The sequence below is a fragment of the Diabrotica virgifera genome, chromosome 5, assembly GCF_917563875.1.
Source record: "Diabrotica virgifera virgifera chromosome 5, PGI_DIABVI_V3a".
Taxonomy (NCBI): Eukaryota; Metazoa; Arthropoda; class Insecta; order Coleoptera; family Chrysomelidae; genus Diabrotica; species Diabrotica virgifera.
This window is the reverse complement of record NC_065447.1, coordinates 222,121,807-222,193,895: the sequence shown is the minus strand read 5'-3', so window position 1 is coordinate 222,193,895 and position 72,089 is coordinate 222,121,807.

Here is a 72,089-nt window from a genome sequence, read left to right as displayed (position 1 = left end):
CAAATTCACGTAGTCCGAAAATGCTTCCTAAAGGAGCTAGAGCTTTTTGAAGATGGTGTATTGTAATTAATTTTTGTTAAATACCTCCTATAAATAGCTTCTAGTAAGAAAAACGAAAATTGGTACACATATTTATCTTTCAGAGATAAATCGATTCCATCTAATGCGAATTTCTATTACCAGTCATATGCGTCCGTTTTGGGTGGGGCAACGGTTATTTTATCGCATTACTTTTTAGTCTTTAACTTTTAAGCATTCCTGATACCGGATTATTAAATTGTGAGGTATTTTAGTACTAAAAGGTACTCTTGCTGTAAGTCGGTAGGACACACCGTTTTCTAGAAAAATCAATTTGAAAATTGTTCGTTTCCTGAATTTGAAAAAAAAAAAATTAAGAACATTTAAAAAATGGTGTATTTTACGATCTTAAAGCAAGAGTAAGTTTTAGTTCTAGAATACCTCATAATAATTAATTATTAATTAATCTAGTGTCAAAAATTCTTAAAAATTAAAGACAAAAAAGTTTAATATAACCGCGATAAAATAACCGTTGACCTACCCAAAACGGACTCATATGACCGGTACTGAAATTCGCAATTAATGAAATCAATTCATCTCTGGAATATAAATAAACGTACCAGTTTTCGTTTTTCTAAATACTTTTTTTTATTTTTTTTTTTGATATTCAAAAAACAAAAAATTTTCAAATCAATTTTTATAGAAAACGGTGTATCCTAGCGACTTAAAGTAAGAGTATCTTTAAGTACTTCAATCCCTTACGTTTTAATAATCCAGACTCAAAAATGCTCAAAAATTAAAAAGAAACAAGTTATGCAATAATATAACTGTTTCCCCACCCAAAAAGGACGCCTATGATCGAAACTAGAAATTTGCAATGAATGGAATCGATTTATCTAGAAGGTAAATATGTGTACCAATTTTCGTTTTTCTAAATAGAACCATTCTGGAGATATTTAAGAAAAACTAATTACCAGACGCCATCTTCAAATAGCTCTAGCTCCTTTAGGAAGCATTTTTGGACTAGATGAATTGGGTTAAATTGTCTTAAACTTATCTCAGGAATCTCCTGTCTTCGTTTGTTGTTCGAGTTTCTGGACACCCTGTATACATTCGGAAAAATGAAAGAATACCCATGAACGATCACATCAATCACTTATTTTGTATTTGCTGTCATTTTCTATAACAAATGTTTGTTATTTATAGAAAAAGACAGCATATACAAAATAAGTGATTGATGTGATCGTCCATGGGTATTCTTTCATTTTTCCGACTGTATTTGCCATTGTCATTGAAAAATGTCACCATTTCGAACGGTTTTTTGAGAATACCTTAAAAATTATGCATCTAACGAAAAAAGCTATATAAAGCTTTTTTGTAGCTTTTTAAAAACTAAAGAGATTCGTTTCTTCATAAACCTTCTAGTTATAATACAAAAAGAGATATGGTAGGTGCAAAAGAGATTTTTTTGGTGCATGCTCTAATCGCTTTATTAAAAAATAACATAAAAATGGTCGATTTTAAGGGTATAATGTTATAAATATCTTTTATGGTGCTTGAAATAGGTCTTTAAAACTAGCACTGTTAAATTTCAATCACATTCAAACTATTTAACCTATTTATACCTTACTATTTATATTTAACCCCTTATTCAAAAAGTTGGATGGTTTTAAAATGCATGGTTTTTGAAAAAATAAGATCAAATTATACGAGTAGACCGCATTTTTAAAGTTTCTTAATAATCTACCTTTTTCTCCATGTAACTCGAATATTATAAAGAGACCTTTTAACTATCTCTTTTTATTTTCGAGTTACATGGAGAAAAAGGAAGGTAAAAAAAAATAAAATCTTGATCTTATTTTTTTTTTCAAAAACCGTTCATTTTAAGCCAGTCCAACTTTTTAAATATAGAAATAACACTATAATATAAGGTATTTTAGAAGAAAAACGATGCAATTAGATTCTAATGGATGAGGGGTTAAATTATATACTTTTCATTTTCCCTTAAATTATTTATGATGTAAGTGTTAAAAGTACAATTTTAATGAAAGTTTGCAGAATGAGCGAAGCGAATTCTGAAATTCACATGAGTGCCTTAAAAAATGTACTTTTTAACACGTATATCATACAATATTTTTTCTACAAACGTCTTATATATCAACAATTATAATTTATTCATTTTCAATTACAGGACAATACCTACAAAAACTTTTACTTGAACTTGACTGACATTCAATAGGGCTTTTCATCGATTGTCATTTGTTTCGAGCTTCTGTCATATGTTGTATAATCTGTGTATAATATTAATATACACGGATTATACGACATATGACAGAAACTCAAAACAAATGATTGTGAATGGAAAGCCCTATACGTAAATCATAACAACTATAGAATAACATCTACTTTTAATGTTGTATATTCTAACAAATTTTAATAGTTTTTTTCTACAAAGGTGTTAAAAAATGCAATAATACAGTTTAAATTAAATTTTAAAAAACCCTATAAACCAACTTTTTCAAATTGCGCAAATTGTACTATTAATATTAATGTTAATAAATAAAATATAAATATTTTGACGTTTCACAATTTGACAATTCACTTTTAACTGCAGTGCCTTAAAAAGTTTAAAGCACTGGTGCCTTAAAGTAGCATTTTTAACGCTCCTATGGAGTGCTAAAAATTGCATTTTTAACACGGTTGTAGAAAAAATACATTATTCATCAATTTTTTTGCACCATAATATCTCGCTTAGTTTTAATGTAATCGACATTTAGCAGTGCTCGTTTTAAAGGTATTTTTAAGCACTACAAAAGATATTTGTAGCGTTATACCCCTCAACATCGACCATTTATCTGTTATTTTAAGTTGAATACACCGATTTGAGCGTGCACAAAAAAACATGACTTTTCACATACCATATCTCTTTTTTGTATTATACGTAGAAGATTTATGAAGAAATGTGTCTCTTTGATTTTGCAGGGAGTTGAGTGCCGACCGCAGACGTGAACACATGTATGTTGTTAAGTATAGTGCGTAAAGTCAAGAAATTTAACAGTTCTGTATTTAAAAGTGAAAAAAGGCCACTCAGTGTGCTGCACTACAAACTGTAAGTTACACTTTTCTTACTACAAGTGAAAACCATTCGAATACCAAAAAGGAAACCTGGATTTAATTTAGCCAAATCAAAATTGTTGACATTTTATACTGATATCAATCATTCATTGCCATCATTATCAATTCACGGTCAACCACAATGCCTCCCACTTGTTCTGTTTGCTCGAACTCGATTCTAACAGGCCCCGATGAAGTCTCATGTTCAGTATGTAAAAGCGTCACCCACAGAAAGTGTACATCGCTTAGCGAAAATCCGTCAAATAAACTCGTACAGGAGCATATTTGCAATCATTGTAAAGTTGATTGTACACAATCACTCAATATATCCCATTCTAATGCACTTATGGGGAGACTTGATGATCTAAAAAATGGAATTTCGGAATGTAAACAAAATATTAGTGCTTGCCAACAATCTATCTCGAATCTAAATGAACAAATTGCAACACATGCCAGCCAAATTGCTTTATGTATCAATAATATATCTGAATTAAAAATCGAACACGATAATCTAGCTACAAAAGTTGAAAAAATAGCCAATAGTGGTTCTCCCGAGGGGTTTTCTCTGCCTGAAATGTATGCTGAAACTTGTGAAAGGATTAAGCGAGAAAACAACATAATAGTTTTCGGACTACCAGAGCTTAATGCAACTTCACATTCAGATATGGCTAACACTCTAGAAATTTTAAATTTGTTAAATATCGGCAAAGAAGTACAAATTTCATCAGTTAGTAGAATTGGAAAACCAGTGCATGGTAAAAATCGACCAATTCGAGCCGAAATGAGTAAAAAATATATTGTTAGTAAAACTCTGTCGTAAAACATACCCAAATATATATATTAAAGCAGACCAAACACCTTTACAAATGCAGGAACTGAACAATTTAAGAAAAGAACTGGATTCTCTCAAGCGAGATGGAAAATTTGTTACCATACGCTACATTAACAATGTTCCAAAAATTGTCGCAGCCAATGAAAACGTTAACAGCTCCAAAAGAAGCGGGGATGAAGAAATATCACCACCAAGAGACCGAGGATCAAAATCATCAAAAAATACCACAACTTCACAGGAAAAATAGCAATCATTACAAATTGCTTTTTGGAATTCTACTGGCTTTTCCCATATTGAAGATTTCGTGAATTCTAATTTTTCTAGGGACATCTCGGTATTTTGCATATCTGAAACATGGTTGTTGTATCAGCCATCATCCATATTTTTGGACAATTACAATGTTTGTTTTTCTAACGCCGTTCGTGATAAATCTCGCGGCAGGGCCAGTGGAGGTTTAATAACTTTTGTGAAAAAACCTTTAAATGTGTGTGTTTTAGATAAGTCACTGTACTGGTTAACTTGTTTAATATCCTGTAACAGTTGGGAGATAATTATAAGCAATGTTTACTTTAAGCCTAACTTAGACATTGATAGCATTTTAGAACTTTTCAATTTTTCTTTGCAAGAAGTAAACAATGCGTATCCAAACACTCCTGTTTTGATAGGTGGAGACTTTAATTGCCGAATGGGGTCTTCTGGTGAAGTACCACTAGAACTAATTTCTTACAGTAATATTTTCGCTAATAGAATAAGTAGTGACGGTATTTTTACTCGCAAAGGTGAAATTCTTCTCAACTTTATGGACGAAAATTCATTCACTCTCTTGAATGGGAGAACTAAAGGTGACATACCGGGTCAATTTACTTACTGTGCTTCTGCAGGTAATAGTGTTGTCGACTTGCTATGGATGCAAAATATTCTAATTTCTTTAGTAGAAAGTCTCCAGGTTTTGGAATATTTTGCCTCCTCTGGAAGTCACTTCCCTTTAAGGCTGATATTAAATTTACCGTCAGCTATAAATAAAAAATGTACACAGCAGTCCAACAATCCAGAATACACATTAATTCCATCTTGGAATGAAAACTACGCATTAGCATTTTATCATACTTTAAAAAACTCACTAAACTGTATGCTTGAGCCAGACTTGGAAAACTCATACCAAAAGCTTGTTGAAACAATTACTAACACCTCTTTGCTTCTTGGCTTATCGAAAAAATTATTTAATACTCCAAAAAACTCCAGAAAAAATAATAAACCTTGGTTTGATCAGGAATGTTACAACTCAAAAAAATTTGTTCAGCAAAATTTGAAAATAGCAAAAATCAACAACTTTCTACCAAATTATAAAAATGCTTATTTGGTTAGTAAAACGCAGTATAAGACAATGATTGATAACAAGAAAAAATCTTATACAAACAATTTTACGCAGGCTTTAAGTAACGTTCGCGATCAAAAAAACTTTTGGAAAACGATCCAGTATTTTAAGGGAAATACAGTTAAAACTAATCTAGATATTCACACGTGGGAATTATTTTTAAATAATATTTCGCAAGAGAAAATTGTCGATAATACTCTTTTTTTTTTGACGTTCGTTGTCCTATTTTGGACGCCCCTATATCTCTTAAAGAAATTAGCAATACTCTAAAACAATGCAAAAATGGCAAAGCCCCCGGACTAGATAATATTACATTTGAGTTCTTGAAACACCTCCCAAATAATTGGCTATTATATTTAAATTGCTCGTTCAATCGTATTCTAGATACCGAAACTATGCCTTCAGCCTGGTCTAATATTATATTAACAATGTTGCACAAGAAAGGTTCCCGTGAAGATCCAGAGAATTACAGAAGAATTGCTCTAGTAAACTGTTTAACTAAACTATTCACGCAGATATTATCTAATCGATTAACGATATGTCTGGACAATACTTCCGTTATTCCAGAATGTCAAAATCGGTTTCGTCAAGGCAGGGATGTCTAGATAATATATTTACCCTCACTTCAGCTGTTCAGCTACAACTGCGACTTAAGAAAAGAAAAGTCTTCGCTGCTTTTATAGACCTCCAAAGAGCATTTGACTCAGTCGAACATATCTTGTTATGGAACAAACTTTTTCAGTGTGGCATTAGCGCTAAATTTATTAGATTAATTAGATTCCTGTACGCATCGGCTACCTTCCAGGTTCGCTCAAATTCACAATTGTCACGACAATATAAAATAACGGAAGGTGTTCTTCAAGGAGAATGCTTAAGCCCGACTTTGTTCTCAATTTTTCTTTCAGATGTGGAGGCCTTTTTTAGGGAGGCAGGGGCAAAGGGAATTAATATTAATGGTAATACTGATATCCTTCTATTACTCTATGCCGACGATTTGATAATATTAGGAGAATCAGAAGTTGACATGACCCGCAAATTACGAATATTGGAAACCTACACTTCACAGAATAAACTGACTATAAACACTTCCAAAAGCAAAATCTTAGTCTTCTCGAGGGGTGGCCATTTCTCCAAAGAGCGAGGATTCCTACTAAATGGTCAAAAACTTGAAAGCGTTAATAAATTTAATTATCTGGGTGTAACGTTTAGTAGTTCCTCGTTATTTCGAGGGATGGCCGTTACTACGATTGCTAGAGCCAAGCAGTCTATAGGAGCAGTAATGAACCTCTTGTCTAATGCAATAGTAAATTCATGGGAGACGAGAATTACATTATATAATTCCATTATTTTAAACTGTCTTTCTCAGTGTATATCTGTCTGGGGTCTGTGCTACTCAAATACTCTAGAACAAATTCAAACTAATTTCTTTAAGAGACTGCTACATCTACCAAAAAATACCCACAATACTTATGTTAGGCTAGAAGTTGGCCAAGTTCACTTAAAATACTTAATTTTTAAAATATCACTTAATTGGCTTGAGAGAATTTTACTTATGGACTCCTCTAGGTATCCAAGAATTTGTTATAACCGTCTTCGTCAGCTATGTAACAATAATGACAATAATGAGAATTATAACTGGGTAGTTCAGCTAAAAAATTATTTTTCTGAAATTGATGCACAAGAAACTTGGGAAAATTTATCATGGGGGTTACTGAGGCATCAAAGAAACGGTTTGTTATTAAAAATGAAAGAAAAACTCTTCCAAGATGACTTATCAGCATTAACAAGTTCTCGCTATTCTTTGTACTGTAAACATTTCTCACACAATAGGCAACCGCAAAGCTATTTACAAATAAAAACTCCCATATGTATTACAAGACTTTATTCACAAATCAGACTTTGCTCTAAACTTTACATAAAATTTTATTATAAAGGGATTTCGTATCACATCGACCAAACTGAAAATTGTTCAATATGTAATTTACACAAATTAGAGACTCTTTCCCACATTTTGTTGGAATGTCCATTATACTCGTGTTTTAGATCACCCCTTATTCGATCATTTGTAGAGAATACCGAGAGCTTTTTTCTGTTTTTAAATACAACCCATTCTCCCACTGAGATTAAGGAACTGTGTACATTTTTTATTAATGCACTCAGATTGCGTTCATTTTTATTAAATGAATAATTGTAACTAAATCTCCATTAAGCGTCGACTATTTATGTGTAATAATTTGTACTCAACCTATTGTTATATGATTTTTCATTAGAAACAATAAACATATCTATCATATCTATCTATCTATCTATCTATCTATCTATCTATCTATCTATCTATCTAAAAATTGCATTTTTAACACGGTTTTAGAAAAAATACATTATTCATCAATGTTTTTGCACCATAATATCTAGCTTAGTTTTAATATAATCGACATTTAGCAGTGCTCGTTTTAAAGGTATTTTTAAGCGCTACAAAAGATATTTGTAGCGTTATACCCCTCAACATCGACCATTTATCTGTTATTTTAAGTTGAATACACCGATTTGAGCGTGCACAAAAAAACATGACTTTTCACATACCATATCTCTTTTTTGTATTATACGTAAAAGATTTATGAAGAAATGTGTCTCTTTGATTTTTCATAAGCTACAACAAAGTTTTATATACTTTTTTTCGTTAGATGCATAATTATTGTTAATGTATTCGCAAAAAACCGTCCGAAAAGGTGTCATTTTTCAATGAAAATTGCAAATTTTTAAACACGAATAACTCAAAAATATTGAGTTTAAAAAATATAAAACAGTTTTTGCTCAAAATTAGGTTCTCTAGCCACTTCCGTGGTTATTTTGACCAAAAAATTGTCCACCCCCGAGAAGGGGTGGAAACCACCCTCAAGATAAAAGCGCCGTAGGATATAGGGTAGACTTTGTTTCTTAAGCTATTCCCTACTTACAGTGAAAATATTAATTAAATTGATGCAGTAGAATGGAATTCGGAGCCAAATCCCTCACTGACCGCACTAAAAGTAATAGCTGGAGCTTTTTATCGGTAGATGTTAACTTTCTTTTTTGTAATTGGTTGGGATAACAACTATAAAGAACGGACAATTAGGAAGTTATAAATTTTAACGGCTTAATTTATGTTTCTTCTCAAAAATAAATCACACTTTGTTAATGCTGTGTTAACTATTAACATTATGGTGATATGAATGGCTTGAAAATTTTAATTAATATAAATTTATTTTTGCCCGTATGTCATTTCTTCTGATAATCAAGATTAATTCAGAGTAAAACCGATATATAGATAAATAAAACAAAATTTACACGGTAATAAATAATTTATTTACAATTATTACCTCTTATTTACACGTAGTGAATTTTTTGACTGTTAGATGGCAAGTCTTCAGGTAGAGGCCAATCCACTTTTTTACCAACCCACATTATGGGGGAGTCATGTTGTGCCTAAGGGCCCAATCTCTATAAGTTATATCCATGGTTTGGAATTTTAAGCAACTATGCTAATATGACAAATTTTTATACCATTTAAAGGGTTCATCCTGAATCCTGCTGAAGGATGTATCCTGGGCAGGATTTGGGAAATTAAAATGGGTCTTAAAGAATAAAAAAATACAACAATACTTAAAAACAAGAGCGTTTGGTCAGTGCATACTTCCAATTCTCACATACGTATGCCAAACATGGACCTTGACCAAAAAAAACATGGACAAAATAATGAAAACACAAAGAGCCATGGAGAGAGCAATGTTAGGAGTAAAATTAACAGACAAAAAGCAAAATAACTGAATAAGAAATACAACAAAAGTCGAAGACGCAGGACAACATATAGCATGGTTAAAATGGAGTTTCACTTTGTAAATTATGGCAAGTCCTGGAAAAATCCCCTATTAATATAACTTTAATAAAAGCAGTGCAACAATTCTATAACAATATCCAAGCAAACATAAAAATCAACAGCAGATTATCCAATAGCTTCATGGTAAATAAGGGACTACGACAGACAGGGATGCAGCTTATCGCCAACACTGTTTAAAATCTATATAAATGAGGTCTTGAATAAGTGGCGGAAATCGTGTTCTGAAATGAGGATACAGTTAAACGACGACTCAACACTATACACACTGCATTTTGCTAACCATCAGGTGGTGATTGCACAGGATAAAGATGATCTAATATTTATGACAAACCGGCTGTTTCGAGAATACAAAAATGGGGCATATACGTTAATATAAAGAAAACAAAATATATTTGTATAGGAGGACAGAAAAGTGAGTTACAACTATAGGATGATATGGTTATCGAGCCAAGCTCTGATTATGTATACCTTGGAACGAGAATCCAACAAAGTGGAAGGACAGAATTCGAAATAGAGGAAAGAATTATGAAAGGAAAGCAGGTAATAGGAGATTTGAACTTACTACTTTGGTCAAAAACCATATAAAAAAAAGAAAACATAGCTTTATAATAGCATCCTTAAAAGCGTGGTACTGTATGGATGTGAAACCTGGCAACTGAAAATAAGTGAACAGAACAGAAGTTGTTCGCACTGGAAATGGACTTCTAGCGAAGATCGGCCTGCATCTCCAGATTCTCACATATAACGAATGAACGGGTGCGAGATAATATGAATAGAAAAACAAACATAATTGAAGAAGTCCAACAAAAACAACTTTGTTGGTATGGCCATGTACAAAGAATGGAGGAACATCGACTCCCAAAGCTAATAATGGAATGGCAACCCCCGGAAAGAAGGAAAAGGGGCAGACCGAAAACAACCTGGATAAGTGGAATCCAGAAAGCCATGTCTAAGAGAGATCTCCGCCCAGGAGATTGGACAGATCGACGCGGCTGGAGAATAGGAACAGGAAGGCGCAGGACGCTACAAAACGGGTGTTATATATAAAATGGAGTTTCGCAGGTCATAACGCCAGACAAACGAACAATAGGTGGAATACCACGATACAACAATGGAAACCATGGACAGGAAAGAGAGTAAAAGCTTGACCTCAGATGAGATGTGGAAATGACATTAGAAAGATAGGAGGAACGTACTGGAAGTAGAAAGCACTAAACAAAAGCGAATGGAGGAAACTAGGGGAAGCTTATGTTCAAATTTGGACGAAATAAAAGGCGAAAGAAGGGATTCATACTCTCGTATTTCTTTGGTGGCTTAGCTTGTGATCAACCAGTTCTAAATACTGATGATAATATTTTAAATATCGAAAACGTTTTGTAATGTAGTTCTTAAAAGGATTTTAATTAGAGATGTTAAGTCACAATGACGACCCTTCGTGGATTTCGGTGGAACTAAAATTGAGGCCTTTTTCTTTTTACTTTATCGTACTACATACGTAGTATAGTATAATAGATAAAGTTATAGGATCGTGCAAAAAAAAATTTTCAGATTTCACTTTTTTTCGACGTTTTGAGTCCCCCTGAGTCTAAAAAGCAAATAAAAAAACATGTCGGAAGTATGTACGTACGTACGTACGTACGTACGTATATCGCCACCACCCAGCAAAAACTACCGGACCGATTTCGATGAAATTCGGTATAAGTAAGTTTAAGAGAATTTTGTCGAGAAACTAAGCTTTAAAAAAAAACTTCTCAAAGGGGGGCCGAAATAGGGGGGTTATTTAGGGCCCATTTTTGCAAATTTTGACCGAAACGAATGAAATTTATCTCAAAGTTAGCTCATCAAGAGGAAAATAGAAATACGGAATTTGATATTTCCAAATTCAAAATGGCGGCAAACATGGCCGACCGCCCACCCGACACATTTCCCTACCTATCTAAAAACTTGTTTAATATTTAGTTTTAGTTAAGTTTAATTTGCAAAAGTTGTTATATAGCCTAAAGATGGGGCTATAAGAAAAATATTATCGTTTTTCAAAAAAATTTATGGGTTGCCTATATTTAAGGGGTCAAAATTTGACATAACTTTGAACTAGATTTTCTCAAAAATGGCTCCAAGGAATTTATTTATTTTTTGATATGTTTTTGATATCCTATCGGTAAATTGAATGACATTAGTAAGATTACGTAACTCCTCATAGAAGGGGAGTTATGAATTATTTATAAAAAAATATTCGTGTGTCCGTAACTTCCTTTGTAATAGAAACTAAAATTTGAAATTTTGCAGACATTTATGGAACTTTATTATCTATTATCACAAAAAATTTAACCCAAAATATGGCTTCCGGTTGAATCGGAAATGAAAAAAAAATCTTATTTTTTTTAGATACGCCCTATATATTTTTACGGTTTTTGAAAGGATGCAAAATTATCTTTCCAATGACATAGAACTCGTTGTTGTAGCTCAAAAAAAAAGTTACAATAAATAGAAATTTTGCTATAATCTTGTGTGTGTCCTCTCTCAGGTGATCATAGCAGAGCATTATTATAGGGCAGTCAATGAGGGTATTTGGCTCCGAATTCCATCTTACTACATCGATGTACTTGATATTTTTACAGTAAGTAGTGAATAGCTCAAGAAACAAAATCTGCCCTATATACTATGGCACTTTTACCTTGGGACGGTTCCCACCCCTTTAAGAGGGTGGAAAATTTGTTGGTCAAAATAAGCACGGAAGTAGTTAGAGAATCTATTTCTAAGCAAAAACTGGTCTATACTTTTTTTGAGAACTCAATACTTTTTGAGTTATGCGTAGTTGAAAATTGGTAATTTTCATTGAAAAATTACACCTTTTCAAACGGTTTTTCGTGAATACCTTAAAAACTCTGTATCGAACTAAAAACACTATATAGACATTTTTTAGATTATAAATAACAAAGAGATTCGTTCCTTCGTAAATGTTCTATTTATAATACAAAAAGAGATATGGTAGGTGAAAAGAGTTTCTTTTTTTGGTGTATGCTCAAATTGGTGTATTCAACTTGAAATAACATAGGAACGGTAGGTTTTAGGTGTATAATGCTACCAACGCCTTTTGTAGTGTTTGAAAAGGCCTTTAAAACGAGCACCGTTAAATGTCGGTCGGTTACATTCAAACTAAGGGAGATATGGTGCAAAAAAATATATGACTAATGTACTTTAAAAAAAAATGCGAAGTACATACATTTAACCCCTCATCCGCCAGAATTTAAATGCATTGTTTTTCTTCTGCAATACCTTTTAATAAGATGAACGGGTTTAAAATAAATGGTTTTTGTAAAATATGTGATCAAATTATAGATTGCATTTTTAAATTTTCTTAAAAATCTTCCATTTTCTCCATGTAATTCGAAAATAAAAATGTCCCACCCCCAAGAAGTGGTGGGAACCGCCCCCATGATAAAAGCGCCGTAGTATATAGGATAGACTTTGAATTAGGCGATTGGGCTACTTCCAAAATTTCATTAAAATCCATGCAGTAGGATAGAATTCGGAGGTAATATCTTGTTCTTAATCTCGCGCATTGACTGGCGTAATAGAAATAGAATGATGTGCAAATATTGTAAACTATTAATTTCTTAGAAAAATGAACTAATTTTAAATGAAAGTATGACTATAATATTCTATTGATTTATGCAATAATCTATATATCTATAGTGTGTCCCCGAAATATGGCATCGAGCATTTTCTCAAATGCAGGAATTAAGGATGCGTAGAACCATAAAATATTTTTAAGTATACAAGGTGTTTCTAAAATATGAAAATAACGAGTAACTTTGTTATTTTTATAAAATGCCAGTATCTAGTAAGATAACGATAATAGATCGGTAAGATAAAGTTCTCGGGCGGCCCTTCCGTCCAGCGTTTTATTGCTCTGCTATAATGGGGGTTTTTAATGTCAAGTCGTTGTTAAAATCTTTATCAAGAAAGCGAAAAATTTAGTAGTCCTATCGATTAATCTACCAGCATCAGTAGAATCAAAAAGAACGTGTTCCTCCTAAATTTACTCCAAATATTCTGCAACACAACATACAAATAAGAACACTTCTTTTGATAAAAGGTTTGTAAGCCTTTAGTTAAATCTTTTGTATTAAAATTTATTAATTATATTGATTTTCGAAAATACTGACAACGATTTGACATTAAAACCCCCATTATAGCAGGGCAATAAAAAGAAAAGAAGCCTCAATTTTAGTTTCGCCGAAAACATTTTATTGGCGATGTTAAGTCACAATGACGACCTCTCGTGGATTTCGGCGGAATTAAAATGAGGGTCTTTTTCGTTTTATTGGCCTGCATAATGGAGGTTTTAAATGTTAAATCGTTGTCAAAATAGTTGTCAGTATTTTCGAAAATCAATATAATTAATAAAGGGCCTAGCCGGGTAAGATGATGAAAAATGCCCCCAACTCGATTCGAATTGCATATAGGTCAACGTTTTACTGAAATTTTTAGCCCCCTAGGTGGGCACGTGACCCACCTAGAGCCTAATTAGGCTTTTTATGTTTTTATTTTTTATGTCAGCTGCATCGAGAGCTAACGAAAAACTTTAAATAAAAAAGTTGTAAGTGTCAAAGAGTTCTGTCCGAAAAATTTTTTTTACTTTTGGCGGGAAATTCAAATTTTAGGACGATTTTAAAATTGTAAATAAGCATTAAAAATAACTAAGCCATTCGTTCTCACGAAAAAAATTAAAACGTGTATTTTTGCATAATGTTTCACCATGAATTTTTTCAGATTTTTAAAATTGGTAAAACGTACTTTTAAAAATAAAAAACCGCATTTTCGCTTTTTGACACAATTTTATACAGAGTGTTTAAAAAAGGTCACATAGTCCCTAGTACAGGTAAAAAACTAAAAAATAATTGGAGTTTGCTTAATAAAAAATGTTTGTAATATCATCCATTTTCAAGATACAGGGCGTTGAAGAAAACAAAATTTTACACATTTTTTACGATTTTGTCGAAACTACTGGCAACATTGTAATAAAATTTGGCAGGTTTTAAGAGGTAGATATTTTTAATTTTTTCATATACAATTAAGAATTTTATATTCATCATTGGCGCGCATACCTACGGATAATGGTCTGAACTTAAAAAAAAAAAGATAGTACGCCACTGAAATATTTCAAATTAACAATCATTTTTAAATTCCTCGTTCAATTTGTGACAAAAAATCTATCTTCCCTTTTTTTCATACGACCCGCCATTTTTATGCAAGAAATAAAATATTTTAATCCTTACAAAGTATTCGAATTTCTATGTAAGTTTCTATACATCTACATTATACTCATATTATGTGGTACATCCATAGAAAAACTTAATTCCAATTCTTTGGAAGTGTTATGATATTTTATTGTTGGCATGAAAACGGCGCGTCGTATGAAAAAAGGTAGAAAGCTTTTTTGTCCGAAATTGGACGAGGAATTCAAAAATTATTATTAATTTGAAATATGTCAGTGGCGTACTACTTTTTTTTAAGTTCAGACCATTACCCGTATGCGCGCCAATGATGAATATAAAATTCTTAATTGCATCTCAAAAAATGAACAATAACTACTTCTTAAAATCTGCCAAATATTATTACAGTGTTGCTAGTAGTTTCGACAAAATCGTAAAAAATGTGTAAAATTTTGTGTTCTTCAACGCCCTGCATCTTGAAAATGGATGACATTACAAAAATTTTTTATTAGGCAAACCCCAATTATTATTCAGGTTTTTACCTATACTAGTGACGGTGTTACCTTTTTTTAAACACCCTGTATAAAATTGTATCAAAAAGCGAAAAAATGCGGTTCTTTATTTTTAAAACTACGTTTTACCAATTGTAAAAATCTGAAAAAATTCAGGGTGAAACATTATGCAAAAATACACGTTATAATTTTTTTTCGTGAGAACGAATCTCTTAGTTATTGTTTTATTTAAAATTTTAAAATCGTCCTAAAATTTAAATTTCCCGCCAAAAAAAGAAAATTTTTTGGATAAACTTTTTGAAATTTACAACTTTTTTGTTTAAAGTTTTTCGCTAGCTCTCGATGCGGCCGAGATAAAAAATAAAAACATAAAAAGCCTAATTAGGCTCTAGGTGGGTCATGTGACCACCTAGGTGGCTAAAAATTTCAGAAAGAGAGTTTCTCTATATGTGCTAAACTGTGACCTATATGGAATTCGAATCGAGTTTGGGGCATTTTTCATCATCTTACCCGGCTAGGCCCTTTGAATACAAAAGATTTAATGAAAAGCTTACAAACGTGTATTTTAAAGTCCTAAATTTACTCTAAATGTTCTGCAACACAACATACACCTAAGAACACTTTTGATAAAAGGTTTGTAAGCTTTTAATTAAATCTTTTGTATTAAAACTTATTAATTATATTGATTTTCGAAAATACTGACAACTATTTTGACAACGATTTGATATTAAAAATCCCCATTATAGCAGGCCAATAAAACGAAAAAGACCCTCATTTTAGTTCCGCCGGAATCCACGAGAGGTCGTCATTGTGACTTAACATCGCCAATACCTTTTATAAAGGATTCTTCATTACTTTTTTTTGTTACTTATAAGTGTTAAAATACCATAAAATATAATCATTTTCGTCGTCCTCCATATTATTCTCATAACATAGATAATGTTTCATGTGCCGCTCATAAAGGCGTAGAAAATAATAAGCAAGAAGAAATTCCAATTTTCCTACTCGAATGCATCGCAGATTCAGATAAACGAAAAAGGTCCATTAGACATATCAATGATGGGTAATCGATATATCTCATGTGAAGAGCACCAGTCCCAACTATGGTACGATTTTTTCCATAAAATCAAAGTTGTGCTGATTCTAAAAGGTGTTAAGAGCATTGCAAGGTCACGTTCTGAGATTCTTTCGGGACGATAAGATCGACAACAAGTTGCAGAGAAACAGCTCCTAATGGTCGTATTTTGTAATAGGGAATGACTACTCGACCAACACAAGAAAATAATATATAAATATATTACCAGAGAACGGTAGTTCTCGTCAGTGGCTCACAACCCCAACAACAATACCCCTATACAAACGACACTATATATACACGAAATTTTCGATTTTCTAAATCCGACTGAATTGAAAATTGGACCAAATCCCATCTTAAAGTTTAGGAAAAGACTCACCCATCGATATATTTTATCAACTCTCCATTTTGGTCCAAGGGTGTGGATTTTACGGCCCTTCCCATTTAGGGTCTGTTTTCCGTTCTCGGCCCCAAAAATTTAAAAAATTTAAGTCCGACCTTTACGGCTTCTGATAATTATGATCATTACCTTTCCAACGAATGTCTAATATTAAAAATCGGTTATACCATTCAAAAGTTACCAAGCTCAGAAGTATGACTCAATTTTTATTTAAAAAGGGGAAAATGTTCGTGGATATGTTTGTATGTATGTATGTGTGTGGAAAAGTTATACCGATCTGAATGTTTTTTCTGTGTTTTAAGAGGGTGTGAATGCCGATTCAGAACCGGTGTAATTTTTGACTTCTGACTACCCGTAAGCCAGCTAGAGGGCTAGGGAGATACAATATATTTTGATATTGGAGATACATATTTTTGGGCGTATATATCTTAGGCGCAAGGAGAGACAGGAAAACCGCAAAGACACCAAATCACTAGGGTTGAGTTAACCTTTCAAATGGTGCCTAAGCTATCAAGCTGAGACATATACACTGCTCACCATAGCCGAAAAACTGAAAAATTAAACTTTGAAAATTTTGGTTTTTCGACAATTACTCAAAATTTTAACTTACGAATTGGGCCAATAACTGAACGTTTGTAGAAGGACTCTAGGCGAATCTAACGGTGTATACGTTATATCCGGGAAAATTCGAATTTTTAAGTTATAGGCTTCATAAATATGATCAAATCTATATCTTACGAGAAAAACGGGTTTTCAAGCTCAATAATTCCTGTAATAGCTTCAGTTATTATACTTGATCTTGGATGCATCAGATACTACTTGTCAATACGTTTCAAACTCATGTTTATTGATCAAAATCAGTTAAACCGTTCAGAAGTTATAGAGCTCCAAAGTATAATTAGTCCAGGAACTGAAACTTTTCACTTCGCAATTTTTACAGAATGGATCGATTTGCTTGAAAATTTGATAATAAGTAGTGGACAGTCTAAGGATCAAAATCTATATGATGCCGAAAGACGCTTTTACCATGGGGTAGTTGCCATCCCATCTCGGGGGTGGAAATTTTTTATTATATTTTGACCGCAAATGTTGGTAAAAACATTAATTGTAAGCCAAAAATGTTTTATACATTTTTTTGAAAAAATTAATAATTTTCGATTTATTGGTTATCGAAAGTGTTAGTTTTATATCGAAAAAATCAATGTTATTAACAGTTTTCTACTAATAACTCAAAAAGTTTTTGTTTAATCAAAACAAATTCATTCATTTATAATATAAACATTTTAAAAAAGAAACAAAGTGTTTTTTTTATATTTTCTTTAAGACCAATAGTAATCGAGCTGTACTTTATTATATGTTAGCTTTTCTTCGTCAGATACTAAATATTATAGTTTCAAAGTCAAAAGACGGAAAAACTATGCATTTTTCGAGGATAACTTATAGAAACTAATTTTAAATGTTTAAAAATATCTATCTTCAAAAACAAATAATAAAATCTGTAGCTTCAAAATTAAGTGACTTATAATGAAAAGAATGTCAGTCCCTATTTTATCAGTCAAAAAGTTATCGGAAACAACCCCCTAATTACCACCCTAATTAAAATTAGTCATCGACCTTATTCCGTATTTTTTATTTATGTATTTTTAATAGATTACAAAAGTTTGACCTTGTTAAAACAATTAGTTTTTAAAAAACTGGAGTTAAAATCGAATAACGAATTTTTGTAGTTTGGTAAAACATGCCCTTTTATTCAGAATAGAAAGATTAGCATCAGTGATGCGAAAAAATGTTTACATATGAAAATGTAGCTTGTTTAATTCTTAAGAACTTGGTTTACGAAAATTTTTTCTACGAGAAAAATTAAGTGAGCTACAGACAATTAGAACTTGTAATAACATGCAAAAACCACCTTTTCCAACCCTTCCAAAGTCACCTCTTTTTGCGACTGAGGATTTTACAACGATTTAATATTAATAGTCTTATAGATCTTATAAAAACCTACAAAAAAATTTTTAACGCACTTTCTAATATAAAAAATAAAAAATTTAAAGTTAAAAAACCAATAAATTTTGTTTGAAATTGAAAAAAATTGAAAACTCCAATTATTGGAAGCATAATAATGTAAGTTAGCGGGTGTTTTTTTATATGGTGTAAGTTAAAAACTTATTACCAGAGAACGGTAGTTCTCGCCAGTGGCGCATAATATCCCTACATGCGACACTATTTATAAAGCTTAACGTGTATTCGATAAACATTGCATTAAACTTCATACATTTAATTTATAAATAACTTTGAAAAACTCCTAGAGTGAAAGTGAAAATACAAGAGTGAAAAACCGCTATACGCCGTAAAAATGAGTGGCGCACACAATTCCAGCTACAAAAGATCTAATATGAATATTACGTGGCGCGATAATGTATTTTCATTTTAATGGAAAATAAAATTGTAGTTTTATTTTAAAAGATTCTTTAATAATATTTTGCTAAATTTGGATAAATATTATGGAAAAATCTTTTAAAACAAAACTACAATTGTATTTTCCATCAAAATGAAAATACATTATCGCGCCACGTAATATTCATATCAGATTTTTTGTAGCTGGAATATTGTGTGCGCCACTCATTTTTACGGCGTATAGAGGTTTTTCACTCTTGTCTAATATTCACATATTATATCTTCGGACAGGTTGCCGCGGCTAGTACAACTAAACCTAATGCTACAATTAATTATTATAACTAATACTAAAATTGATCATAGATCTAAAAAAGGCATTCGACTGTGTAAAGCTGAATGACGTTATTCACCTGTTATATAAACGAAACATAGAGGAAAGGATGCAAATATGGGCTACCCATTTTATTTTTCTTTGTAAAAAATGAATAAAAATTCTATTTTATTTCCAAAGGTATGCAAGAATACCTACATTTAGTTACTTATAACCTGCCCAAAGTGCAAATTGATTAAAAAGTATACAACTGTTTTAAATGTATAAATAATGAAAAATTGTACTTTTGCGCCGTTTGAATAATGATCCTAAATATGGGCTACCCCAAAAAATGTGTCTTAAATTTGTGTGAAATGAGATAAATGCGTGACAAATATATTTTAATATCTAAAATACAAAAAATACATTAAATAACTCATAGGCTAAAACTATTTGCAAAAGTCACACAGATATTCTTCTTTTTCGGCCCCAGCGCACTCGTTATGTGCCCACAAATGGAACAGAAGCACTTGACCCATATTTCACCAAAGGTGTAACCAGGATGATCCTAAGGGGGGGGTTACATCTACTTGAAGGTCTCTGGTGGGTATGGAATAATAATGGTGTTAAGCGTATAGAGCTCAAAGTACATCCAAAAGGAGGAGGTCATAACCCCCAAAACCACCCCCTGGTTACGCCTATGTATTTCACCAAGATTATCCTCTGAAAAAAGTACTTCGCAAAACATACACGTTACGTCAGCTGCGTCTTGTGGAGGCTGTGTGGAAGGAAACTCATTGTTATCGCTTTCATCATCTGCAGGCACATATTCCTCCTCATCCTCGCTACTAGAAACCGATTTCTTTTTTTGGTTCTTTGTGACTTTGGTAAGCTGCTTACGTTTTCCTTTTTTTATTTCTTTTCCTTTTCTTTTTTCTTTGCCTTTTCCTACTTCGTTTTGCCTACATTGCTACATAGTTCTAAATATGGGCCACTAGCCCATAATGAAAACAGAGGCATAGCCCATATTGTAAACACGCTTGCTTTGCACAACAAAAGAAGTTATGTCTAAAAGCAGACAATTTGAAGAAAACTCATTAGCATATATCAAAGACTAACAATAGAGCTTCAACGTGACACAGACTTTTTTTTGAAATTCGTGTTTATTTTTAAATACTGGAATTTATCAACTTACCCGAAAAAGTTTTGACACTCGCACCAACCGACAAACAATTATTATAAACGGGGAAATATCTACCACAGTGGTGCCATCGCTACGGTGATAGTTTAACTTCGTCAAATACCATTTGAAATAGTCAAAATGTAGAGATCTGCAACGAATAGCTGTGAAACCCACCTAGCCCATATTACAAGACCAGCCCATATTTACAGCCTTTCCTCTACCATCAGATATTATTAACACTATCGAAACATATACAGCAGAATTAACATACAGGCCAGAATTAATAGCACACTAACACAGCCGATACCAGTGGAAAGACGCATACCTCAAGGAAACTCATTGAGCCCGCTGCTGTTTAACCTCATCATGGATGAAATTATTTTTAAGTCAAAAACCTGAGTATAGGGTACAGAATGGGTGAAGAAATTATCTCTATAGTATGCTATACTGATGATGCCATACTTATTTCAGAGAGTGAAGATGACCTTCAGAGACTTTTATAGGTATCAATTTAATATAACAGTAAGAAAGTTCAACATGATAATATCACCAACTAAAACTAATGTATGGTAATCTCTAAAGTTCCAATAAGGTGCACGCTGGAAGCGAACATCAAGATAATCCAGCAAGAAAGAAATATGACCTACCTGGGAGTACTAATGCACAGTTATGGAGATACAGTAGCAAAAGTTGTCCAACAAATAAACAAAGCCAACAGAATAGCAGGATGTCTTAAATACACTATATGGCGCAACACACATCTACGGACCGAAGCAAAGGCCAAGATTTATAGAACGGTAGTTAGACCAATTATGACTTACACTGCGGAAACAAGACCTGACACAAGGACAAAAAGACTGATGGAAACGTGTGAAATGAAAGTAGTACAAAATATCACAGGAAAATCATTATGGGACAGATCTCAGACAAAGCTGTAATATACAGAACATAAATGACTAAACAAAGAAAAAAATGGTATAGCCATATAATCAGAATGGGAGAAGGAAGACTAGTAAAGATAGCACGAGATAGGTCACCAAACGGCCGAAGGAGTATAAGAAGGCCAAGGAAGAGATGGAGTGACAACCTAGATCTCTGATGAGGAGGCATCCGAAGATGGAACAGACGCAAGCCTATTAAGAAGTTAAAATTAAAATTAAGAAAGCAGGAAGAAGAAGAATATTAAAATTAAGCTCACATTTTGATGTTCTCTCTGACTTCATCTTCAGGGCTTTCAGAGTCTCGGTCACGTGCGCCTCAAGACACTATAGTCTTTACTTTTCACTGCACTATTTCTTACAGTAGGAAACTATCAAATCTCATTAATAATCCAGACTTCAAACCAATTCTTATTAATCCTACAACCTATCTAGAGAAAACAATAAAAATCTTCAACAATAAAAGATCTTTTCCTGTTGTCGTGAAGCAAACTTTAGTTCCTCGTGAAAAGTTTTATAGAACACCTCGAATTTATGGCCTACCGAAAATTCACAGCCCGATCTTCCTCTACGTCCCACTTGCAGCACGTTTAACTGCCCTACACAGCCGTTGGCAAAATACCTAGCCAAATCTCTGAAACTTCTCGTTGGAGATGCTTCATCGTAATCAAAAATAATTTTTTTTCTATCATTGAACTTCTTAAACAATCACTATCTTACCATCAAACAATTTAGTAAGTTGCGACATCGTTTCACTTTTTACAAACATTCCTATAGACGAAACCCTAAACATCCTGAAAACTAAATACGGCCTCCAGCAAGACTCATCCTTCATTAAACATTGCTTCTCCAACACTTATTTCAGCTTCCAAAATCAATTCTACAGACAAATTAATGATGCCCTAATAGGCTCCCCGCTCTCTTCGGTAATTGTTAATATCTTTATTGAAGACTTTTAGACCCGTGCACCATCCACATCCATTCTCAAACCAACATGTTGGCTACGATATGTTGACGATGGATCTACGAAAAAAGGTCGCCAACAATTGGTCGAGCGAAAAAATGTCGCGCACATTTGAGCGCGTATCAAAAGGTCGCCGGCGAAAAAACAGCGCCGACGAAATAAGGTCGCGTGCAATTGATCGCGCGAAAAAAGATCGCGTCAGAAAATATGTTTTCATTTGCATACTTTAACTTTCCTTCACACTTAATCCAGGCTTAGGTCAGATTTAGATGATGCAATAGAACTAAAGGATTGCTGTTAAATAATGACCCAAACAGTTAAATATTTTCTTATTAGTCATTTTAACCTATTGGTAAAAAATATTTCGTCAACCCAATATTGACTTCTAAATGACTTTAGTTTTATTTTCCACTTTAAATAATAGGAAAATAATTGGAAGTAAATAATCCTATTTGAAATTGATCATGTAAAATGTTCGACCAATTTAATGGTCGAATTAAGGTAATTTTAACTGTAAATGTTGTAGGGAAAGTACCTAGAGGTATTATTTCACGACTTGGCAGTGTCACAAAATTTACCCTTGGTTATTTAAGAGTAAGTTTTAATATAAGCTTAATATATTTTACAGGGTATATACTACATATAGATAGGGTAGGTTAAGGGCTACCATCTTTATTAAAATAAAATTTCCCAAATAAAATAATGATATTGTGGTTAAAAATTATATAACAGGCACAATTTCATTAATACATTGTCACTGGTGAGTACTTATTGAAGATATCATAGTTAAAGAATACATTTATATTAATAACAGATTTGCATACTTTAACTTTCCTTCACACTTTATCCAGGCTTAGGACTGGCAGTTAGTAACTGGCGTGTTTAAAAGTTTTTTTAATTTTAATTTTTTTATTTTTTTCTAATTTTTTTTTTTTTATTTTTATTTTTTTGTGTTTTTTTAATTTTTATTTTTTTTTTGTTTTTTTTTAAATTTTTTTTTAATTGTTTTTTAGTTTTTTATACTTGCAGTTGAAAATTTTGGGCAATTCCTCTTAAATATTCTAGATTTGGCCGCTTCCCGTATTGCAAACAAATCGTTTTTATTCGCCGCGCTGTATCTTTATAAATTTTTTTTTGAGGTTGTTGGTTTCCAGCTATGTATTGCTCCACTTTTAATCGATTTAAACTCTCTTCTTTCTTTAGCCCCGTAATAAACTTCCATAGATTTGGGTGTGCTGCATTTAATATCGAGGAGAAGCTGTTGTGCCAACCTTCGACAGCATTATTAGTACGCGGTAGATCTTCCTCTATAAATTCGAAGCAATTCCAAAGATTCCTTGGAAACATTGGCGGTCTTCTTTGTTGTCGTCGATCCAATCTGCCTATCCATACATCCTCAAAGTAGTTTATTAAAGGTGTTAGTAAATTTTCATTTTGAGTGTAAAACTCGCTGTCCAGTAGCTCTCCGAATGTTGCAACAACATCTACTTCAGGTACGAAGGCTAGGGCTGCCAATTGTCGCAGATGTAGAGCAAAATTCGCGTCTTCTGTATAAACTTGTTGCAGTCCTGTACCTTGCATGTTTCTCCACAAACATTGTGTGAAATGAAAGAAACATCCACGGATTCTGACTTCAGGAAACTCTTGTTGTAAAGCATTAATTGCTGCTTTTTCATAATCCACCATTATTGTTGTAGGACGTAAACCTGGTCGTAACGTTTTTAATTCATGGAAGAGTCGAGTGTATGTTGCCTGAGTTTTATTAGGAAGTAGAGCAAAAACAGTTGGAATAACGTTGCTATACTGTACGCCATGTATTGTATACAGCTGACCAAACAATAGAGGAGTACATGTGAATGTTCCATCGGCATACCAGTGTTCACAGCTCGCCATCAAAGTTAAATTTCTTTCAGTGGAAAATATTAAAATTCTCTGTTCGTTTGGACCACTGTCAAATAAAAGAAACGGTTCGCCGTTATTGTTTCTGGTGTATTCTTCCGGAATAATAAGCTCTGTTAAGCTTCTTGGATTTGCCGGAATAGCTTCCACTCTTTGGCGTGTGTTCTGAATAGTTCGCTTTAGGGATGAAATAGAAGGTAGCTGCCCAGTTGCATCCACAGACACTTCTTGTGAAACGGTAGCTATGATTCCTTGTGTTGTTAGTTCAACTTGATGAGCCAGTTCTTTCATTCTGTTACAAGCCTTTTTTGCTTCTAATATTGACGCATCGGCAACGTGGTTGTGACTTGTACTTTTCACTACTTCATCTCCCACTGTGTGAACTCTCCCGGTACATTTATGCTTATTGTACTGAGCGCACTTACAAATTGTCTTTTGATCAATCGTTTTTTTTTCCTTTCTATGGATATATCCATTATACACCAACATATTGGCACCTTTTTGACTCTTTACGTAAGTTAAGACCATCTTGACAAATCGACAAGCTAATGAATAATGAGATATACGATATTTTTCCCATCTTCTTATACATCCAAAATACATTAAAAAGTAATAAAAGTACGTTTCACGAATATGGAATAATAATTACCACATTAGTGAATAACGCACAATTAGACAAAGAACTTTTGTACAATATTTATTTTAGCATTTCCAATAATGTCTTATCGTAATGACTTCATGGAATTCCTAATAAACACCTACACAATAAGGTGCCCTTATCTAAACTACTTATTCTTCACTAATCTGCATAACGACTTTCTACTAAGAACCAATTATGCTAATTACCGGTCTCTGAAAATACCAAAAATAGGTAAACTGGTACTTGGTATTCGTTTGTATGTAATATATACTGTAAATAGAACTATTATTACTGTACATTTTTAACGATATCCGATTAGGAAGAGCAAACACTGTTAAACACGCCAGTTTTTTGCTGACAGTCCTAAGCCTGTAAAAAGTGTGAAGGAAAGTACCTTTCTGAATTTAGATCCATATATTAAAATTATTCACGTAGAACAAAAAAAATACTTTCTTCATGTTAAAAATTGTTCAATTTTCAAGTATATTCACTTGAATAACCTGAAAATACCATATGAAATAATTTCCCATTCTCCTATATTTCCCATCTTCCTACACATCCAAAATACATTAAAAAGTATTTAGATATACGTTATTTTTCCCATCTTCTTATACATCCAAAATACATTAAAAAGTAATTAGATGGAATTCCAAGACTAATCGGCTCATAATGCATAAAGTTAAAGTATGCAAATAGAATTTCTTTAGAACCTTTTTGAAAACCAATTGAATGGTTTTAATAATGTAAAACATGACGCGATCTTTTTTCGCGCGATCAATTGCACGCGACCTTATTTCGTCGGCGCTGTTTTTTCGCCGGCGACCTTTTGATACGCGCTCAAATGTGCGCGACATTTTTTCGCTCGACCAATTGTTGGCGACCTTTTTTCGCGACACCGTTGACGATACATTCTTCATTTGGCCCCACGCCAGGGATACTTTGACGTTTTTTCAAACCATCCTAAATAGTATACATCCTAGTATCCAGTTCATGATGGAGATGGAAACGGATTCATCTCTATCGTTTCTCGATTATAAATAAAAACCAATCCGTTTTCATCAATCTGTTACCGAAGACCCACCCATACTAACCGCAACTTACATCCCAACATGCCACCTTTACAAATTAACTCACTAATTAATACTCTTGTCTCCAGATCAGTACGCCTTTACGATGACGCTGGTAGATTCACTGAGCTCTCTTCTTTAAATCAAGACATCATCCGAAATTGTTATCGAGAAAATCTCATCGATATGACCATCCACAAGTTTCAATCTTCCGCTCAATCTGAACCCAAAGACTCAGACCCTAATCATTCTTCTTCTTCTAGTGCCGACTCCACTAATGAAGGTTGCCTACAACCATTGCAAATTGGTCTCTATCTTTTGATATTCTTAAAAAAGCTTCTGTGTGTTTAACCCTGTCCAGTCGCGAATGTTTTTCAGCTAGGATATTTGTCGTTTAATAAGACCCTTTTTTCCTTTAATTTTACCCTTCATAATTAGCTGAAACTGTAATTAATGAAAGAGTCCAGGTAGGAAACAGAACTTACTGGAAATACAATAATTTCCTCAAAAATAAGAAGCTTACTCAGAATACTAAACTGAAAATTTACAATGCAGCAATTAGACCAGTAAACACATATGGTGCAGAAGTAATGTGTCTCACACAGAAAGAGGAAGAAATATTGAGGATCCTAGAGAGGAAAATAATTCGGAGGATAGCAGGCCCACTAAACTTAGGTTCTAATGAATTTAGAAAACTAATGAACCAGAAAGTAAGAGAACTTCTGAAAGGAGAAGACATCGTCAGATTTATCAAGGCACAAGATATATAGGTTATATAAAAAGGAGAAATCCAGAAGCTGTTATCAAGAAAATTACCAAATGGATACCTGTATCAGGCAGACCACTAGGAAGACCCAAAACTAAATGGGAGAACCAGATAGTCGAGGACCTTAAGAAGATGGGACTCAGAAAATGGGTAACCATAAGCAAAAACAGCAAAGAATGTAGAAAAATTGTAGAAGATGCAAAGCCACACAACTAATTGTAAAACCAAAATGTTAGTACAATTTGATTCCCTGCGACCAACGAATCCGAAGATCCCAAAGAGGGCGACCATTACTGTGCTAGGAGTGTAGATACCATGATGATACTTAATGAATTATCTGTAACAATTCGTACTTACTATTTCTAAGAATTTGCTCAGGTCCAAGCTTCGGCACGATAAAGATGAATAGAGTGGATATAACCTTTTACCATCCGATATCGGATTTGCAGATTTGTCTTCAATTCAGAAATTTGCTCATCTTCAAATGATCATAAGAAAGTTTTTCTTCCGTACATCAAAGGTGTCATTGACAAAAACGACAACGTGCTCAAATTAAGGAAGAAACACAATATTTAACATTCGAAACACCAACATAGGCAAAATTCAACATGAACAATCTGGAGTTTATAAAATTCCTTGTGCAGGCTACTTACGATCTTAAATATACTAGACCAATCATAGAAGCCAAAATAGTATATATTAACAATCCATTTCTTTCGCAAATTCAATTCAATTTTAACTCTAGGCCAACACCATCTTCATGCACCTGGTCACTCATTCAGGTAACAAAATTGACTTTGAAACTCAAGACCATTGAAAAATGGTCGAATTACCTAAATAAAAGAGATGACTTCACACGGTGGCGTCATGGAGGCCTCTCCTACAGAAAACATCCTCCCCTTCTACTACCAATCCAAATCCCACCCTCAGGAGTCTTCGCTAACCCAACCAAGCGCCACTTCAGTGAACCGGTTCATTATCAATCATTCAATCAATAATCTTTATTTCATCTGACTTTTACAAGTATTGAAATGCGTCAAATACAATCTATCAGTAAAAAACTATAAGTACATAAAAACATTTAACATAAAAACATATAAAATATACACAAAAGCATACAAATTGTTAAAAAGATGCCTGCAAGTATTCCTCTAACGAATAGAAAGTGTTTACCAGAAGTAAGTCCTTAACTGTTCTCTTAAATACATAAATATTTGACTCTTTAACATAATTAGGCAATTTATTATACAAACGAATGCATGTTGGGTAAGGACCCTTGCCCACAACGGTCAAGTGGCGAGCAGGGGTCACCAAATCATTTCCGTAACGAAAATTGTAGCCACTCGTTAAGGAAACATCACTTCTGCTAATAAAATTGCATATATGTGACTTCACATAAACAACACAACTGAAAATGTACAGCGAAATTGAAGTTAAAATATTTAATTGTTTAAAAACTGGTCTACAGGAATCCAAGCGCCTTCTAAACGTCATGGTACGAATAATTTTTTTTTAAGAACAAGCACCTCATTAATTCGCGAACAATTTCCCCAACAAACCAAACAATCTTGCAAAATTGACTGTACATGAGCAAAATAGTAAAGTTTTAAGATATCTAGGGAGACAAAATTCCTAAGTTGCCATAGAACATAACAGTGCACAGACAATCTTCCCACTACATAATCAACGTGAGAGCTCCAAGACAAATTAGAATCCAGGTAAACACCTAACAACCTAGTGGAGTGGCTATTTACCACTGACCCATTGTCAAGTTTTACTAATGGACTCATCTGCATAGTAGAAGGTGAAAAGGTTACCATATTGGTCTTTGATCCATTTAAGATTAGGGCATTATTTAAACAGTAATGAGTCATACTTTTTACAAGACAGTTTGCTTTTTGTACTACATGAAAAAAATTATTGGAATTTAGTGCAACTGTGGTATCGTCAGCAAATTGAGTGACATAACAGTCTGATTGCTGTTCCACGCTTTCTACTCGAACGCTTATTGCATCAGAAAAATTATCTAATGGATTCCGAGCCAAACATGTTGAGCTATCGTTTATCAGTTGATTTAAATCATTGACAAAAATCAAAAATAAAAGAGGGCCAATGATACTTCCCTGTGGAACTCCGGACAGGACACTTTCTTCTGAAAGAAAATATTATATTCCCATTCACATTGACCTTAACCTTTTGAAACCTTTTCGATAAAAATGTGTGGATCCAATTTAACGCAGTTCCTCTAACACCACTATGATAAAGTTTTTCCAGGAGTATTGAATGATTTGCAGTTTCAAAAGCTCGTTCTAAGTCAAAAAACAAACAGATAACTTTATTACCCTTATCAAAGTTCGATAAAATATGATTGCACAGCGCTAGTAGTGCATCTTGCACACTTATACCTTCACGGAAACCAAATTGAGACTTTTCTATAATGTTGTGCTTGTTAATATACGAGAGGAGACGTGTATGAAATGCCTTCTCATATATCTTTGAAAACACAGATAAAAGTGGTAGGCCTCGATAGTTATCGAATTTTGATTTGTCACCTTTTTTATGTATAGGCACAATTAAAGCAGTATTTAGAATTTGAGGAAAAATCCCTTCCTGAAATGAAAGGTTTACGAGAAATGTTAATTGTTTAAATATGTTATGAGATACATGTGTTAACATAGAATACGGGATCTCATCCAGTCCAGCCGAGGATTTTTTGGAGATATCTTTAATTATACTTTTCATTTCTTCATCACTAACAGGATAAAGGAAAAGGGAGTGTATAGGCGTAGAAAGCTTCTTAGGATTATAGTCAGGTGAAGTTTGACTAATTAAGTTTTTTACGGAATTCGAAAAATGTTGACTGAAAAATTCTGCTATGTCATGAGGGTCATCCACAGAAATTCCCAAATTATTTTTTTACTTGGGTATTTAGAAGAGTTTCGATTTTTACCTCCGACAGTGTTTCGATTTATGATGCGCCAAGCCTCAGCCGTACTATTCTGCGCATTTATCATTTTATTATTAAAATAAATTTGCTTGGCTAACTTAACTTTGTATTCATGATTTTTTTTTAGAATGTTATACTGAAGAATGAATATTTTATAGATCTGAAAATGTCTCTAATAAAATCCCCCTCATTTATTAAATTAGAAGTCAACCAGCCCTTATTTTTAGACTGTTTAGAAAATCGTCTAGTATCTACCGATTGCAAAGGAAATGCTTTATCGAATAGTTCCATAATTTTTTCATAAAATATGCAAAACTTTTTATCCGAAGATAGATGTGAGTTTAGAAAGCACCAAGATTCCCTAGAGAGCAATTGATTAAAATAATTAATATTAAGAGTGCTATTAAAATCACGTTTATAAACAATGTTATCCCCCGAAAAAGAAGCATTCAAGTTGTATTCAACTTTCTGTAAAAAATGATCACTCACATCGGTATAAACAACAGAACAAGATAAAAAATTAATATTTACATTGCAGAAAATATTATCAATCACAGTTTTAGAGTCATTATGTATTCTAGTATATTCAAAAATACATTGATTTAAAACATAAGAGGTAAAAACATTTTTTAATCTTAATGCATCTATATTGTGCACTTTTGGATCAAAATTTATATTGAAGTCACCACAGATGAAAATTATATTACTTTTGTTTAATATTTCTGATAACATTTCGTCCATTTTATTTATGAAGGTTTGTGTATCCTTTGATGATCTGTAAAAACAGCCAACAGTTATAATGTTATTTTGATATTCCAAATCAATCAAAGCATACTCAAATATTTTATCAATCTTAGCAAGCGAACAGTTTTTAATAGTATATGCACAACTTACATTTACAAATATTGCGACCCCTCCCCCACCTGAGTCTGAACGATGGAAGAAATCGCTTAACCCTGCTGTCCCGTTCGAGTCAACTACACAAATGTACTGTTCGGGTCAATATGACCCAACTATGATTTACGCTCCTTAATCGAAATAAAATAAGCTAATGGTGATAAATAAAACTTTATTAACAAGAAATTATGGTTAATTAAACAAAAACTATGTTGTTAATGTAAATTAAACCTTGTTAACAAAAATAAAAGGTATTATTTTCTTTCAAAAAGGCTAGTAACAAATATCTACAAAAATTTAAGTCAGTTTACAACTGGGACAGTAATAAAAAGAATGGATTTTACAAATATATTCATGATATACACCTACAACAAAATAATTAGTCTTGTTATCGTTTTTAGGGCAAGTTTACAGCGTGCTCGTTTGGCAGGCGGAGTTAGATTGTCCATAGACGGTTCACTAGCATTTCGATCTTATCTACTTATTTCTGCTCGCGTCCTTTTTACCAGTCCGTGAGAGCCTTTAGATATTGGTATATTTTTTCTGGAAATGATCACTGGGTTCATTAGTTTCTTTTCCAATTCCTCAAGAAAAATTCGCCGTTTTTCCAGTTTATTGATATTACATTGGATATTTACTGATGACCATAACACGAACGAGTTGTAGGCCGAGATGTCCAGCAGATTATAAAAAACAATCATTGGCCAGCGAATTATCTCTTCTCACATGTACCTATACGTGTCAAAAAGCTAATCTAGATATCTGGAATATCCACTGCTCCCTTATGGGAATTGTAATCTAAAATAATTAGGGGCTTTTTCATTTGATGAAAGTAGTGCATGATGCATCGATTTATGATGCAAAGTACTCATAAAAACAACATTTTTATTATTTTTATGAATACATATTGTCAGCAACAATGGTATCTTGCGTGAAGCAAAAAAGACGACCTATGAACTTCTTTATTCGCGATTTTTGTTGTAAGCTCCGGTTGATTTTACTTATAGTACCCGACATTGTATTTACTTTGTCTTAGAAGAAATTGTCCTAAATTTTACGGTGTAAAAAGTTATTACACGTAATATTGTGGCCTTCCAAATCACTACTCAAGTCACACATCACACGCATTCGTGTATATATCTGCAATTTTAGAGCATAAGAAGTTTTACTATTCATAATTACATAAAACCCAAACTATTGTGCCATATTTCGCTGGCTTGATTGGAATGTACTATTTGAAGGGAGAGCGGCCTCTAAAGGCAACTAGTTGCTAATCGACGGTAACATTTTCATCAGAGTTAAAAAATTTTGGTACATTCTCTACCTATGTCTCCTAAATTTCACGTATTGCAGCAAGTTTATCAAAACGTCTCCTATCCTGTCTAGTAGTTTTGTTATCAACACGTATTACTTGCAAACTTTTTGTAAATATATCAAGAGACATTGTTGATTGAAATATACTACGACTCATTTCTTCATTCCACAAACTTTTAGTTGATTCACCATGGGGCTTATAAAAAACCAATGTATGCTTGGAAACCAACTTATTCTGTCTTTCCAGTTGGTACCAAAGGCATGATGTCCGTCCATGTTGGTCATATTTTTATAATTTGTTTTGCAACATCGTCCAGATATACTACAGTTTATTTTACAAGTTCTAGCTAGCAGAAACCTGTTTTTATTTATAGACGTATCCGGCTGACAAACACACAGGTACTGCCAATATAGAATACTGCCAACTAAATACACATACATAGGTATTTTTTACCGGTTTAAATACGTGGGTCATATTGACCCGAACGTACCCTAGGTAACAATTTCATTTTTATCAAAAAAATCAGGAAGTTGATTGTTTACCTCATATGCAATTGAAAGACCTCATATTAGGTAATAAAGTAACAGAACACCAAATCGTTTCGCCGCGTAATAATTTGTAAAATAGGAAATAAATTATTTTTTGGGTCAAATAGACCCGAACAGGACAGCAGGGTTAATACATAAGAGTCCAAGAACAAATTTAAAATTTCATGTTTATCATACCATACTTCACTAACACAAAACACTTCTGGGTAATTTAGAGACACCGTCAATTCCTCCAAATATTGAATTTTGTACCTCAAACTTCTAAAATTTAAGTGACAAACCGTCAACTTTTGAGATTGATTTATCCTATTTGAGGTAACGGCATCTTCACTAAAAAACGCCGCACATATGTACCTTGGGGCCATATGCTAGGGTCCATAGCTTTCTCAAAATGTTGGTTATAAATACTCACTTTAAAGGATGAATACTGGTCTGGAAACTTTGACTTCAGAGGGCTACTCATAGCCTCGGGAAAATGGTTTTGTATTAGTTTCAATAAATTTTCATTAGACATTGATGGGTCTAGCCTATAAACATGCAAGTCCGTATATTTAGGAACACCTTTAAATTGTACACCATTTATTTTTATATCTTCATTATTTCCAATCGTGACTTTTCTTCTGGACTTTTTCCGAGAAACAGTTTGCCAATGACTCTCTTCCGACTCAGGTATTATATCTTGGTTTAAACTAATATACTTGTTACATTTTGCAGCAGTTTCAGCTTCTAAAATAGCACTGGAAGTTTGTTTTATAGTAATTTGAGATTTTTGAGAACCTTTGGCAACGCTGTTATGGTTTTCTGAATGAATATTTTGTAATTTGTTGCTTTCGGCAAATACTTGTTTATCCTCTGGTTTTTTATCTTCATTGATAAACATGAGATTTCCTTTTTTATTGGGATATAAAAAGTTGATTTGGTCTGTTAATACCTTTATTTGTTGATGCAGACCGTTGGTTATAAGGTCTTTTTGTTTAATAATATAATTAAATATTTTTATATCTACCTTATTGTCAATCGATACCTGCTGAATAGCATTTAGGAAATCATCGTCCAATTTAAGGTTAGACATATCCTCTAGTTCACAGCAAACAATGTCACTTTTATTTATGTATTTCACATGATTTATAGCTTTTGCACAACCAGGATGATAAAAACTATTGCATTTTAAAGCACTTACAACTTTTTTTGAGCACTTTAGACACATTTTATTTAATGCAGCATTTTCAACGTGTGTGCTGTATTCCGCCATGTTGCCAACCGTATCCGCCATATTATTGACGGTGTAAATGAACCATCCTCCATTCCCAGCAAGTAGTAGTGCAATGAATAGTTTAAAGTATAGTTTATGGGGATTCAGGATACTGAGACCCTCTTTCTTTGCCAAAACAAGAGTTTAAGATATTACAGATATAGCGCTAATTTTGCGCGATCTTCCATCAAGAGACAACCGCAAGTACATACATATATGTATATCGATGGCCTAGAAGCAATACCTCGTAAGTACCAAAAATTCAAAATCATGCTTTTGGTGCCGCAATACTGAATAAAACCTGTTCTACCAATCATCAAAATTATAAAGGCGCACAACAATGAATATCGTACTTTTAATCACGTGGCAATACCTACCCCAAAATATTTTGCGTGCAATACCTCGTGTGTGTTTATTTTGCTATGGTATTTAGTGGCGGTTACCTATAACGTAAAAGTTTGTTTTGCAAGTTTATATTATAAAGTTTACCAATCTGGTGATTGGTAGAAAAGGTTTATATAATAGTAATGCGGAGCCAAAAGCGTGAGTTTTTTTTATTGGTACTTACGAGGTATTGCTTCTTAGCCATCGATATCTGCACTTATCTCTCTGCAACTCGAGTATTTAAATTTTACTCTTGTTACGTCATACTTCATAAGACCTATGTCTGATTTACTTGAGTAATTGCTCTACACATATAAGTACAGAAATCAGCCTATTAAAAATTTTTTTCGACTGCTTAAAATCAAAATTTTACTACACCAAAATTACGTATCAACCCTTATTAATATTTTACATTTCCTACCAATTGATTACCAGTCACTCCTTTTGTAATAAGTCCTTTCGTCCTCAAGCAGTGCAACTTTACAGAAAACAGTTAAGATAAGGATTTTTATTCTTTAACTACTATACGTGCGTGAGACCATAGAAAACTACCATCGATGGTTTAGTTCAGATACAAATATACCGACTTATTATCTGTGAACTCGCCTTTATCTAAGTCTCCTTTGGAATGAATGGATATGCATTATTTGTTCACACGATAGGTGTGTGCGTTTTCAATAGGTAGTTTTGTTTAGTGTATCTACTCAAGATACAGATTTTTTTTTTCTTTAAATGTCGAAAATTGTAAATGTGTAGCACGAACTATGAGAAGTAAATGCATCGCAGGAAATAGAATGCAAACTAGTAATATCAAATACATTAGACTATAATACATACATCCAACTCCCACAGAAAACTGGAAACACGTTCCCACTAGCTCCTCTTCCGGCTTGAGTTGAACTACGTATTCTCAACGTAAACATACAAATTTAATTTTGTTAATTTTTGGATAACTAATTGGCTAATCTTGGTAAATTGTGTTTGTATTTTTATACAAAATGTCTTATAAAATAGGTTCGGTAAAATGGATTCTCAGCAAAAACCTAGGATGGCAACAAAATTAACTAAAAAGTAGATTACTTTGCCTCCATTCACCCCGATGAGAGGGTGTTTAGCTGCAATTTCTTTTTACAAGAAGGCTAACCCCAGACTGTATAGAAAATTTATTTGCTATTATTAAGGGTAAGGATACACCTGATAGTGTGAAATTTAGGTGTAACTTATAAAGGGAGCTTCAGATAAAATTAATGATATATTTAAAAGGTATTTTCAAAATTATGTACAAGAGAGTGTTAAAAATGTTAAATATAATTTAAAATTAAAATGTTACTTACAAGAAACTCCAAAAATGTATGTACCTACAAATTGTCACAAAACTTTTATCGATAAATACTTTGATCTTTTAATAAAAGCGTATGTAAATCAAATTACCGATAGTAAAAAGGAAAAATTATGTATATTAAAAAGAAAGAATTTAAAATTAAAGAAAATAGCTCACAACTAAATTTGTATTTTGATGTAATCCTATAAAAATACCTTTCTTTTAAATGCATAGTTTGTGGTTATAATTCATACCACTAGATGGCACAATTTTGTTTGCTTCCACAAAATTAATGGGAAATGTCAAGAGTTGTATTATAGTCTAATGTATTTGGTAATATTTACCAATCCAATATCAGGATACTGTTCATCAATCCATCTGTTGGGCTAAAATTAAGTAAAAAATATTAAAGAATGGGTACAAGGAATGTTATACCTATTTGATGCTTGACAATTTGCTATTTCATTTAATATTTTCCTATGCTTGTAATTTTGAAAGACGTGGAAATAAATTTTCGAAAACGTTTAATGTCTCTAATACAGATTTTTTTGTTCTAGTTATTTGGCATATTTTTATATTTTTGTCCCCATTTTCTGGACGGCACTTTCTGAGGCCTTCTGAACACATTGTCGATGATGGAAGTAACCACGTGGAATAAATAAATCAACTGAAACCTGCAGTTATCTTCAAGAACACCCCAAGTAGCACAATAAAAACATTTTAGATTTATTTAAGATTTATAAAGATTTTATTGTGGTAAATAAGAAGACAATGGTTTTAAAGTTACCTTGTAGATATACTGCCAGAACTATAAAACTGTTAAGCATTTGTCACTAGTTTTAAAGTATCTAATAAGAGTATCAAATAAGACCAATTAATCTTAATAGATAATTTGTCTTACGGTAGTTTTAAAATGGTTTATTCTCAGTTTACTAAAAAACTAATCAGTTTTATAAAGAACTTCCGGACTGTTTCGTTTTATTAGATTCTTGTTTGTTACCTTTTAGTTTTACAGCAGTTTTAAAGATTCTCCTAATATGACTAATAAAACCTATTATTAAAACTACTTGATCCCAAGACTATTATGTCAGTACAACATATGCATTTAAACTATTTTTTTAGTTGTCTTTAAAGTTGCTTTCTTAAAAGCAATTAGTAGGCTATATTAAAACCAAACGCTCTTAACTGAATTAATTTGGTGATCGTATAGACTAAACTATGCTTCTTATTAGAATCAATAAAACTAAACCCATCGCCTTTTCTTTCATGTCCAAAATAATCGGCCATTTGTTTTAGAGCGAAACAGTGGCGTAGTGTGTTGTAAAAAGTGGAATTACTGTTAGTATGGAAGAAACATGTCGAAGGTACTTAAAATATAAACGAACTGGTCATTTTAAAAGAAAAATACAACACACACAGCATTGCGACGCCTCGATTTTAGGTTAGATTCACATTAAAACCGAGTAGCATTATTGACAGCAGCATTAAAACTAAACGGTTTTAATTCCAAGGCAACCTTGCTTTTATGTAGGATATATGCTCTTGGCAAGGTATAAAATAAAACCATTTCATCCTAACAATTATCTGTCGATAGAGCAAATAGTTTTATTTGGCTTTCGGCCATATTGCTCAAAACCATGATAGATTACAATATAAGGCTTTCATAACAATTATAAATAAGCGATTGAAAGACATAAATTCCGTTTATTTTAACATTTAAACATTAAAATTGTAGATAAAATTAATTTTCTTTCAAATTAATATTTTTCGAAATTTCAATTTTTTTATTATTTTTATTCTTTAATCGCCAAAAGTCAGAAATGTTAGGGCGCGTGAGTTATTTAGAACTCTTTTTGTTAACATTATCAATAAAGTTGGGTGCGCAAGTGTTTTTCTACCTTGACAGTCCGAAATAACCAAGTACTTTTTATTATTTTATGATTACAAATGCGTATGTACCTATCATAACACTTGTAAAAATTTGTTGGCCTATATGGAGTATATGGGTTTAAAGAATCATTTAAAATGGTAAATTGTCTTTAGAAGGCTCCATCTAAGAAACCTTTTTAAGTTTGCTATAAAACTGTCTGCACTTAAAGTGTCTTTTAACATGGTTTAAAAGCACCTTCACAGCAGCTTTAAAACCACTTGCTTAATAAAACAAAGTTTTAAGAAGGTTTTTATTTTTGGTTTTATTGACCTCTTTCAGAGTGGGCCCTTTTATGCTGAAAGCGGTTTTATTGCAATCTTAAGGTTTACTTAAAAACCAAATGGTTTTAATTTTAGTTTTATTTTACAGTTTTAAAGCATCCTTAAAAAACTTAATAAACCCATTCGGTGCTACTTGAGACTACGGAAGACACATGGCAAACCGAGATCTACCTACATCATCTGAAGTCCACTAAGTCGATGAATTCTTCACATCCAGTACATCAAGCAATCCCACAGTGCCATAAGTAACATTTTTATTGTAAAGCTCTATTTCATTTTATTGACAAATGCTGAATTAATATGATTAGTTAATTTAGTAATATTTTATCTGTCCCCTTCAAAACCCATTGTTCACGTTTTTATCGTTTTTCATGTTTATATAGACTGCTTTAACAACTTTGTCAAACAAGTAGCGTTGCGCGCTAGCTTTCTTTCATTTTATCTTTGATACCTCTCGTTTTTAACAGTTAAAAACCCTAATTTGCGTCTATTTATTTACATCCTTATATCATCGTATTAGAAAAAAAAATAGCTTTTAGAATGCCATATTTGGTTACAGAGTAGATGAAGAAATTTTACGCCAGTTTCTTTTGTGGCTTTGAGCATTTCTGCCGTTATCATATCTGACCTGGTGCTTTATTATATTTGAGCTTACTGATCGCGAGTCTTACTTCATTTTCAAGTATATCAGGTTCTTCTTGGACTTCGTCAGAGATTTGGTTAACAGGCGTTGATCATCTTTATATAGGTCCCTGCAATACGATCTCCATGTCTCTGCTATATCTTCTCTGTTTGTTCTCAGAGTTCCAGTGTTATCTTTAATGGCCCAAGTTCTGGCTTTAAAGTCTCTTGTTAAATATCGTATTTTTCTAAATAGATCTCTCGGCTGATTATTCTGATCATGTCTCTCAATTTCTTTGCATATACCCTGGTAGTACTGGTTTTTGTCTGTCTTGCATCTTCGTTTTATTTCTCTATTGAGGTTTCGTACAGGCCCGGACTGGGCCGCCGGCCCACCGGCCAGCGGGCCGGTGCGCCTTTTGCCTTCGTTAGTATATACCTATCCATTAAAAAAATTAGACGATGAAAAAAAATTTTTTTAACCTTTACACAAAGACCATGTGGCAACCATTCCCCTAAAAACTGATTTTACTTAATGAAGAATCAGAAACTGATATAGAAACCTATATAATGAAGCCAGTGGGTACAACAAAGTATAACTTTTACCAGGTATCAGAATCAAATAGCACAGATACGACGCGCGGCGCCCTCGAAGACCATTTTTACGATTCGGGCGCCTTTCGTAGGTATCAATATCTGGTGTTTCTATTATAATACATAGGTAGCTTAGATACGATGCGTGGCGCCCTCGAAGATCATTTTTACGATTCGGGCGCCTTTCGTGGGTATCAATTTCCGCTGTTTCTGTTATAATAAATAGCTTAGATACGACTCGCCGCGACCTTGAAGACCATTTTTAGATTCCTTTGTCTTTATTAGGTATCAATATCCACTGTCTCTATTATAATAAATAGCTTAGATACGACGCGCGGTGCCCTCGAAGACAATTTTTAGATTCTGGCACCTTTTGTAGGTATCAATATCCAATGTGTCTATAATAATAATATCGTATGGCATTTTTGCCGGGGAGATCCTTTCGGATAGTTCCAGCGCCAATTACATCTTTAACCCTGTTTCAAGTAACTAGTGTCGATGTACACTAGCCCAGGGGGACCGACGGCTTAACGTACTCTCCGAGGCACGGTGAGACGGCTCGTGTCATTATTGGAAATGAAAATGGTTTGTCTTTGGCAGGGATCGAACCCACGTCTACTGGCGTATGAGGCCAGCGTTTATGCCGTTACCCACGACCGCTCACAATGTTTCTATTATAATAGGTAAATAGCTTAGATACGACGTGCGACGCCCTCGAAGATAATTTTTACGACTCGGGCGCCTTTCGTAGGTATCAATTTCCGCTATTTCTATTATAAAAAAAAATGGTCTTCGAGGGAGGTGCACGTTGCATCTAAGCCATTACTGCACGTTGCATCTGATACTTGATACAAACAGCCAAATAGTGTTACATCCCACAATTGGCCTATAATAGACAGGTGTAGTTTTCTACTCTCCATAACTACATTATACATATAGGATTGTTGCGCCCCTGAATCCTAAATAATGAAGCCATTGGGTACAACAAAATACAACTTGTCAACTTTTATCAGGTATTAGATTGTTGCGCCCCAGAATCCTAAATAATGAAGCCATTGGGTACAACAAAATACAAATTGTCAACTTGTATCAGGTATTAGATAATCAAATGGCTTAGATGCGACGCGCGGCACCCTCGAAGACCAATTTTACGATTCAGGCGCCTTTCGTCAATATGAGATCAATATACGCTCTTTCTATTATAAGATGAGAGTGTTACATCTCACAATTGGCCTAAAATATATGAGTGCAGTCTTCTGCGCTCCATAACTACATTATACATGTAGGATTGTTGCGCCCTAGAATCCTACATAATGAAGTCCGTGGGCGTAGTAAAAACGCAACTTTGTCAGAATGCGCAAAAAGTGGCCATTTTAATGTTTGGTATAAATGTTTAAGAAATTCGATATGCATCCTTTAAAAATAAGAGTTTGCGCCAATATTGTAACATCCCATTAATCATTTACATTCCATTTATACTCCGGGCACTGAAGTGAGGCAAAAAGTCGCCTCACTACTAGACTCTCGTGCCTGATGGCCTCCCTTGTCACATCTGTAGCAGGAGTCGCTCTGTTTTCTCCCTTGCAGTCGGTTTTACCACGACCGAACTGTAGGCATCTGAAGCATCGCTGGACATGCAGTCTCTCTTTCGTATCTTGCACGAGTTATAGCCAATATGTTCTTTTTCCAGTGCTTTTTTGGCTACGATGCGCGTCAGTCTGACTGTGACGTTTGTGTTGACTTCTCTATTTTCCCTTATAGAGACAAGTTTGATGTGTTAGATTTTCTGCTGCCGGTATACCTGCGAACCTGTCTTAGGATTTCTTCCTTTTTGACATCACTGTCTATATTAAATATATCCACCTGGTCCTGATAGCCCCGGACGTTCTCTACTACGTTTTCCTCCGTACAGGCCACGCTTATCTTCTTTAGGTGTTCGGCCTGTTCTTTAATGCCACTTCAAGCTTTTGGGCCCCTGTATCTAATCTTCTTAGCGCTTTTGACACCAATTTGACTCTTCCTCGTATCTGCACTGCCTTTGTATCCTTTGAGCTTTAGCAACTCGGCGTAGGATTTTCCACCTCCCTTCACGATCACCTTATACGTCACCACGTTCATACTCCTCCAGCGCAAGGTGGAGGTCCATACCCATAAAGGTGACTTCGAGGAGCTTCCTGAGGTTCCTACCTCTGTAGCCCCCCTATACTCTTAGGGACGCCTCTCTGGTCTCCAGTGTCTCTATGTCTTCCCTCAATAATTTAGAGACAATTGCCAGTAGTCTCTTGTCCCCTTCCATTTCCGTCACCCCTTTCTCTACAGGGATCATGAAAATAGTCTGACGACTTCTCCGGTTCTCTTTTTCCTGTCTCTACCTTGTAATTGTGATCATAGAATTAAATGGGAGGTCTCTTGGTCTGTATGTACCTACTGCACTTACTAGCAGTTTCGGTTTTTCCTGGTCAGTTCGTTGGACCTTTCCCCTTCACCTAGAAGTCCAGGTTCCAAGATCATTACTAAGTCGCCTGGAGGTTTCTTTCCTCTTCCCGGTTTGACGACCGTAAAGTAAAGTGATCTTCTTTCTATTCGAATTTATAATGTTAATTTTTTCAAATCCTCTTTCCCTTGAGTTTAGGACCGTTGCGATCATTTGTATCTTTCTTTCACTAAGTTATTCGGGAAAGAACTCTTCGAAGTCCATTTGTATGGACACGCTTGCCGCCTCTTAGTCGTTCCTACCTCACCGCTTTTCTCCACTATTATATTTCGGTTCTCAATGCTGCCGAGGGCGAATTCTCTGAAAGTGCCCTCCATGTCTTCGGTGGACAGTGGTCTTCGATAGTTTAAGGACAGTGCGAGACGGTTCTCCAATAGGAAGACGATCAGTGGAAAGACCACGAAAACGATGGAACGACAACTTACTAGAGGCACATTGAAAAAACAGACAGTTATGTCTATACAAAAAGAAAAGATGTCTTTGGTGACTCTTTTAAGGTTTTTTACCTCATTCTTGATTTCGACTTTCGTGTTCTTATGGTCGGACATTAGTTTCACTAAATTATTTGTAACTCTGGTAAGTTTATTCATTGCTCTTATCATAGCCGTTATTGCGGAACTCTACTCCTTCTCTCTAGATCTTTTCTCCCCAAGTGAGGAGCTCCTTTGCAAGGTTGCCTCAGCTGGAAGCTCTGTCTTGTTCAGGTCCCTACCCCTGACCGGAATTCTTCCAACAGATCCCCTTTTTCCGAAGTCTCCTTCCTCTTTTCTTCTTCGCTAAGTACTTTCCCTTTGTTCCCTTCACTACTGATGAACACGATATTATCATCTCATTCATAGCTTGTTCCAGCTTGCATCAACCGGTGACTTGCTCCATTGTGCCTTCGTTTTGTTTTATTTTTTCTGCGTGATTAAATACTTATCCATATAGTTTCCATGAGTAGAGGCGAATTATACTGTCCAGGGAGACAGTGCGCCCTTACTCACGTTAAGGCTTGAATTTCAAATTTCAAAGGGTTTCGTCAGTTCTACGAGGGCTCCGTTTGCGGCTGTCTGATCTAGGTCATTCACCACTCAGGCACGGATCACCTGACACCGTGTGGTTGCGGATATTTTATCTAAGTTTACTCTTCTATTATATGGAGTGTTAGAGCGCTCTAAAATTTGAAAAAATTTAAAAAGTGACTTATATTGAACACCAATCATGATTTTTGTTAATTGTTTTTGAACCAGTAGATTCCTCTGTAGAAGCAGTTGAAAGATTACTCAAACTTTTCAAAAATTTGTTTTAAATCTCCAGAGATCACCAAAAACTTTAACAGAGTAAAAGGAATACTGGGAAACTGAACCTATATTTTTATGGCATCTTAATATAATTTACTATTTCCAATAAAAATAGTAAATTACTTTATGCATTTAAATTAAAATAAACTTAAAAAAATCACAAGTAATATTTATAGCGTTACTTGAAAATACATGCGTTAGGATTTGAAAAAAGTTTTATGTAAAGAAGGGGGGGGGGGGGTCTGGCGCCTTTTTTTTGAATTTGGGTTGGCGCCTTTTTTATGTGCCAGTCCGGCCCTGGTTTCGTAAACTAGCTTTTTCCCTTCACCATGCACGCCACTTTGACAAAGCTTTCTTCTATTCTCAATAATTTATTATTTTAAATCCTATTCTTAAATTTATATAAAAATGTGATTTTAATTAATTAACTTATGAACGTATCTAATGATTCTGCATTGGGATCTTAGACTAATATCTCTGCTACAATACTTTGCTATTAATTGAAATATTTATCCATTTCGGCAGTTATTTAAAGGTTGAGTATTTTCACCCCAAAAAAGGGGTGACACTCATCCTTGGGGTAGATGCACAACATCGGCGCTATCGTCCTTTTCACAGGCATTTTTCAGTGCGTCACAAGTGAGAGAAAAAAAGGTAAGTCGGTGATAATACACATCTATAACATGACATTTTAGTTTAATCTGACAGTGACAGTTGTCAGAATCGTAATCAGTCAAATATGAAAAGTGTATTGCAGTATAACCCTTTTATTTGCAATTTGGTATAAAAACAAATCAATTGTGTTTATTGCATTTATAAAAAAGTATTTTCTTTTATTTGTGTAGTCTTATAAATTGTACAGATTATAGTCCTAATATAATTCGTAAATCAGTTTTTGTTTGATTATAGCGCCATCTATCAACAGCTAGAATAAATGTTAGAAATGACTGTAGTCACGGAAGTACGTTTTTTCCTTCACTTCCAACTTAATGCGTTAGAAAAAAATCGAAAAACTGTGACGCACTGAAAAGTGCCTATGAGAAAGAGTATATACAAGATTTTTTCTTTGACATGACGTTTCCTATGCATATATCAAGTTTCATGCCAAGCGCACCTATTCTTTAAAATCTAGAGTAAAAACCAAATGGACTAAAAATCAGATTTTGTGTAACGTTAATTTCCTGCGGTAACATTTTTATTAAGCTTCTTTTTTGAACTCGAATCTCATCCGTGGTAGAATAATACAATACTTGATTTATGACTTCGATATATAACGTTATAATTACAGGAAAAGATCCATTGCAGGCACCACATTGATATCAGATAGTGAACCACATTAATAAATGTTCGAATTTGAACACTGACCAATAATAAATATCGTAACGTCCGATGCTGATGAATACTGATTCATTCACCTGCGTTTTTGATGATTGATTAAAATGTGTTTCGGTTTTGATAGACAAGAACGGAATTTTTCGAAATCAACAAGCGGCCGATGATGAGCAGGAGAGGACTTGGTGGAAGGAAAAACAAGATAGGTGCAAAAAATAGTAGCAAATGCAACAACTGCGATGGATCTTGTTTTCCAATTTTTTGTACTCGATTAATATAAATAAAAGGATTGCGCAAAATTACTTTTTGGTTTACAAAATATGCATACTACTCATATCGTTTTTGAGATATTGATACCATACACATTTTGGAAACCACTTTGTCTGTATGGAATAAAATCATATCTGTCGTAGCATAGTCCATAAGCTTCATTTTTATTGGAATATCTTGTATATTTTTATATTCTTTAAGCTACTTAACAACATGATCTCAACGATTATGTGGGGTCTCTAATGATTACAACATGGTGAAATTTTGAAATTATACAGTATGAAAACAACTTGTGTATTTAATGTCTTGACTAAAATTATAATATATAATTTAAAAATTTCACCTTGTATTATTCGTAATAGACCCTACATAATATACTTTTTTGCGGTGAGGATATTAAGAACTTCCTACAAACATAAAAATATACAGGGTGTTTCATTAAAAATATAGGTGATGGTCTATCCTACGCTTACGTGAGCCCCCCTGTATATTGAAATTAATGTTTAAAAAGCGCTCATGGGAATTTAAAAGTAGACGTGTCGCGTTTCTTGTATAATTTTCAAAAATAAGGACACAGAATATTTTATTCCAATAGGTCTCGTTTCACCAACAACAAATAAATCAATGAATAGTTATTCGTCGAATAAAATTTATTGGACGTTTATATTTATATTTTGTTTCAACTAGGTCAGGAACCGAAGCTTTTCACCTCGCAATTTTTACAGAATGGATCGATTTGCTTGAAAATTTGAGAATAAGTAGTGGATAGTCCAAGGATCAAAATCTATATGATGGCGAAAGGCGCTTTTACCATGGGGGTGGTTGCCACCCCATCCTGGGGATGAAAATGTTTTATTATACTTTGACCGCAAAAGTTAATAGAAACATTCATTCTACGCAAAAAATGTCCTATACACTTTTTTGATAAAATTAATAGTTTTCGATTTACTCGCTATCGAAGGTGTTAGTTTTGTATAGAAAAATCAATGTTTTTCGATATACTTACTCATTTACGAATCACTCAATTTTTGCCGTAGAAAAAATTTTTTCAAACGAGGTTGTTGGGAATTAGATAACCTATAATTTTATATTGAAACATTTTTTCGTATCTCTGATGTTAATCTTTCTATTCTGAAGAAACCGGCATTTTTTACCAAACTACAAAAATTCGTTATTCGCTTTTATCTCCAGTTTTTTTAAAAAATGATCATTCTAAGCCAGTCGAACTTCTAGAATATATTAATAATATATAAATAAATGAGAATAAATAAGGCCAATCACTAAAAAACAGCTAACTTACATTATTATGCTTCCAATTGAATTTCTCCTCTTTTTTTTTTCAAAAAAATTTATTGATTTTTTAACCGTCACCTTTTTATTTTTTATCTTGGAAAATTTGGTAAAAAAGAATTTTGTAGGCTTTTGCACGATCTATAAGTCTATTAATATTAATTCTTTGTAAAATCCTCAATAGCAAAAAGAGGTGACTTTGAAAGGGTTGGTAAAGGTGGTTTTGCATGGTATTACAATTTTTAATTGTCAATAGCTCACTCAATTTTTGACCTAGAAAAATTTTTTGAAAACCATGTTCTTGTAAATTAAATAAGCTACAATTTCATATTTAAATATTTTTTCGTAGCTCTGATGCTAAGCTTGCTATTCTGAAGAAAATGCCATTTTTTTCCAAACTACAAAAATTCGTTATTTGCTTATAACTCCATTTTTTTAAAACTAATCATTCAAAGCCGGTCAAACTTCTAGAACGTATTAATAATACATAAATAAAAAAGACCAAATCAGGTCAATGACCAATTTTAATTAGGGTGGTGATTACGGGGTTGCCTGCGATCACTTTTTCGCTGAGAAAAATAGGGACTGATATTCTTTTCATCATAAGTCACTTAATTTTTGAGCTATCGACTTTTTTCTTATTTCTGGAGATAGATATTTTTAAGTACTTTAAATTAGTTTAAACAAGTTGTCCTCGAAAAATGCATAGTTTTCCCGTCTTTTGACTTTGAAACTGCAATATTTAGCATTTGACGAAGAAGAGCCAACATATAATTAAGTATAGCTCGATTACTATTGGTTTTAAAGAAGATTTAAAAAAAAATTTTTGTTTATTTTTTCAAAGGGTATATTTTAATTAAGTAAAGTTGTTTTGATACAACGAAAACTCTTGGAGTTATTAGCAGAAAACTTATTAAAAACATTGATTTTTTCGGTATAAAACTAACTTTTTCTATAGCGAATAAATCGAAAACTATCAATTTTATCAAAAAAATGTATAGAAAGTTTTTTTCTTAGAATGAACGTTTTTACCAACTTTTGTGATTAAAATATAATAAAAAATTTCCACCCTCGAGATGGGGTGGCAACCACCCCCATGGTAAAAGCGCCTTTTGGCATCATATAGATTTTGATCCTTGGACTATCCACTACTTATTCTTAAATTTTCAAGCAAATCGATCAATTCTGTAAAAATTGCGAGGTTTTGTCCTATTTTAAGCTTCATTACTTGGACTAAACCTAGTTTTGTTAATTTCAACTTAAACTGGCGAATTTTGTTTCTTATAAATATTTACAACGAGATTAACTTACTAATTTATTCGAAGAGTAAGTATTTATTTAATAAATAATTAAATTAAGTCTTATTGGACGTTAGTAAAATGGAGAAATGTCAGTTTATTTGTCGAATAACTTTATTCGTAGAATAAACTACTATTTGTAATTGGTGAAAGCGGCCATAAACGTTTTATTCCTTTCGTTGAGAGCAGGGTGTTAAGCAGCTTTTTTAAGGTATAAAAACATATAGGGTGTTCCATTAAAAATAAAGCTTATCGACTCTGGTAGGCCTGTGTGAATCACCATGTACATTCAAATTTATGTATTTATAAAAATCGATAGGTCTCATCGTTTTTTATAATTTTTTAAACTGAGAACAAAATAGTTATTTATGAAACAGTTCGTGAAGTATGTTTTTGCGAACGCAAGAGATGTTTAGAGCACGAGCGACAACGGAGCGAGTGCCATACATCGCGTAAGTTCGCAAAAATTAGTTCACGCACAGTTTCATACAATATTTTATCTACGATAAACAAATAAAAAAACTGTAACTCTTCGTCACTGTAATTCATTTCTATTCTACAATTTTTAGAACTTTGACATTTAAAAATTCTAATTTCTTTCAAACCACAAACCTGTCAAAATTTTTGTTGTAATTTATTGCTCATTATGTCATCACCATGACAACGCGAAAGTTAAGGATATTTGATTATATGAAAGTGTGTCAAAAACAGTGCAAAAAAGTAAATTCCATTTAAAATACATTGTTACTTCACGCACACTTTAAACCCTTCACGCACTGCTATCTATAATGACAGTTTTCACAAACTAAAAACTTATACATAATATATGACATATAGTAGATGAATATTTTTATGCCGTAAGGGGTTTCCATCCAATTTATTTATTGTTAGTAATAAATATTTTCATAATGTATTTCCATTAGTCCTATCCTGTCCCGTACAAGGATAGGAGAGGATATCCAAAACACAAGAGCAATGGAAATACAGATGCTGGCTATTGGTCTTAAAGACAGGAAAAAAAACTCATGGATCAGAGAAAAAATAAAGGTGAACGATGTATCAAGATAGGTTGCAAAACTTAAATGGAACTTCGCCGGCCACACTCCGCGGCAAAAAAATGAAAGATGGAATAAGCGAATTCTACACTGGCGACCATGAGAACAGAAAAAAAAAGGGGAAGACCACAGATGAAATGAACGGACGACATTAAGAGAACGATAGGAAAGGACTGTATACAGATCGCCCAGAATAGAGACCAACGAAGATTAACAAGGGAGTCCTATACCCAGGAATAAGCGTTTAAGGCTGATTAGATAGATTAGGTAGGTTTCCTCTAGTGCACAAAGCTTTTTCTATTATATTTAATGTTATCCTAAAAACAATTTGTGTCTTTATTCTCTTCTGCTTATTCATTATCTCTTTCTTAGGTAACAGAAAAAGTAAATATTCTTCAACAAGCTACACTCCATCTCAAATTGAAGGTAAACAGTTAGCGAAATCAAAATCAGCAGAAAATCAATCTTTGCTATGAGATACTCAAAAAATAGAATATTTAATATAGTGATTCTTTTTATATGCTCCAACGATCTGATTCTTTGTTACTTGACGACCATGGTGCTGGTAGTTTCTTTGGACAAAGTTATTCGTTCGTCGTTGGTTCTTCTCTCCCATCCGTCTTCTGTCTTCTGTCCTCCGAATACGCCTCTCAATATTTTACTTTCCTATATTTCCAGCGTGTCTTCCTTCTGATTTAATGTCCATACTTCGCAAGAATATGTTACTGTGGGTCTAGTTACTGTTTTATAAATTCGGAGTTTGCCTTGTCTAGAAACGTATTTTAAGTTCATTAGGGCTCTTAACCTTCGGATGACCAAGCGGGGGAAATTGTAACCCCAGCGTATGTTTTTCTTTAATAAATTAAAAAGTATTTTCAATTTTTAACTCATTATTTTTTTATTTGACTTTAATATCATTCTAGATATCCTCATATTTTAAAATAAAAAAAAAAATTCCTATATTTTGCGAATAAAAAATATATTCTGAAGTTGATGTTTAGTAAAATACCGTCTATTATGTGTAATTCCAAGTAGTTTTACGCTAATGACGTCAACTTTGCAAAGTAACAAGACACTTACTCAACATACACACTACACATGACACTAATACTCATGTTGTGACTGGCTGAATGACATAAAGTTCATGCCAAAAAAAAATTAATAAAAAAAACTTAATTTTTTTGTTAATTGTCATTTTTGACATTTTTGACATTCCCCCCCCCCCCCCCCCCCTTGGTCATCCGTGTAACAAAAAAAGGTTGGTCATCGGAAGGTTAAACTACTTTTTTCTCTCTGTTGCTATTCTGGCATAGGGCTCCCATTTCTCTTTTGCATTTTCATCGAATACTACATCCAGGTATTCAAATTTGTCCTTCATTTTGAAACTATAGGTTTTACCACTTACAGACCTCACACTAAAGTCTTCTTTTTCTTGGTTTCTTCTGTCCCTCGCGTGATCATATATTTGGTTTTGTCTTCATTTAGCTCCAACCCGAATTTCTGTTTTTCTTTAATAATTTGCTTCACAAATCTTCTTAATTCTTTCGGGTTCTTCCTAAGATCGTTAGATAATCAGCAAATGCCAAGCACTGGAGCTCATTGTTCATGATGGTTTCTTCCAATTTCATGCTGCATGTTCTGATTACAGTTTCTATTAGATTAGATTAAATTGAATATTGTGGTGGATAATACATGGTGTAACAAAAATACAGGTCATAAATTAAAGTACATATTCTGGGACCAAAAATAGTTCGAATGAACCTAACTTAGCTTAGTACAAATATGCACATAAAAAAAGTTACATCCCTTTGAAGTTACAAAATGAAAATCGGTTTTCTCGAATATATCGAAAACTATTAGAGATTTTTTATTGGAAATGGACATGTGGCATTCTTCTGCTAGGAATATCTAAAGAAAAATTATAGTGAAATTTGTTCCCTTAAACTCACCAAAACTTTTGTGTACGTGCCAATTAAATTATTATTGTGGTATCATTAGTTAAATTTAATATTTTCAAAACTTTTTTTCCTCCTAGTATTTTTTTGATAAAGCAGTTTTTATCGAGATGCGGCTTCTTTTTTAATATGTTTACATAAAAAATTTATGGGGATTTTCTGCCTATAGACCCCCCAAATGTTTGTGTACGTTCCAATTAAACTATTACTGCGGTACCATTAGTTAAACAGTGTTTTAAAACTTTTTTGCCTCTTTGTATTTTTTACATTAGGCACCTTTTATCGAGATGTGGCTTCTTTTTGAATATGGTTCAAAATATACCTAAAAATATAAATCATAAATAAATTTTCATGTCTCCATAATCGTAATTATAACCATATGCAAATATGTGGTGGATTTGAGAAATATTCAAAATATCTCGATAAAAACTGACTTTTCGAAAAAGTACTAAGAGGCTAAGAGGCAAAAGAGTTTTTAAAACATTGTGTTTAACTAATGGTCGAACAATAATAATTAAATTGGAACGTACACAAAACTGGGGGGGGGGGGACAAAACCACCATAAAATTTTTAAGGGGTCTCCAAATTTCACTATAATTTTTCTTCAGATACTACTGCCAGTAAAATGCCACATGTCCATTTTCAATAAAAAACATCTTATAGTTTTCGATATATTGGAAAAAATCGATTTTCATTTTGTAATTTCAACACAAGCTATGAAAAATGAAGCAGGTGAACTGATAATGATGGAAACAGAAATCGTAGAGCGATGGAAGGAATACTTTCGGAATTTACTAAATATTGAAAGTGAGATGGAGGAATCAGAGACTACATTTCATTCTGCAGATGTGGAAATACCACCACCAACACTCCAAGAAGTAAAGAATGCAATAGCATCCCTTAAAGATCACAAAGCACCAGGAAATGATGGTATAAATGGAGAATTGATAAAAAAAAGGAGGAAACGTTTTACATCAAAAATTGTATGACATTATTCTCAGAGTATGGCAACAGCAGAAAATGCCTAGAGAATGGAATGGAAGCGTTATAATACCCATACATAAGAAGGGAAATAAAGAGCAATTCCGAAACTACAGAGGCATATCGCTTATTAGTACAGCGTATAAGATTCTATCAATTATCTTACTAAAGAGACTCACTCCGTATTCGGAAGATATTCTAGGCGACTACCAATGCGGCTTTCGAAGTGGAAGGTCAACAATAGACCAAATATTTACCATCCGACAAATATTAGAAAAAAACTGGGAATTCAACCGAGATGTACACCAAATTTTCGTAGATTTCCAGCAAGCATATGACTCGATAAAAAGAAGCAGACTATGGCTAGCAATGCTAGAAATGCTAATACCAAGAAAATTAGTGCAGCTCACTCAAATGTGCGTGGCAGACTCATATGCACAGGTAAAGATAGGAAACAGAACATCGATGCCATTTAGTATAACATCAGGGCTTAGACAAGGAGACCATTTATCACCATTGCTATTCAATTTGGCTTTAGAATACGCAATAAGTAAAATATCGTCTGAACTAACAGGGGGATTCGCAAATCGAGGATCAAAACTATTGTTGGCCTTTGCCGATGATCTAGATGCAGTCGCTCATTCTACAAGAGACGTAAGAGAGGTGTTTTCACAGCTCGAGGAGGAAACAGGTAACCTGGGCCTTCGAATAAATGAAGAGAAGACGAAATATATGCTGGTGACCAAAAATCCAAGACCAAGAGTTAGGCAGAACGTAACTATTAATGACCACAACTTTGAAGTAGTAAAAGAGTTTAAATATCTGGGAGCAGTAATCACAGAGGACAATCACATAGAAAAAGGGGTCTCAGCAAGAATAGCTGCGGGAAATAGAGCATTATACTCCCTTTCATCATTATTAAGGTCTAAGCTGCTGAAAAGGCAATCTAAATTAAGACTGTACATGTCAATTATTCGCCCAGTTGTTACATATGGGAGTGAAACATGGACTCTACATCAGCGAGAAATAAATAAATTGCTGATATTTGAAAGGAAAGTCCTCAGAATGATATTTGGTCCTCAAAGAGATGATATGACAGGAGAATGGAGAAGGCGCCGCTATGCTGAATTGATGACTCTATATGGTACTGAAAACATCGTCAGACATATAAAAGCTAATCGGATAAGATGGGCAGGTCATGTAGTAAGATCAGAGGAAGACAGAGTGCTAAAGACAGTGTTCTTCGAGAGACCAGACGGTAGAAGATCAGTGGGCCGTCCCAGAAAAAGATGGAAGGATGATGTTGAAACCGATCTATCTAGGATTGGGGTACAACAATGGCAAATCGAAGCGCAAGATCGCAGACGATGGAGGGCCATAGTGGATGCGGCGAAGACTCACCCCGAGTTGAAAAGCCAGTCAAGAAGAAGAAGAAGAAGAAGAATTTCAAAGGGCTGTAACTTTTTTTATGTGCATATTTGTACTAAGGTAAGTTAGGTTCAGGTGAACTCTTTTTGATCCCACAATATGTGACTAAATTTATGACCTGTAATCTCAGCAATTTATAATATTATTACTAATGAAAGACATTTTCTTTAACATGATTTGCTATTTCAGTGGCCGATTGTATGTTAGTTATAAGTCCTTAATGAAACGTCAACCTCACCACCCAAAATCATCATCAATTGCCCAAAAAATATAAAAAGTATCGAAAACCTCCATTTCTCACCCTCCGTAACTCTGGAACCATTGATTTTATAACAATTATATATAGGATCTTTTTTGTTTTAAATTTTATGTAGAATATTTTTTTATAGAACTTTAATTACGCTAAAGTATAGTTTTATAAATATTGACGAAAAATTAAAAAAAAAACTATTAATTTACCAATTTCTCCCCAATTTCCTCCCCAAACCGGACGCTCAAAATTGTGTAACTTTTTACTGAACAATATGTGGACCATATAGAACAATTTGGTGTAAGAGGAAAACTTTTACTTTGGATGTATTGGTTAGGCCTTTTTTTTTGGACCAATTATACTATACTACCTCCGTAACTTTGGAACCGTTCATTTTAGAAGGAATATGCATTTGCATAGGGCCTTTTTTAGTTCAAATTTAATGTAGAACTTTTTTGTATAGAAGGTTGTTCATGCTAAACCGCATAGTTTTAGAAATATTGACGAAAAACATAAAAAAGCTACGAATCTAACGATTTCTTCCCCCTCTCCCCCCCCCCAAACCCGACGCTCAAAATGGTGTGACTTTTTTCTGAACATTATGCGGGCCATAATATAGAACAATTTGGTGTTGGAGGATAACTTTCACTTTGGATGTCTGAGTTATACCATCTTTTGGACCAATTGTATCATACCATAAAGGATCTCGATCTTAAGTGCAAACTATATGTTCGAAAAATAATCTGTATGAATTATATAAATATGCATAATATACTGTACTATATCCTACAGACCTGGATCCCGCTTACCAAAAAAAGTTGATTAATAGCAAGCTGAAAATTTGTTAATAGCTTAAGTGTGTCTAGTCGGACAAATTTTGATGTATGGGAATACTGGAACAGGGGAAGTTTTAATTGTGGAACATGTTAAAAATTTGGAACGTCAGACTACGAGAATGTTCCATGTATTTTGTCGGACAGATTTTCCAATTGATTTGTTACCATTTCATTAAACCCCCATGCAAAAATCAGACTGGTGTTTACCACCAACTGGGCATTTTAATGAATGTAGCACGAAGAACATGTCAAATGACAGGAATTATGTTGGTGATAAATAGCAGTCATATTTTTGCATGAGAGTTTAATGAAATGGTAACAAATTAATTTAATCTGACGTTCCAAATTTTTTAACTGTTCCACAATTAAAACTTAACCTGTTCCAGTGTTCCCATACATCAAAGTTTGTCCGACTAGACACCATTAAGCTATTAACAAATTTTCAAATTGCTATTAATAAACTTTTTTTGGTACGCGGGATCCAGGCCTACTACTTAATAAATGTCAGTATCTTATAAATATTAGTATCCCGTTAGTAGATACATATAATATTGTGTTTTAAATTGATCTATGCCATTTTAAAAATCTTTCTTGCATAAATACAATATTTAAATCCGCCTCTGCATGATCAGTGGATTTTTTACTCGAATAACAGCGATTAAAGATGGATAAGTGTTGATGGATAGTTTCGCACCAGGTGGTTCGAGACTCACACCCTCTATCTCATACAATTCATCATCTTCACGCCGTGCCGCCACAGCAACATTACAATCTTAAAAAAGTCGAGGTGACTTATGAGATCATTGCGAACATCAGAAATCTTTTTGTCAGCGAGGATATCTTCCCCTAATCTCGATATAACGTTTTCTGTATATTTTTGCCATAATTTTTTTAATGATCAAAAATATAGTTCAGAGAAATAAGGAAAAAAAATATCCTGTTGGTGACACAACCCCCTCCAGGCCGAAACCAAATTTTTTGAGTAGTATAGGCATATATAATAATAACCTATATGTTTCCTGCAGCCAATTTTGATGATATACATAGTTATAAACAAATAAAAATCAAAAAACCGTTAAATTTTCGCTTTTTTCGTCTATTACCAAAAAGTTAAGCCTTTTGAACAAATTTGAGAGTAAGAAAATCATAAATCGTATCAAAAACTTCAATATGGCGTTCGCTAAATATGTCTATCCTTATTGGTTGCTTATAAAATTGCAAAATAGATAATAAATTTTGAGTTTATATAGATATTCATAACTTATGTAAAAATTAACTCAAAACCTTCTTGTTACACGGAATGCTGATACTTCTGATGCTTAAATCATACCCTAAATTTCAAAGCAATTGGTCAAATAGTTTAAAAGTTATTTAATTGGTTTATCCCAAATTATTTTTTTTTGAACACTATAAGTCAGAAAATGATGAAGTTACAGTAACACTTTGGATAGTTTATGAAAGAAGAAGATTTACACTGTTATTTTAATTAAAAGAATGACAAAAAATAATTATAAATATTGCAAAATTATTTTGCAAGATGTGAATTAAAAAAACGGGAGGCCTAACTTCGTCCGTAATTGTTCTAAGACAATTGTTTTTCTTTCTAAATGTGTATAAAAATTCACTCTTTCTAAATATGAAAAAATAATTTTTCTAAGGGTAACGGTTAAAAAGTTATTCTAATTGTTTTTAAGTACTGTAACCTCATAATTTTCTGACTTATAGTGTTGCAAAAAAATGAATTTGGGATAAACAAATTAAATAACTTTTAAACTATTTGACCAATTGCTTTAAAATTTAACCCTACGTTAGGCGCGTCGTTATTGCTGACACGCTTAGGCGCGTGGTCTACGATCGTAGACCAATAGATTTTTGTCGTATAATACCGGATTTTGGCAAAATTAACAAATTAGTGGTTAATAACATGTTTATTTATGTTCGCACTTTGATGTTAGATATGTTTTGTGCCTTGGCTTTTCTCATTTTGACAGTGGTAAAATTAAAAACCAAGTCATGATTTTTTGGGTCTTTATTCGCAAGTAAATGAAAATAAATGTGTCACATCTTTGGCATGCCCTTCTTGTTGACATATTGCAAATTCATGCACAAATACAACTTCGTCCCACGTAATTTGTTGGAATATTAGGAGAAGGGGGCTTCTTGAACTCCGAGCAGTACGCGAGCTCGTCGTCTAAGTTCTCTTAGCAGGGAAGGCATAGTTGATCCATATTCAATTTGCTGTTTGATTAGTTCCCATGCTAAGTTTTCAATGAAGTCGTTTCTTGAAACATTTTCATTTATGTTATTAGCTTTATATACACAGCAGGCTACATATTAGCTTTATATATACAACTAAAAACTGGAACGCGCTTAGTCGCGTGGTCTACGGTTGTATACCAGTGCTCTTTGAATAATGGTAAAAAATAATGCAAACAGATCGGCGGCGTTTAGCAAACTGAAGAGTAAGTTGGAAGTATTAGTGACAGCTACTAAGCGAGATGGGGGCGTATGTGCAGTTTTATGCAATTGGCGACAACTTAAAGGAGAGTGGTCTACGATTGTAGACCACGCGCCTAACGGAGGGTTAAAACATAATTTAAGCACAAGAAGTCTCAGCATTCCGTGTAATAAGAAGGTTCTAACTTAATTTTGACATAAGTTATGAACATTTATAAAATCTCAAAATTTGTGATTTATTTTGCAATTTTCTAAGCAACAAATAAGGATAGACATATTCAGCGAACGCCATATTGAAGTTTTTTATATAATTTATGAGTTTATTATTCTGAAATTTGTTTAGAATGCTTCACTTCTTAGTAATAGACAAAAAAAGCGAAAATTTACCGTTTTCTGATCTTCACTTGTTTATTGTTATGTATATCATCAAAATCGGCTGCAGAAAACATATAGGTTATTATTATAGATGTCCATACTGCTCAAATAATTTGGTTTCGGCCTGGATAGGGATGTTTTACGAGAAAAATCTTATTTCTCTGGACTAATATACTTAAAGATTTTTCTATATTAAAATCTGATTGATAAGACAACTAAGAAATTTTGTACTATGTTTAAATATTCAATCCACTAGTGTACATAACTATCGGTGCACAACGGCGTAACTAGGATGATCCTAAGGGGGGGGGGGGTTGACAGATTCAAACAACATTTGAATATCTGCTTGTAGAGGCCCAGTGTGTTATGTGTAGGTAACCTGACGTCTCTTCCTTACAGCAATACACCTTTTTATATTTTATATCAAGCTATTCACGTGTTTTTGTCGTGATATTTCTAAGGAAGCCTAGCGTCGAGTTTCATTTTCCCAAATACTTTTCTGTGTAAGAATAAGCAATCTAAAGGTTACATATATTCTTATTTGAGTATGTTGATTTTCCTTCATTCAATTTTATTCGCCATCTCTTACAACCTAAATATAAATGCAGAATCGAAACAAATACCTAATAAAAATAACACGGAAAAAAATAAAGACGGCCTAATCGAAGTAGTGATAGACCAGCAAAAAATAAAGCAAAAAAAGGTACCTCTACAAATACCTGGGAACAATAATAAATAACAGAGGAATCATCGAGGACGATCTCAACAACAGACTAGATAATACAGGAAAACTATTCCAGGTACTAAAATAAATATAGGATCCCTCAACAATAAAGAAATATCAAGCAGCAAATATAAGACACTAGAGTATACAAGCAGGAGAGATGAGATACCTCGGAAGAACGATAGGGACAAGAAAAACACACACACACAGACTCGAAAATGAAGAAATAAGAAACAGACTTAACCGTTACTTGACACAATAAAGGAGAAAAAATAGCATGGTCATATAGCACGAATAAACAGTAACAGGTAAGTGAAAAGAGTGTGGAAAGCTAAATCAATAGGGAAAAGCAGACGAAGCAGATTAATAAAAGAGTGGAACAGCGATATAGCAGAGATATTACAAAATAAGGGTAAATCTTGGCAAGAAGCAACATAAACGGTGAAGAATATCAAAGAATAAAACAAGTTTATTAAAAGCTAGACCTACCTTCCTCAGCACCTAATTCAGAAGTGGATCAATTATGTACATTGTATGTGTAAGCCAATAGACAAAATACAGGAATCACAGAAAAAATTATTCTTCTCCTTTTGGAATCATAACATTGATGGGTCTGTTCCTGTGTGGCTATGTCCCTCCAGTCAGATCTCTCTTGTGCCCTTCTTCTTCATTGTCTTATGTTCATGATTTTCGGGTCATGTGTGTGTGTGTGTGTGTGTGTGAAAAAATGGCTTGGATGCGAGTCCGTTAGCCACAGATTTTTATTTAATTTTTACCTCAATTTATTAGTTTTGTTATATTTATACGTATTTCACTTAAATGATTATATTTGTTTCTTTCAAGTAGTTTACGAGTAATTTAAATATTTCCATTTTATGACAACTTAGTAGATATTCTATACTAATTGGAAAATAAACCTGTGTTTGTCGTAAATTGTAATATAATTGATTTATATATCTCTCGTTAATTTTGCATTCCAAGAAAATATGGTTTAAATCTCTAATCGAAACATTATCACAAAAACATACTGATGAATTAATTATTCCTAATTTGTGCAGATGTGCCTCATATTTCCCGTGTCGAGTTTTTAATCTGACGATAGTAGAAATATCTTGCTTTGGCAGGTTATATTTAAATATGTATTCAGGTGGCGGAGGAAGTTCTTGATGTAAAGAAAAATATAAATTTTTTTACATGCTTGTAATATTTTTCCATTCTTTTTTCCATATTTTATTTATTCTAACTTTGACGTCATTTATTGCATCTGTCGATAAGATGTGAGTTAGTATCTCACCTTTTTTTATTGCATCTTTGGCCAACTCATCCACTTTCTCATTACCCAGTATACCGGCATGCCCTTTTGATTTTCGGGTCATCTTCCATATCTTGCAACCACCTTGTTCTGGGCCTTCCTTTTTTTTCGTCTTCCTAGCGGCTTCCATTGTAATATTTTCTTTATTGTTTGTGCATCATCTTGTCTCTGAACATATCCCAGCCATAACAGTCTTTGACTTTCCACAAATCATACAATTTAATAACCTTCATTCAACCTCGTCGTTTCTCCCCATTCTTCATGTGCCGTCTTCCACTTGCAGCGGGCCGTATATTATGTACTCAGGGGCGGTTTCTCCATTGTTTCACTTGTGCAGTGAACACCCAATCAAATTTCATTAAAATACATATTTTTAAAAATCTCATAAATATCATAGTATCATTAAAATATAACTGTATTTATTAATCACATAATTTGTTTGCACAACACCGCTACGCTAGATGCACGTGGTAAATGCAGAATTCAAATTGAACCCAGCCACTATACAGTAACAGTTTTGAAAATCGACTTCTTATAAAAATAATGGACTAACTTGGCCGGAGATAAACTTGGTACAGGAATGTGCAATAAGAAACAAAAAGTTTAAACATTGTTTTAAAGTTGAACAATATAGAAAAACTTAGTGATTATGTGGGTGTGATAAACTACATTCTTTATGTTGTTTTCCATGTTTAGTATTTTCAAAGAATAAAACTATAATTTCAATCTCGGTCTTTGGATGCCGTTAAAATAAACGGATTTTTAAACAGTTTTGACAAAGCCATTTCATTATTCGTAACTTCTGCCTCCACCTTCACCACCGAAGAAGCGCCATCATTCAATAGGTATCATATTCTGCACAAAACAAAAAAAGTGTGTGACATCCTGACTAATCGGGTCAAAGGTAGGTTTCATTTTACAGCACATCTTTTGGCGAGGCCTCAAAAATTTTTCGCCTGCGGCGCTTATTCACCGTTTGTTTAATTACATTCTTTAATTGAACACCCTCCTTAAATTACCACGAGCCGCCACTGTATGTACTTATCCCAGTGCTTTTCTTTTGAATGTTCTGAATTGGGCTCCATCTTTTTTCGTCACAGAAAAAGTGAAGGGCAATAATAATTACAATTTATTATGCCAGGTCTATTATTTTATGAAAATTTATTTCAATATCTTTTATAAATACTATTACGTTGAGCAATTTTATATTCAAAATAAGATAGCTAAAAGGAACTACAACGTTAATGGGATTTTATTGTTTGATATGGTCAATGAATCTCTATATATGAAAAAACCGCAGAGTACTATCATTTAAAGTGGTGCATTTTTGAGAAATGGGTGAATTAGTCCCTGGGCACAGGTTACATTAGGGTGAGTTCTATGCACTTTTGGTACAAATACGTCTACATAATAATTGTTCCTGGTTAAATTTCCTATCTAAATATAACTTTTTAAAGTCAAAGATACTTTTTTTTACAAAAATATATTTAAAAGAAAAAGCACAAAAAAACCCAAAAGAAAGAAATTTTGTTATTTGTCCCATAACTTTTGTCCACGGGGATATAGGTATAGACATTGCTTCACAGAAAAAAAACTTACATATTTTTTCTTTAAAATGATGTTAGTTAGAGGTCATTAGAATTTACAGTTTTCGAAATATGATTTTTCAAAATTCGCCACTCACAGCAATGTTGGGCATTTTTCCTTGTTATTTCGCAAATATTGTTCTGTAACTTTTTTCTACGTAACTTTAGGTATATACAATGGTACACGTAATAGGAATAGAAATCAATTACCTTTAAAATGGTCTACTGTATAACGTTGTACGACTTTTTTTAAAGAGACTATGGTTTTTCAAGGTTTTATACTTTTAACGATTTTTTTATAATATAATATAAAAATAAAATATACTTATTATATAATATATTTTATATTATATAATACCTAATATAAAAAATACTATTTTTTCAATTTTTACGAATTTTTTTGAAATTTCTCATTAGTATAACTTTTTTTTTCTTGTACATGAATATACTATCTATATATTGCGCAACAAAGAGGGCCTACTTTCTGTTCTTTAAAATGGTGTATCATTTATATTTAAATACATAATGGCAACCGAGTGATTCTTTGATATTTTTGTACCTGTATTATTTAAAATTATTTCTTTTACAAAAATTACATAAACATTAGTCTTAAAAAACATCACTTTAGTTAAAATTATTTAAACGTTGACATTTAAAAAAATTTCAAAATCAAAGTCCATCTCTTCGTTAACATTAACATCTCTTCGTTAACATTAGCTTCAATATCTTCCTCTGACACCTCAGTTATCTTAGAGTTCCCACAATTAGTACCCATGAACATGCATCCTTTGCAGAATATTGAACAACTAATTCCTATCTTCCTACAACCGCAGTTTTTTGTACATCCTTTGGTACATTTACATGCTATTTTTTCAAGCAAAGCTTGTGGTGCAGGAGCTTTGACAGTAAATATTGAAATTAATCCATATTTTGAAGTTTGCCCGGCCGAGTCAAGTGGATCCAAATTATTACCTATAAAAAATAAAATTCAATCATAACACACAATCACATAAAAAAGTTATAATGAGGAATTTAAAAAATAATCCTAAAATCAAAAATCGTTGCAAGTACTTATCACAATTTGAAACAGCATATCTTATTCAAAAATAACCCTAGAATTTTTTGTAGTACACCATTTTAAAGTAAACAGAATAAGCTTTCTTTTTTATTATATAATATATACCATATAGAAAAAAATATATAATGGGAAATTTAAAAATAATCGTAAAAAATATAAAAATTCGTTAAAAGTATAAAGTCTTGAAAAAGATCACCTCTTTAAAAGAAGTCGTACAACATTATACTGTAGACCATTTTAAAGGTAATTGATTTCTAGTTCTCTTACATGTACCATTGCATATACCTAAAGTTACGTAGAAAAAAGTTACAGAACAATATTTGCGAAATAACAAGGAAAATTGCCCAAAATTGCTGTGAGTGGCGAACTTTGAAAAATCATATTTCGAAAACTATAAATCCTAATGACCTCTACCAAACATCATTTTACAGATAAAATATGTAAGTTTTTTTCCTGTGAAGCAATGTCTATACCTATATCCCCGTGGACAAAAGTTATGGGACAAATAACAAAATTTCTTTCTTTTGGGTTTCTTTGTGCTCTTTCTTTTGAATATATTTTTGTAAAAAAAAGTATCTTTGACCTTAAAAAGTTATATTTAGATAGGAAATTTAACCAGGAACAATTTTTATGTAGACGTGTTTGTACCAAAAGTGCATAGAACTCACCCTAATGTAACCTGTGCCCAGGGACTAATTCACCCATTTCTCAAAAACGCACCCCTTTAAATGCTAGCACTCCGCGGTTTTTTCATATATAGAGATTCATTGACCATATCAAATAATAAAACCCCGTTAACGTTGTAGTTCCTTTCTATAGTACATCATAATCAATAGCCTATTATTATCAGCAGTTTTATTCCCATTAACTAGATTAAGAATTCGCCATACGATCTAAAGTTTGCGTATGATTCACTTTGTGAGCATCGACCATCGACGACTCTTGCTATCAATCCTTGTGGTCGAAATAAAAGTTGTGCATCGAGATCATGTGGGCAGATCATGGGTGGTTGTAATTGTCTTGTTCGAAACATATGCGCCTATCCTAGTCCCGTGAAGTCACAATCTAACGCCCGGTTACCGGAAGGAAGTTACTAGTCTGACATGACTTGTGTACGATCATCGCCTTTGTTTCTCGGCCGGAATAGGGATCGTTTGCGATACCAATATTAATCTTTTTTCAGAAAAATATGATCTACACTAATAAAACAATCAATGTTTGTATAGTACTGCACTACTCTATTTATTTAAAGCTATGGCTGATATACCTAATAATTATTTAGGCTCTCGTTGAAACAAAAAATAATCAAATTTGGAATATACAGAGTTGGGATAAAGTATGGAACCAAGCAAATATCTTTGAAACGAAAAGAACAATATTTATGAAACTTTTCATGCAAGTACAGTGACGCAAAACGCATCTGATGCCATATTTTTTGTTACTACTCCACTTCCGGTTTCACCGGAAATACCCTTAACTTATTTACTTTAAATGGGACATCCTGTATATTTTTGCAGATTTTAAAAGAACTTGTTATTTTTAATTCATACATACCAAGTTTGGAAGAAAAAACTAGTAAAACAAGAAATAAATCTCTTTACATTTAAAAAATAGGTTAATTTATTTACGTTAGACCAATGATATTAAAATAAAAAAAAAAATAATTTCAAATGTTGAAAATGTTTGCTGTTCACCTCCTGACAACGTGTAAGCCTATAAATAAATTCGTGAGTCACTTTTTGCAAGATTTTGTAACAACTAGCTGATGATTTTCTGTTGGAGTGAATGAAAAGGGAGTGGTAAACTCCAACAGAAGTAGTAAAAAGAAGAAGATCTACTTAATGTAGCCAAAGGACAAAAATGTGTGGCTTCTCCGTTGAAGAAGGAGTAACTAAAATACAACTTTGTAGTAGTATTTGTATGGAAGGATGCCAAGACAAAGAATATCGAATTGATACAGGACTAGAGATGAGAAATCATTAATAGATAGATATAACTTGAATGGCTAGCTAAATATGTATGAGAAGGGCCACTTGACACTCAAGGAAGGATTCGGCCAATTTGCACGGCTATTTTTGGCCAGACAATAGATTAAAGGAAGTGACAATGATGGCTCGAAAAGAAGATATGAAGATAATGTTCAGAAAATAGATAGAGTAAATATAATAATATACTGAAAATAGAATGAATTTTTGGGCGCCAGAAGAAGGATAACTAGGTTAACGCTCTTCCAGGTATTCTACGCTGCTATAGAGTATGTTAAATTTGTAGTACAAGTATGTGAAAAGTTATTAAAGATTATTAAATTATAAAATATACTACTAAAAATAAAGGAGTAATAAGAAAAAAAAATTACAATAAATGTATATTTATTGAATGTAACTACTAGATCTTTTTAACAATCTCTGAGTTAGGACAAGTAACTAGTGTGTAACTCTAACATGACAGGAAAAAGTGATACTAGTGAAAGTCAATTACAAAATCATCATACAACTATGATCTAAGAATACTCTTTATAAGGTTAGAAAAACTGACTACGGGTACCTCTAATACAGGAAGTACAACTTACAACTAGGTTAGTAGAACCCTCACCAAATAATAATTGTACGTTTATAATACGTACACCTTAATTAAATACTACCTGATACTATATATAACATATAAATACCTCACTGTGAGTGGGACAGGCACAAGCCTTATTGAATAAATAAACCTACGAGTGGATACACAGATCCTTTTCCTAACTCGTGGTTTATAATAGTAATAATAACAAGTGAAACCAAAAACTAATCTGAGGGATTAGAATCCAGAAGTTCATATGAATTTAATAAATTAAAGTTAAAGTTAAATAAAGTTAATAAGTTAAAGTTAAGTAAAGTTAATAAGTTCAAGTTAAATAAAGTTAATAATTACAATTTTGACTAATATGTGAAGTTAATTTTGAAAAATTTAATTAAACATATACTAAAATAATGGAATGAGTTTAAATAATTATACAAAAGTGGAACACAGCCTAAAAATAATCAAGATAAGAGTACCGACTACTATTATCAGGGAAAATATCTGAGCTCAGAAATTTATACCTTTATAGATTGCAGAGTGTTGGGGAACGCTATCAATTAAATATTATGTTGTAAAGAAAAAAAAACCTATAAAAAATATAAAGCAGGAAAAATGTGTGTGCAATTGAACTATTAAAAAAAATGTACTAAATATCACAAAACCAGTCTGTCTTTAATAAGAGCACAGTAAATGTTCCCAAACAAACCACTCTTTCCTAATCTTGAAGTTGATGTAATGAGCACCCAAGGGTGCTAACTCTCGCTAGCAGCTGTCCTGCTGGAGGTACAGGAGAGGAAGACTGGTAGAAAGCAGCTGAAGGTACTCAAAAAAAGAAAATGTGGAAATAATCCAGGCTGGTCGCCTATTGATTGTTTCTCTCTGTGTGGTCTGGCCTTGGTGTTGTTGTAGGGTGGCTTTAAGATTTCATGGTAGGTGCTAAAAAAAACACAGTGTGGTGTTACTACCAATCTACCAATGTCAAAAAAAAGAAGCAAGAGATACGAGGAGGTGTTTTTATTCCTATGGGAATAAGAAGAAATAGGTCATTAAGTCCAAAAACTTGAATGACTAGACAGCTTGACCTTTTATCAGGTTGCTATCAGATGACCTTGGTCAAATAACACAAGTAATTTCCAATTGAAATACAAAATATAATTACTGTGAAAGAATATTTTATTATAATATATACACCGGTATATAGATATATTATACAAGGATGAAATATAGTAAGACTAAGCGATGGATACTTATTTGATCATCGTTCAAAAGATAGGAGTTCTGTAGACTTGAAAGGAATATAAAAAATGGAGTTTAAATTAGCTCTATTTTCCAACTGGAAGCACAAATTAACAACGAATATTGAATTATCTCTAGATGAGTTTGATCCATGAAAATAAAACATAAAAACCATGAAAATAGACTATGTGAAACTTAGTTAGCAAATGTCAAGGACTTCCAAAATGGCTGAATAAAATACTTAATAAAATGTGTATTTACCGGGGTAGAACTCATTGGATATAGTATGCTCTAAAATTCTTCAAATCCACTGCTGCTGGATAACTTCACTATACTTTTATTGTAATATTTAATCAATTTGGAACTGAGAATTAGAGGTGAATAATTGAGTCTAATGACCCCGCACACTACGATTCAGACCGAACACTCGAGAAACAATGGCAATCCAAGGTTCACGTTCACAGCTGAATCCTTCGTACCCCTCTACTAAGCATTGGCTGTCAAAGTGGGGAAACCAATGTTGCCACGTTTTAAATGTGACGTCATCAAGCATTTAAAAATTCTGAGATGGGTTTAAGTTCTATTTGAATAAACATTGAAAGAAAATAATTCTGAAAATAATTAAATAATATTTTGGATAGTTAAATAATATCTTCCCATCAATAATCGATTCTATAAGGGGCGGAACGTCACATTCCCTTTCAACCACCAGAAAAAAAATTTTATTTAAAAAAATTTTTTTTTTTTTTTTTTTTTTTTTTTCAAAATATTAAACTAGAGTAGTAGTGCTTAGTGTATCATTCCCCGTTGATTCGCAAGATTACAAATAATCACCACTAATAATCAAGGGAAAGTAGGATGGTCACTGCAGCAAATAACGGAAATTGCAAAATATGACCCGAAGTCCTAGTAAAAGTGCTAAAGATGAGACATAATTTATAATGACAAATAAGTGTCGAATTGGCAGTAAATCCAAAGTTGAACTATCCATGGACATCAGATTCACAAGGAGTATATCCAAGGACGAACAACCAGGCAAAGGTGAGAGCCAATTCATACCATAACGCAAGTACATATACTAAAGTCACCAATGAAATCAATAACTATAATAAGTGAAGAATCAAACACTCAATCCTAAATTGGACTAGCAATGGACACCAGATTCGTAATAGCATATCCAGAGAAGAACAACTAGGAATATTTATAGAATAATTTTCACCAATACCAACTAATATAAATAGTGAACATACCAAAGGAATGCAAACACATTAACCAAAATAAATGTGGAATCAGACACTCAATCCAAAGTCAGACTATCAATGGACAACAGATTCACAAAAGCATATCCAATGAAGAACGACCAGGAAGATTTATGGACCAATTCACATCCATACTAAATCATATAAATAAATTAGGTCTACGTACACCCACATCCTGTAATACGAACCTATACAACCAAATAAACAAAATAAGTGAAGAATCGGACACTTAATCCAAAATCGGACTAGCAATGGACACCAGATTTATAGGAGCATATCCAAAGAAGAACGATCAGGAAGATTTATGGACCAATTCTCACTAATACTAAATAACTAACTAAATTAGCTCTAGATCTACCCTCATCCGGTAATATGAGCCTATCGAAACTAAATAGTAAAAATAAAGGATGAACTTATAAGTTCTATGACTCCATGGTAAATACAAAATATGACGGGAACGAGCTCCCAATCTTTCATAAGACTGTATATTCATGTGAACATACATAGGATTATCCAGGAGATATTCCTGAATCTAAGCAACAATTAATGCCTAAGGAAAGAAGAGGGAATCTACTAAAAAGAAAATCAATAATTTGTCCCAGTGGGTTAATCACTAACATTACGACTCTACGTCTATGGAAAGTCAAGCATCAATATACTATGAACTAAGAGACATAAAATAAGCAAACTAGACTTCCCTATTATCGTGTGAAAATGTGCCTGGAATATTTGGAACAATTGCACAAGAATGGTTAGGAAGTGTTGTACACCATTTCCCAACCAGAAATATTATCATGGATAAACATCTGCCTACTCTGACAAGAAAGACATGGATTACGAAATCGGATAGCAGTGATCAGTTGCTGAACTTCGAACCCACGTATTCACCAACTTTGAGCATTAACAGACTAGTTCATAAGAAGAAATATGAAGGACTCAAGAATTCATTTATAAATCAAAATTCCAAATTCATTCCAGAATCATCCTGTGGAGGAAGTAAGAATCCGAATTAATATAAAGTATTTAAGGTACCTGTGACAAATATCAATAAAGTAACCCAATAACAAATTAACAACCACAACTTCTTTCCAATATGGCAAATCCAATGACATGATATAAAAACAATAAAAAAAATAATAGGTATGTAATCAAATATCCAAGATATAACACATAATCTAAGATATGGTAGTGTAACATAGCTCCATCTATATTAAGCAAGAATACTTGTATGAGCCCACACATCCAAATATCTTAATATATAATAATCAACAGCCCTTTTATTCTGAGAGGTTGAGTACAAAACTAAGAGTACAAGTGGAGGTTATTAACTTGGTAATACTACTGGCTGGATTAGTATTTGAGAATATTTGTCGATAATGACTCAAATGCAATCTATAATACAAAAAAAATAATAATAAACTCATACAAGCGGTATTACACAAGAATTCGGTACCTAATAACTAATACGTGAGAAATCATCAAGCCATGCCGAAGGATAAATATTGCTATGGTCAGGCATTATCTGGTGATTAACAATTTAAACTAAAATACTATACCATAATAAAACTAATTAAAGGCAAACACAGGAAGATATTAGCTTAAACAACCCTGTTAAGCTAATCTTCTTCCGATGAAGTTGAAGAATCCACATCGTCCATGGTGTTGTCAGGCAGTAAATCCTTTACATGAAATTGACCAATTCGCTTATTAGTCGAATTGTCCTTTAATTCATAAATCAAAGGAGATATTACCCTTGAGACAGTACATGGGACATATTTCTGGCAAAACTTTGCAGAAATGGCATCACCCTTATTGGATTTGACAAAATTGCGCTTTAAGACTCGATCACCAACAAAGAATCGCAGATCTCGTTTCCTCAAATTATAGTGCTGCTGGTTCCTTAGGTAAGAAGTTTTTAACTTCTTCCTAATGTCTGCGAAAATATGAGGTAACGTCTGGAGATCATCTAAGCGATGAAGTTTCTCAGATATTTGAGGAAGATTTTCGGAATTGTCTGAAATTACACCAAAATAATCACCTGATAAAGCCACATTCCTACCAAAATTCAAATATGCTGGAGAGCACTGGGTAACTTCATGGACAGAAGTCCTTATGGCTTGAGCTATGGAATGAATATATTGATCCCAAGCTCTGTGATCAGGGTAAGTATAGGACCTTAGAGCTGTGACAATACTGCGATTTACTCTCTCAGTATGATTTGCTTGTGGATGGTAGGCAGCATTATAAAAGGTCTTTTGAACCTTATATTTAGCTAGAAGATCTTTAAAGGCCTTCGATACAAACTGAGGACCGTTGTCACATGACACAATTTGAGGAACACCATACACCAAAAAGACTTGTTCCTCCAAATATTTTAAAATTGCTGGAGTTGTGGCCTGGCGAAGGGGACAAACTAAAGGAAATTTAGTGAAATAATCCACAACTACCAGGCAATAGGTATTACCCTTGTAACTCCGAGGATAAGGTCCAATGAGATCCATTGAGATCATCTGCCAAGGAAAATTTATGTTCCTGAAGGAACCCATAAGTCCAGCCTGTGGTAGGTTACTTGGTTTACAAGTAGCACAAACCATGCATTTAGAAATGTACCTTTTTATAGACTTCCGCATACCAGGCCAATAATATAATTCGGCAATACGGTGATAAGTCTTATAAAAACCAAAATGACCCGCCGTAACTTCATCATGAAACATATGCAGAATATTTTCCCTATTTGGCGTAGGTACAACTATTTTCCACTCCGACATATTGGATAAGGACTCTATCGGACTTAAGATGTGTTTGTACAGAATATTATTCTCTACCTTAAAATCAGGATATTTTTGTGGGTCTTGAGTGACCCTATCAATCATATTCTGATACCACATATCAGGACTTAAAGAGGACAGATCTAGGACATTAATATCATGGACACGTGAAAGAGCATCTGCGACCACTACCCCGTTTGCCTTTCTATGGACAATCTTATATGAATAGGCAGCCAGTTTGCATATCCATCGAGAAAGCCTCTGTGAAGGGTTTTTCATACTATGAAGCCATACTAAGGAACTATGATCAGTAATTATAGTGAAATTACGACCTTCCAGATAATAACGAAAAGCTTCTAACCCATGGATGATAGCTAAGAGTTCTTTCTCCGTAGTTGAATAGTTTTTCTGGGCCTTGTTCAACTTCTTACTAGTGTACGCTATGGGGTGTTCGGAGCCATCTTTCAACTGAAATAATACGCCTCCAGAAGCTGTATTAGAGCAATCTGTCATTAGATAAAAATGCTCATCAAAATTAGGTGACATCATAACCGGAGCGCTCGTTAAAGCATCTTTAACGCGCCTAAAAGCTTCGTCAGCCTCAGGAGTCCAAGTAATGGTCTGTCCCTTTTTCCTGTTCTTCAAAAGATCAGTAAGAGGTGACAACAAAGTAGAGTAGGACGGTACAAATCGCCGATAATAGCCACACATTCCCAATATCCTACGGACTTGGGTGGTGGTCTTTGGTATAGGAAAATTTTTGATAGCAACTATTTTCTCAGGATCAGTCCTCAGCCCCTGGTTATCCACAACATAACCCAAGAACTTAAGACTAGGGCGACAAAACTGACATTTATCCAGATTGACCGTTAGATTAGCTTCCTTAAGACGTAAAAATAACTTATCTAAAATTTCCATATGAAGGGAAAAATCAGGAGTGACAACCAAAATATCGTCTAAATAATAGAAAACATAGGGCTCTAACGGTGGACCAATGACTAAATCCATCAGACGACACATTGTCTGAGGAGCAGAAACAAGACCGAAAGGCATGGTGACAAACTGGAATAATCCTTTACCACTGACAGCAAAAGCAGTATACTTCTTGCTCTCTTCACTCAGTGGGATCTGTAGGAAGGCCTTAGACAAATCAATAGAAGAGATGTATTTGGCATTCTGAAGTTTGCTCAAAATCACATCTATTCTGGGGATAGGATAAGCATCCCTGTTAGTTGTGATACTGTTTAGTTTTCGACCGTCAAAGCAGATCCTGAAGGATCCATCCTTCTTCTTCGTTAACCAGAGCGGAGAACAGTAGGACGATGTTGAAGGTTCTATGATATTTAAAGCAAGCATCGAATCTACTTCCTTTTCTAAATCTGCCTGCCAGGCTTGAGGTATGGGGTACTGATATAATCTGAAAGGAGTGGGATTTCCCACTTCGATAGTGTGAGAGATTAACGACGTACGACCTAGTTTGTCTTTTGAAGAAAGAGTAGTAAATTTAGAGATCATACTCTCTAATTGCCTTTGTTCAGAGCTTGATAAACTAGCAAAATCGTGAATAGCACTAAGGGTAGATAAATTAAATTCAGATATGGAAAAAGAAAAATCAGAACAACTTAAGGTACTATTGAAAGCATTGAAAAAGTCCATACCTAAAATTATAGAATTCTGCACGGAAGGAATAACATAAAATGTAATTTCCCTACATAAATCTGCCACTGTGATTTTAATTTGGAGTTTGCCCGTAATGGACTGAACTGTACCATCTGCAGTAGATACTTGCAAAGATGAAATGGGCATAATGGGAATACTAGAATTTTTCAATAAATTTAACGAATGTGCCCCTATCAATGAAATATTAGAGCCACTATCTAACAAAGCTAAACACGATTGTCCTAAAATTTGAATAGGAAGATATGGCCTATTATCATTTTGTTTCCTAACTAATAACGAATTAATATCTAGATCTAAAGTATTTGGTTGTCTACAACCGTTATATGGAACTAACCCAGACGTATCATCATCATTAACAAAACTAGAATCTAATATAGATAATGGAACCACATTACTATCACAATTATTATTGTTACGTTGAACACTACCAATCAAAGAAGCGTTTGTAAATGACCATCTGTGATCATTTGAATCAAGCGAATCTAACGTATTATCTATAGAAATAAATTTCTGGTTTAATTTTGTTTTGTGGTGTGTGCTGCTTTCTTGAACGACACCCCTTTCCCTTTTCGTGAAGATGGGTTTGGGTTGCTGGATGTGCTTGGTCCAGCAGTTTCGTTTGACGATGGGGTTTGATTCCCTGATTGGATGTTGGACGGAGAAACGTTCAGGGGACGGACCTCCGACGTGTCGTTTCCCGAACACTTAGAACAGTTTCTTTTAAGGGTGTTCTCTCGGCCACAACCATGGCAGAAAATACGATTTTGAGGAATCCCACAATTGTAAAATGGGTGACCAGGCTGATCACAATTCCAGCAGACAAGAGAACTAACAACCGAAACATTATGTTCATGACCCTTATTTAGCCAAGAACGTTGCCTAAAGGAAGTTGGCTGAGAAGAAGAGTTAGAAGAGGATCGAGATGTGGATGGAGGTTGAGAAGACCAGGATAACGTTTCCTCCAAACGTTTGCATTTTATAGTAAGGTCATCAATGTTCTGAATGTCCATAAGAGCTAATTGTTGATGATAAAAGGGCAATAGACATTTAAGGATGATTTTAATTTTAGCTAAATCTGACAAAGGAGTGTCTAAACGACTACACATACCTAATATAGTATTAATAAACATAGTAACAGATTCCCCAGGTTTCTGCTTATGATTCTTAATTTGATCTAATAAATCATCCTGGAATGAATACGGAAGAAAATCCGACTTCAACTTTTTAATCAGATCAGACCAACAAGAAAAATTACCCCTGTTATTCATAAACCATGTAAAAGCGGTCCCGGTGAACAACTCAGCAGAAGCAGCAAACAAATCCTCTTCCGAAACACCTCTAGATATTCGAAGACATTCAACCCTTTCTAAAAATGACATCACATCAGTGTGCTGTTTTTCACCTGAAAATGAAATACCCCATTTGTGTACTTGAACAGGTTTGGAGTACGTAAAGCTAGGTACATTGACTGAAGCATTAGGAGTAGAGGTAGCAATGGGGTTAACTCTAGAATCAAGTTCACCCTCTAGTGTTAATATTTTAAGAGAAACAGACCTCTTGAACGGTTCCTGTTCTTCAGAAGGACAGTGTAGCAAGTGTACACGGGCAGAAATATGGCCTAGACGAGATGTTAATCGCGCATACTCTGTATCCTTTACAGTTCCCCTAAACTTTTCGATTTTTTTAGACAAGCTGTCCAATGTTTCAGTGATTCCTTTTTGTTGTTCCTCAAAAGGAAGGGATACAGCTGAAATTTGGAGAAAACTTCTATTGCCAGCTTCTTGTTTCAAAGCACCTCTCAAAAGATTGCGTTTTTTATCGACAGTTGTCGACTCCTCTGGCATTATGTCCCGAATCTTTAATTCATAATCCAATTCATCCACCAGAAGATGTTCAGCTTTAAAAGCACA